This window comes from Myotis daubentonii, chromosome X, assembly GCF_963259705.1.
Source record: "Myotis daubentonii chromosome X, mMyoDau2.1, whole genome shotgun sequence".
Taxonomy (NCBI): domain Eukaryota; kingdom Metazoa; phylum Chordata; class Mammalia; order Chiroptera; family Vespertilionidae; genus Myotis; species Myotis daubentonii.
In genome coordinates, this window is record NC_081861.1 from 21,153,390 (window position 1) to 21,214,337 (window position 60,948).

General features: G+C 44.9%; 1 protein-coding gene across 1 annotated transcript; it reads left to right on the plus strand.

The window, feature by feature from the left end:
• The first annotated feature begins 21,423 nt into the window (after positions 1–21,423).
• LOC132223420 (melanoma-associated antigen 10-like) lies at positions 21,424–60,207 on the plus strand. The gene is made up of 2 exons (XM_059678631.1): positions 21,424–21,519; positions 59,365–60,207. Exons 1-2 carry the CDS (start codon positions 21,424–21,426, stop codon positions 60,205–60,207), a joined length of 939 nt encoding a protein of 312 aa, XP_059534614.1.
• The last annotated feature ends 741 nt before the right edge of the window (positions 60,208–60,948 follow it).

A 60,948-nucleotide genomic window follows, 5' to 3' on the forward strand; every position in this document is an offset into this window, starting at 1 on the left:
TGGACTCTGTAGCACTGGCCTCCTGCCCTCTACGGACCGAAGCCGGCCTCCCAAAGATGGCGCTCAGCTCCCCCAGGCTTCTCAGGCGGAAGTCAGTGAGTCAGTGACATCACTTCTGGAAACCAATTGTGGGGTCACCCAGGCCTGCTGACATTGGCAGAGTTCTGCTCCTTTGTGCCCAAACCCCCTTCTGGTCCCTACCAGGGCTGGATGGCCTGGGCCCCCACCCTGTGCTGACCTGGGTCTGTGCCCCGCAGGCCAAGTGTCGTCCACCCCAGGTCCCGCTAGGAGGGACCCTGCCTTTCCTTCCCTTGATCTCAGAAAAGGGTCACTGGACTTCTGCACCTGTGGCTCTGCTCCTCACACCAAACCCCAGTCTCTCACACCTGATGCAGAAGTCACCCCACCCCGCCCTGAAGAACCCCGCCCACTGGTCCTCCCAGGACTGAGGATTCTGGGGTTCAGGGCCCCCAATCTCCCTCAGGGTCCTCAACTTGACAGCAGCAGGACCTGGGGTTACCTCTGTGCTGCCTGAAGCCCTGCTCCTTCTACCAAAGCCCCAGTGTCTCTCAGACCCAATACAGAAATCACAAAGCACAATGCGTCAGCTCACCCCTCCCCCACCCCAGGAGGCCTGCCCGATGGACACTGTTCCGGGGTCCAGGCCCCACAATCTCCCGGCAGGTCCCGGACTCCCTCTGCCGACCTGAGACGCTGCCTTGACACGGAGCCGCCCGAGGGTCTCAGAACTGGAGGACCCGGAAGTCAGGCCTCGCCGCTTGTGGTCCCGTCCCCCCCCCCCAGCGCCCCCCCCCCCCCGGCGCCTTGGGTCCCCCGGGACTGACTGCTCTGGGCCCAGAGTCACCTTGTCCCCCCCCCCCCCCACGGTCTCACCATGAGGCCTGCAGGTCCTGGGACCCTCCCTCTGTGAACCGGGTGGCTGGACCCCCACACGGAGGCCTTCCCCGCCCCCCATACCCCAGGGGAGGCCTGTGGGCCTCACTCCCCAGGGCAACCGGCAGGGGCTGAACTAGCTCCCGGGTACCTCCGTCTGGTCCTCACCCTGATCCCAGGCAGAGCCTGGGCCCGCAGGTGCCGACCTGAGGTGGCTCCCCTCAGCGCCTGTCTGGTCTACCGACCCGAAGCCGGCCTCCCAAAGATGGCGCTCAGCTCCCCGAGGCTTCTCAGGCGGAAGTCAGTGAGTCAGTGACATCACTTCTGGAAACCAATTGTGGGGTCACCCAGGCCTGCTGACCCTCACCGGGGCGGAGTTCCGCTCTTTTGTGCCCAGCCCCCCCTTCTGGTCCCTACCTGGGCTGGATGGCCTGGGCCCCCACCCTGTGCTGACCTGGGTCTGTGCCCCTCAGGCCAAGTGTCAGCCTCCCCAGGTGCCTCTGGGTCCTAGAGTCCGGGAGGTGGGCGGGAGTGCGCAGCCGGACAGCCCTGCCTGAGGTACCCGGATGTCACAGGAGCACCAGCCTGGGTCTTGGGGTGGGCCCCACCAGACCGCCTGGCAGTATGGAAACATTGTGTTCTACATGTTTCCTTGCATTATAGTCGCTGAGCTACAGCAGGGATTTGGAGCGGGCCTGTGGTTTCGGGGTTATCTGTCTACCTTTGCTTGTCATTGCAGGCTTTTTTCCTTTTTGATCCTCATTCATAGTAATTATTATATTTTGCACCTCTACCTAGTTTGTATACATTTTAGTTATGCATACATCTTTGCATATATGTATATGCATGTATAAATCTGGATATATAGTGTATGTGTACACATATAGTCTAAATGTTGATCAGGCGTGTTTATATATCTATAGGTACGCATAGTATATATACATATATATATACATATATATATATTTATATTTATTTTTATTTTTATTTTTATTTTTATATTTTTATATATGCATGGATGTCTACGTCCTATGAATTTCCATATAATAGACAAGTTATTTTATGAAAGCTTACCTAATCTTACTTTGCATGATTTACTCTGATACTTGCTTTTCTACTCCTTCTCTATTCTTTATAATCTATTGAAACAATACTTTTTGAAAGGCCAGTCCTCAACCACTTCCCAGCTCCCCCACACAACCACCTCAACCACAAATGCCAGCTCACCAGTCTGGTCTCCCCAAGGGGCTTGCTCATATTAAGTTGTTTACATTTTATTGTTGAATAATCCCCCAGCCCTTGCCCTCCAATCTCTTCCTCAGATATTTTCTCTCCATTTATTTAGGGAGCAGAAGTCATCAGTCCAAGCATAATTGTTATTTGGGCAACACCTGGATAGTACTAAATTTGTAAAATTTTAAGCAGAATAAACATATTTGCAATATTGTGTTTCCCATGAATGAATATGGAAACTGCTCCATTAGTTTGGCGCTTTTTTTTTTAACCTGAATCTCTCATTATTATTTTTAGTTGACTCTTTAAATTAGGATACTTCTTAGTTAAGTTTTGGCTTTTATAATTGTGGTCAACGAGATTTTTGTATTCCATGTTCTAATTAGTTATTGCTTTGTGTGGGAAGGTTTTGTTATTGCTATGGTGATCTTCCAAACAGTTTATGATGCATTTGAATAATCCAGGTCTCCATTTTTGAATTTTCTAGCTAGATGATCCTATTATCAACAGATACTGTTTGTTTCTCTTCCATATTCATACCTCATATTTACTTTTATACCCACAGCCTGCATCTCTGACTTGTCCCTGCCTTTAATGGAAATGTTTTTAATGGTTCACACTTAAGCAGGTTGCTCTCAATTTTAGGAAATGGAAATTCCCTTTTGGCTGAGTTTGTTCAAAGTTATTTCCCTGAACTCATATTAAAGGTTTTTGATTGTTTGTCTGATTTTTCTTTTTTTTTGGGGGGGGGTGGTGTTTTTTGTGTGTTTTGTTTGTGTGTGTGTGTGTGTGTGTGTGTGTGTGTGTGTGTGTGTGTTGCAAGGATCTCTCTCTGTAGCCATTGGCATGGAAAATTTTTTTTCTACTGTATTTTGTGTGCATAGACTTGCAATAGAATTTTTTATAACATTCAATCCTCATCTTATTTATTGGATATAGGCTGATAGGCTGCTTGTTCATATAATGCACTGTTGAGTTGAATATGCCATTAGAATGTACAGGCTATTTTATGCTATGTGAGTGAACTTGTTCCAAAAGCTCTGTTTGTGGGAATTCCTCAGGATTTTGAATAAAAGAAAGGTAGGCTGGGAGGATGAGTTGTACAATTGCCCATCTTTTTGTGTGCTTTGGAAAAGTCAGCATGAGAGTCTGATGTGTTCTCCCTGACCATTTGATAGGACTTCCCTTTGAACCTTTCTTTTTTCTGGAACATTTGAGGGTGGCCTCAGCTTTGAATCCAAGTTTCAGTTTGTGGCTTTATCAAAGTTTATTCATGAATTCACCTCTTGAAGGAAGACTTGGTTGGGAATTATGAATCAAACTGCTCTAATCATGCATCGTTTTGGTGTTTTTTATGGACCCCAAATTCACTTGATAAAGCTGACGACTGGGGTTTCTGAATCGAATGGCAAGTCCATGTTTGACTTTATAAGAATATGCCAAACTTTCTTCTAAAGTGGCTGTAACATTTTCTTCCCTATTAACAAGGAAGGAGAGTTCCTCATCCTCTCCCAAGTTTGGCACTTGCAGGTTTGGGGATTCTAGCCATTCTGATAGCTTTGCAGTTGAATATTTTCTGTAGTTTCCATTTGCATTTTCTTCATGAGAAACGATGCTGAGCATCCGTATGTGTGCTTTCAATTTTCTTTAGTGTGTGATCTATGGTATATATCCTGTTTGGTGAAGTGTCCTTACATCAGTTATGTATTTGTATTGGTTTGTTTATTTCCATCAGGTAGTTAAAATTATGTATTTGGGACATGAGTCCCTCAGGAGATATGGGACTTAAAATATTTTCTCCCGGTCTGTGATTTGCCCAACTTGAGATAGTTTTCATCAGGTATCTCCTCTATAAAGTTACTATTGTTCCTCCCATTTAGAAGGAAGTTACTAGACACAAGAGACCCTTAAAGAGTGGGGTTCTGCCCTAACCGGTTTGGCTCAGTGGATAGAGCGTCAGCCTGTGGACTCAAGGGTCCCAGGTTCAATTCCATTCAAGGGCATGTACCATGGTTGCGGGCACATCCCCAGTAGTGGGTGAGCAAGAGGCAGCTGATCGATGTTTCTCTCTCATTGATGTTTCTAACTCTCTATCCCTCTCCCTTCCCCTCTGTTAAAAATCAATAAAATACATTTAAAAATAAAAGAGTGGTGCAATGGTCCACCTCATTGGAGAGTGGGTATCTACTTGACTGGTTTAGAATGCACGTACTCCAAGGGAGATTTTTCTACTCTTACACATTTATGGATTTACTCAACCCTGATTTATCTCAGTAGGATATTTGCTTTTTGCTTTGTATGACAATCAATACTACTTTATTTTTTTGTTCAAGTTTTTTCTTTTTTGGCCATTTGAAGTTCTTTCCATTGGTTCTTATGTCCCCTTGACCTACTTCCTGTATTGTATTTTTTAGCACCGCTTCACTTTCGGCCACTACAAGAGGTTGTAGGCTGTCTTGTCTGTTCCCTGCTCTAGTCATAGCATAAGCCATCTACCCATGGATTTCTGCTTCTTTCTATTACAGAATGGTACTAGAAGCCTAGATGTGAGCACTTGGTGGGCTCATGATTCCTGGAGCGTTTTTGTTCTAGCTGTCTCAGTTGAAAGTGAAAGTAAACATAAGTGTGTTTATTAGCCTATGTATATACATATATCTATAAATATATATGTCACTATAGGTATCTGTGTTAAGCTTAACACAAATTCATACTGATGTCTCCAGCTCTAACCCATTATTACTGCAAGGGACCTCTGGTCTGCTCCCTTGGATTATCTCTAACTCTTTACTCTATCAGTGAGAATTCTGGCTCCCAACATCCACAATCCTTATAATTCCTTGGCCACCTCCAGGATATATGTATCGTGGTTTCAGACTGAAAACTAATACCCCTGCGGGAAATACATCTACATTTATGATTCATATATGCTTCTATCATTAAGGAGTGACAGACAGAATTAAGGGACATGAAAAATGCCATGTATAACCTAATTTGGTTTCATTATGAACATAGAAATATGTGAGAGAATTGCAGCCATCTGACTGTGAAAGGAATACTAGAAGATACACTGGATTGTTGGTTTGTCTGGATGATAAAATAATTATGTTTTAAAGTCCTTATGTTTTCAGAGTTTTCACCCTCAGGTATATAGGAGTGAGCTGACTTGGTATCTGAGATTTGGTTCAAAGAGCTTCAGCAAGAAAATTAAAAATGAAGGAAGAAAGGAAGGAAGGAAGGAAGGAAGGAAGGAAGGAAGGAAGGAAGGAAGGAAGGAAGGGAGAAAGGAACAAAGGGAGAAAAGAAGGAATGGAGTGGGTAAGCAAGGAAGAGGAAAAAGAAAAGGAGGAAGCGAAACAAGAAAAAATGAATGAAGCACATAAGGCACCACATCAATGCTCCTGGGTGATAGGAAAACTGGAGTTTTTATTGTTTTCTTTAGTGTTGAGTATGTTTGACAGTTGTATGGTAACAGTTAAACGTGGAGACCTAGCGCCATATCATGAAATAGAGTAATTAATTACACATGTAAATGGGCAATGATAAGGAGGTTATTTAGGTCCTAAGATGGAGCCAATCATCAGAGTTTAGGGACATTCTGGTGGCTCCTTCTGTCTGTTCCAATATGGTTTGTCCCTGTGGCCTGGCTTATTTTTAATAAGGAAAACCCTTTTAAAATCTTATCAGAGAAACACATGGAAATGCTTTTCATCTAGAAGGCATCAAATGCATGCAGGCTGAACTGTATTTGCACCAAAAAGGAACCGGCTTTCATGGTGAGAGCACAATGGGCCAAGTCAGAGGGAGTCTTGTGCACAAGCATATGTGATGTGCAGACTACCTGTGGGGGAAGTGCAAACAAGCCTGTAGGAGTTGAGGGTGTGGTCGTGAGCAAGGCCTCCAGGGACTCACAATGGCCTTGAGCCATTGATGGACACAGAAAGGCTCTGCCTCCATGACATGGACAGTGCTGTCCAGAGGCACAGGTTCAAAAGCTGCCCAGAAAATCACGTCAATACTGAAAGGGGAAGCCTGCGACAGGAACACAGTGTGGGCCACAGCAAAGATGCAAAGCAGGTGAGGATGCACTCTGAGCTGCCATGAATAACTCACATCTTTCATATGCTGATTCTAACCTCTGCACCACCCAAAGAAAACACTGACTTTGATTAAGGGGTAGGGACACATGGCAGCTCAAGAGGGCACAGGGAGGCTTTGAGGAGATGATTCCTGTGTCCTGCTGGGCATAGTACATGGTCTATGGTGAGCTGGCAACTGACATTAATTTGGATTTCAAAGACTCTGTGTTGTGATTCTTTTCTCCAGAGACTATCTCAACTTAAAAGCATCTTGGCCCCCTTAGGGGAATGTGCTTACCTCCTTCCTTAAACCATTAATTTCAAGCTCCAGAGCCAGGATCTGCAGGTGTTTGGAGTCCCAGGCCACAGATTCAGCAACCAGAGGGTCATCACAACTAGATACCAGATTTCTGGAATGTTCTCCCATTGACATCCAGGACACAAACCCCTTTGGAGTAGACACTGCCTTGTCCAAGCTCTGCTATCCCTCTCTTGCACCCAGTGTGAGGCTTTGGCATCCTGCATACACAGCCTATAATACATGGGGGAGCCCTTGTTTGAAATGACCTTGCTGCTCAGCAAAGACTTGTGATCAGCCCTGTCCTAGAACCACCAGATGTCATCAGACAGGCCTCTGTTGTGTTCTGGATCCATTCAGTGAGGCAGGAACCTTCCTCCTACCCTCTGCAGTGTTGCTATACTATAGACCAAGAGCCTTGCCCATTCCAGGACAACCTTGCCTTACCTTCCCTTTATCTCAGAAAAGGGTCACTGGACTTCTGCACCTGCACTCCGGCCCAACCTTGCCAAGTCAAGTCAGAAACCTGGTGGTGGGGCCTCTCTTCCTATTGTCTTTCCCGCCACAGGTTCCAGTTCTTCCACTCTAACTCCATTTCCAGTCCAAGTCCAGAGGGTCCCAATAGCCCCTATAAAACTACCATCCTTCTGGATGATGACAGCAGATTCCCTATGGTCTCTTGGTCCCTCCTATGGGTTTCCCACTCTCTTCTGCACCCACTAGTCAGATAAATCTTGTAAACATGCAAGATGAATGTGCTGCCTTGGCTGCTTTTCTCATAGAGTTGTTCAGGCATATTTTTGATGCAGAAAGTGGAAGTGGGGAGCTTGTTTGGATCATGGGCACTTGCAATGAATATACTGCCATGGGTGGGCAGGAGGGGAGGGGGGCAACTAGGACTTGGGAGCAATTCATGTGGAGCTGTCAAGTGATGAAGGTCCCTGGGTGCAGGGTAATAGAGTGAAGATGGGAGTGCTTGCGTTTTTCCCCCATTTTCTCCACCTGCCTGGGCCTCCTGGAATCCAGCGATACCTTCCCCTTCCCTTACACAAAAGGCAAATCCTGATCAGGAGGACAAGAGTGTCAGGGAGGGTTGATGATTCTCCCTTCTTGGAGAAACTGAACCCAACCATGGAAACATAGAGTTCTAATAAGGAATTGTCTCACGTGGTTATGGAGGCTCAAGATGCTTTGGGTAAAACTCTCAAAAGGCTTACTTGTGCTTTTTCCGCAGTTGACAACAGCCATCTGAAGGTTTGAGGTGTCTCTTAATAATGTCACACACACCCAATAAATAAACACTTATGACAATGGAAAATATTTGGTACAGTGACAACACCAAATGCTGTCCAGGATATGGAATGGCAGGAAATTGCATTCATTACCTGTGGGAAAGTGAAATAGTACAGCCGCATTGGAAGCTGTTTAGGCAGTTTCTTAGAATAGTAAGCATAATTTTAACATATGACTCAGCAACTCCATAAATATTACCCCAAGTTGATGATGCTGTATCTGTTTAGGCACATCTATTGTTAAAAATGTACCGCTCTGGTTGGGGACATTGATAATGGTAGAGGGGCATTATACATGTGAGGGAGTAAGGCCTTACTAGGATATCTGTATACCATCATATTTATTTTTCTCTGCCATCTAAAAGTGTTGTAAAAAATTAAGTTCTGAAACAAACACAGTATGAAACATAGTATCCAAACAACAAAATTTGAGCAGGTGCCGGGAGCCGGTCCATCCTTGCTGTTTCAAGGGACCTGGCATATATGGCATACAGCTCTTAATATGTTTGCTCACCTTCTTGGCGCTGTGTTTTAACCAAGGTCACCTCTCCGAGAAAGGTTGTTTCTCCAGGTAGGAATTTTTCCCTGAAGTCAGGGAGGGGATGCCTCTCCTAGAAAGGTTGTTTCCCCAGGTAGGAATTTTTCCCTGAAGTCAGGGAGGGGATGAAACTCCTTAACTAAGTGCCAGGCGGGTAGTTAATCACTACAAACAATCATGCTTAAGCTACGTAATCTTTACTCCCTGGAATGGAGATAAGAAACGCCTTAACCTTTGTAATAGAGATTGATAGGATTGAATCAACTGGTATAAATACAGATGTAACAAGACAGCAAGAAACAGAACTCAGAACACAGAACTCATGAGACAGAATTCAGAAGACAGAACCTACATGGAGCCTGGAGACAGAAGAACTTCGCTGGAGAGAGCATGCCGGAGGATCCTGAACAGGAACTGGCCTCGGAGCCTAGAGACAGAGCCTAGCAGGAGAACATGGCAAGGGATCCTGGACTGAACCTGACTACAGAAATATGGCAAGAGAACCTGACTAGAACCTGGTGACCGAACCTGGCTGGAAATCTCAGACAGAACCTGGCTGGAGATCCTAAGCAGAACCTCTCTGGAGATCCACACCAGAACTTGGCTAGAGATCCTGGCTAGGCTGCTGATCAACTGAACGCTGTCTCCATGTCATTCCTTCTTTGCCGACTCCGTCTACGCCTTTGGGAACCCCTGGACCTGCTGGGGTTGGACCCCGGCAAGCAGGCCCTAAGGGAGACTGAAAATTGTGATGAGCTGGCACTTGTGTCTGGGGTGGGAGTAGGGAGAGTGGGGAAGTTGGGAGGGGCTATAGGCTGTATGACACAGATGACAAGGGAAATAGGAAGAAGTATTTTAAACTTATGCTCTATATCTTGGCACAAATGTGGGGCATTCAGACCACAAATGCCAGTAACCTTAAGGGAATACCACTGCCTTGGGAAAGCTGGGACAGTTGAGGTATGTTATTCAGAATCTATGCTAATAACCACCTGACAACCATCTTGGTGGGTTAGTGCTGGCTTTTCAAAAATTATTATCTGAATAGTATGTAAAGAACAGACTAATTAGAATAGTGAGTAGCAGAATAAATCATGTATGTTTAGAGTAAGTATTCTCTTATAAAATACCTGGGATAGTATATCATACAGAAATAAACATATAAATGCATATGTTCCATCCTATACTAATGAAAGGCAAACTTGCACATTGACCATACTTTCGCTACACCTTAAGCCACGCCCACCAGCCAAGCATAGCGACTATATGCAAATTAACCCAACGAAGATGGCCGCCGGCAGCCAAGGAGCTGGAGCGAGCAGGAGGCTTGCTTGCTCCAGTGATGGAGGAAGCCAAGATTCCCCGCCTGCCACAGCCCGGCTCTGAGCTCCACTGCAAGCAACAAAGTTTCAATTATAGAAGGTAAACAAACCCTAGATACCTGCTTTTAGCCAGCCATGGCCACGGAGCTGGAGCAAGCAGGAGTGACTTGCCCGTCCCGATGGAGGAATCCAGCTTTCCACAGGCCTCTGCTAAAGGCAACAAAGTTTCAATTATAGAAGGAAATAAATCCCAGAATAAAAAAAAGGAAGAAAGAAAGGAGAGGCTGGAACGTATGTCACCATGGTGCTTGGCCAGCCTGAAAATGGCCCTCAGCCCCTCACCCAGACTGGCCAGGCACCCCAGTGGGGACCCCCCCGCTCCCTAAAGGGGGTGTGGCTAGCCTGAAAACAGCCATGAGGCCCTTACCCAGGCTGGCAAAACCTCCATGGGGTGAGGGTCCCCACTGGGGTGGACATACTCCGAGGGGTCCCACACTGCAAGAGGGCCTGAGCCAGGCTGAGGGACCCCCTGAGTGCACAAATTTTTGTGCACCGGGCCTCTAATATATATAAATCTCACATACATCTGTGGGTATATAAGCACATGTAACCTATATTTATGTTACACCTATTGAAGTAATATTAGCACACAAGCTAGATAGCGATGAAGAATGTATTAATGAGAATGAGGAATGAAAGTGTAGTAAACACCTGCAGTGGACAAGGGAACTGTAGACTGACAACCACAGTTCCACACCTCCCCAAATCCCTGCTGCTGTTCAGCATCTTTAGTAGTAGCTAACTTTTAGAACCCACAGTTTCCACAGGATCATCTGAGCTGGTGAAGACACCCCATAGTAAGGGTGGCTTCTCTACTCCCCTCCATGTCCTGGGAACAGTGCCCCTCCAGCATTGGTCCTGGTACTGCAGCGATCTCTGCAAGGAGTGTGAGGCCCTCGTGGGTGAGGACTTTGGGGTCCACTGGCTTCAGAACAGAGGGCACTACAGCATCCATCTCCTGGTGCTCCTGTCAGCTCTAGGGACCCAGGGTGGCCCTCCTGTCAGCACTGAGAGTCCTCCGTGGTGCGTCTTACTGAGAACTACTTCCTGCCCCCCTCCCCCACCTCCTCAGAGAACGGGGGAGGGGTGGCAGGACAGGTGATGAGGAGGTGCAATCTCAGGTTGGCAGGGCCCAGGCTCTGCCTGGAATCAGGGTGAGGACCAGACGGAGGTCCCCGGCAGCTAGTTCAGCCCCTGCCGGGAGCCCTGGGGAGTGAGGCCAACAGGCCTCCCCTGGGGTCTCGGGTTGAGGGCCTCCGTGTGGGCTTCCGGACTCCCGGTTCACAGAGGGAGAGTCCCAGGACCTGCAGGCCTCGTGGTGAGGCCGTGGGGGGAACAAGGTGACTCTGGGCACAGAGAAGTCAGTCCCGGGAGCCCCAAGGTGCGGGGAGACCACGAGTGGCCAGGCCTGACTTCCAGGTCCTCCAGTTCTGAGACCCTCGGGCGGCTCCGTATCACAGCAGCGTCTCAGGTCCGTAGAGCGAGTCTGGGACCTTCCCAGACTCAGTGTGGGGACCCTGAGGGAGATTGGGGGGCCTGGAACCCGGAACAGTGTCCATCTGGCAGGCTGGGGGAGGGGTTAACTCACACATTGTGCTTTGTGATTTCTGCATTGGGTCTGTGAGACACGGGGGTTTGGTAGAAGGAGCAGGGCTTCAGGCAGTACAGGGGGGACCACAAGTCCTACTGCTGTCAAGTTGAGGACTCTGAGGGAGATAGGGGGCCCTGGACCCCTGAATCCTCAGTCCTGGGAGGACCTGTGTGCGGGATACTACAGGGTGGGGTGGGGTGACTTTTGCATCAGGTGTGAGAGACTTGGGTTTGCTGTAAGGAGCAGTGCGACAAGTCCACTTAAGGAGAACAGACAGGACCCTCTACCCCACAATGTAGGGGAACCCATAAAGGGCCTCCACTGCTACAAGCCATGGGAGACCCCACATCAGATGACCCCGTGAGGTGTCTCCTGACTTCCGCATGCAGGTCTGAGGGAGACCGGAAACTTGATAAATCATGTAAGGCCTCCCTCAGGTCCACAGAAGGGATGCAGAAGCACTGCCCAGAGTCAAGGTGCTTTTCTTGACTTTTGATTCCGGGTCTGACAGGCTCTGGGGTTCAGTGTAAGGAGCAGGGTCTCAGGTGGGCAGAGGGAAGAGTCAAGGTGAGGACCCTCAGGGAGGACTGAGGGAATCCAGGAACCCTAACCCGAGGGGAGTCCACAGAGGTCTGCCCTTCTCAAAGTGTTGGGAGGCCCTATGGTGGGTGACCATGCAGAGAGGAAGCGCAGAAGCCCAGACCTGATGTCAGCCCTGACAGTTCAGCGGAACCACAAAGGCAGCAGAGGGGAGGACCTGGGTCTTGCCCCAAGTCCAGGTGAACATGCAAAGGGAAGACTGAGGGACCCGGGACCCCACAACAGAGATGCCCCACATTACCCCTACTGTGCACCCTGGGAGGTCCCTGGCCCATGACCACATGCTCTCTTCCTGACTTGGTCCTCTCAGGTTGACAGAGAGGAGGTTCCAGCTCCAGCCAGGAGTCACGGTGAGGATCCTGCAGGAAGACAAGCGGACTCCACCCCCTGAGCTCTGAGGGGTCAGGCTCCAGGTAGGCAAAGAAGGGCTGCAGGGCTCTGCCAGGATACCAGGTGAGGACCCGAGTTAGGACTCAGGAAGCCCCTAGCACACCTTGAAGTATATATGCCTGAGGCTTGGCTAGGGCCATAATTGTCCACAGTGTGCCTGGTCCTGCCAGCAGCCCCTGCAAGCCTCATGGTAGGCCTGTGGATTTGGGTTGCTTCCAGACTTCTACCTTAGGACTGGCAAAGGGAGGTGAGGGCATTTTCCTGAAGGTGCTGGATTCAGGGCAACATGGGAGGTGTGCCAGACAATGCTGGAAAATAAGTGTGGGTCTTGAGGCAGGATGGTGGTACCTCCCACCCCAGTAAACACAGGGACCAGCTGGCTTAGGCTCTGCTGGCACAACTTGGTCACTTGGCACAATAGTTAATGTGTTGTGTCTTAAAGTCCACCTTGGAGGTCACAGAGAGATGGTGGACATGGCCTGCAGTACTCATTCTCAGTTCAGCAGAAGGGAAAGGTCCCAGGCACTCTGTGAGTAAACCTGGGTAGCTCGGGGAGGAAGGAGGACACCACACTCCAGACAATGGGTGCCCTGAACCCAGTCTGTGCTGCTGTCAGCCCTGGGAAAGGCCTGGCATGGGTCTGCAGAGCTGGTTCCTTCACAGGTTTGTCTGAGGGCACTCGGGAAGGATAGGGCCTTGGTCAGAGGGAATGGCTTCAGTTCATGCAAAGAGGAGCTGAGGTTCTGGAAGGGTCATAAAGGTGTGAATGCTTTCTTGTGGGAAACTGCAGCTATGTGCTCCTTGAGAAAAAAAGAGAGCCCTCAGCATCAGGGAGTGTCCTGTCCTCAGCATCCAGATTCCCCAGGCAGGGGTACCTGGGTGTGACATGCTCTCCCTTTCCACATGCCTGCTCCTCCTGAGCTTTTCTCACTGAGGACAGTTATTCAGGGTGAAATCAGTTCAGCTGGATTCAGACCCAGGCCAGGCCAGGAAGAAAGGCAAGTATCCTGAGGCCAGACTAAGGGAACTCTGTACCCAGAACGGATGGGCCCAGGCCCTGGTGTCAGTTGTGTGGGAACCTGGGCACGGGTGGGGACAGATGGAGCTTCTGTTCACTTTTGTCTCAGAGCTTTCAGGAAGGTGAGGACCTTGGTGTGAGTCCACACGTTGTATCATCCCCAGGATCCACATTTTGTCAGCACAGAGTGGAGTCCCAGATCCTGCCAGGAATCAAGGTGAGCACTGAGGGGAAGCAGAGCACATGGGAAGCCAGACCTACCCTGCCTCCTCTGTCAGCAATGGGGAAACTTTGAATAGTGCCTGGATTACCTCAGCTCACTTCCTACTCCTGTCCCTCAGGGAGGTGAGGCCTAAGTCTAAGTAGATTCCGCTCAGTCAGCATAGAGAGTGGTCTGAAACCCTGCAGTGCGTCATGGTGAGAAATGATCAGAGTCTTAACCCAGGATAGATGGACCCAAATCTTCAGTCACCCCTTCTTGATCCTCTGGGAGAGGGACCACGTGTGGGGCTCCCTCGGTTTCTTGACTGCAGTGTCAGGTGTGTCTGGTGTTGTTCTGAGAGTTTGACCTCAGGCCAGCAGAAGGCAGTGAGAGGCCAGGCCCTGGCAGGGGAAAGCTGAGGATCCTACATGTGCAAGGAGGATCCTCCCACCCACAACATAGGGGACCTCACAGAGTCCCATTGCCCCTCCTGTCAGCATTGGGGTCCCAGGACTGTGATTGCCATGTGCATGCTGAAGTGCCCCTTTGTTCCCTCCAGCAGAGCCCCTGGATTGGAGGAGGTGAAGGCCTTGGTCTACACTACATATTCTAAGGCCACAGAGACGCAGGAGGCCAGGAAGTGCTAGGAATTAAGGTGAAGTTCTGACCATGAATATGTCCCTATGGGCTCCCCACCCATGTCAGAGGGGACCCCACATTGCCTGACACCTCCACACCCCACCGTCAGCTACAGGACCCTGTGCTGTGCTTTCTATACCCTGAGCAGTCATGTCACTTCCTACTTCAGTTTCTTCCTGGGCATGAAGTGCGTCCAATTTTCAACTCTGTTTCAGAACAAACCAGTAGTGAGAACCAGGTAAAGGTTTGGGCTCCTATTATGATTGAGAAATTTTTCATTATTTATTTTTGGATTTTTAAAGGAAATTTTCCAATGTCCCTTTGGAAGATTTCATAAACTTTTAGCATGTAAGTTTGTAAATAACATTGATCCCATATATATTTCTACATGTCCAGCTCCAGAGTAAGAGATTTGCTACTGTGTAATGAAAATTGGGACCCTTCCCATCCTATTTTGTGGTCCCAAACTAGATAACATGGCATTATAAAAGGATTTCCTTGGAAATGTGTAAGAACTCAGCAGTACAATCCATGGAGTTAAGAAACATAAAAAAATAAAAGCAAGAGGTTGTTAATTTTTGCTTCTTATATCTTCTTGTCTGTCTTTCCATGAAACAACTTCTCCAAGGATCCTCGATTGTGGCAAGAAAGTGGAGGAATTTCATCTGAATAAAGACAATCCCGCTTAGTGGTTCATTTAATCCCCAGACATTCACTGATCCTATGTCCTCTGGAAGGCCCTGTGTTAGTAGTGGGCACACTAACATAAGCAGGGCATATCCACCCATGGGATGATAGTGTAGGAGCTGAAGTCATATAAGGAAGGGGTTAGGTGTCCCCTAAATCCTACAAACAAGTAACAGAACAGGTGAGGCGGTGGGCCTCCAGCGACCAGCACTCACTTGTGAATGGCCTTCATTTTTACCGCAGCATACTTGCAACAGCATGGATGGAACTGTAGAGCATTATGTTAAGCGAAATAACCTAGTCAGAGAAAGATAAATATCACATGATCTCACTCATATATGGAATATAATGACCGACATAAATGGATGAACAAAAACATATCCAAATACAGAGAAGCATCGATCAGACCATCAAACCTCAGAGGGAAGGTAGGGCAGAGTGGAGGTAAGGGGGAGAGATCAACCAAAGGACTTGTATGCATGCACATAAGCCTAAGAAATTGACACAGAGGCCAGGGGGTGAGGGCATGGGTGGGGGGTGGAGGATGGCAATGGGGGGATTAGGGCACACATGTAATACCTTAATTAATAGAGAAAAAAATAAAAAATGATGTGCATGGCCTGAGCCATGGTATTTGGGAAACTGATTCCCTCTGCTGGGGTTGATTGTAAAGAAGCTGGGGGTGGCAGCGGCACATTGTGTGTCTTGGGTGTGAGAGGGAAGTGTGAAGTGGAAAATTGTCCTGACAAGTTCCTTTGGGATCATGGATAAACCAGACGGAAATCTCCACCTGGTTAGGAAGGGTAGTTTCCTGCACGCAGACACAGTGCCATTGGACAGTATGAGCACTAGGCATGTTATACCCATCATCTGCACAGATTTCTACAGAAATACAGTTACTGGGCCATGAGTAACATGATGGCCTGGGAGAGCCTAATTTGGATTGAATGTTAATGATCTTGAGTGTGATCTGGCCAATCATTATCAATATGTAGATTTGGGGTGGGGGTGAAATGAATGAAAGCATTTATTTGTATGAAAGAGCAGCTTGGACAGAGGGAAAGAGTTGTTCCTAGATTCTCTTTCTAGCATCTTGTGTGTGTCCAGCTGGGAATGGTCCCCACACCTGAATGTCAGCATACATCCATGAATTGGGTTCATCCTGTTTGGCCAATTGTGTGTTCTGTGCCCTACTGAACTGCACATTCTCTAATATGACCTTGATGACAAACAAATAATCACAGTGCCAGAGGCGAGAGTGGGAGTATTTGGGATAAAAATGATATTAGAAATAACTGCCATTCATCACAGTTTCAATCTCCACCAGGCAATATGCATGGTGGTTTACAAACACTCCACACATCCCTGCAGTCCTATAAGACAGGGCTTATCAGGCCCACTTACTTCACAGAGGAAGAACCTGATGCCCATTGGGCCAGCTAATTTTCCCAGGAACACATGGCTAGTAAGTGGCATTGTGGAGTCTTGACCCCTTGCCTGAATTCATCAGGAGTCCATGATATTCTCTGCCTTTCTAGTCCATGGCCCACCTTCTGCCTCACAATTAATCTGTGCTCTCATTATGAATGAACTCTTTCAGAGGACAATTAGTAGACCCCAGGGGCCCAGGCAAGAGCAGGCCTAAGGAAGGAAGGTGACAGTGAGAATAAAGCATAATTTGGGGATTGTCTGAGGTTTATTGATATCTGAGTCTTCCCGGGGCCAGGATTTCTTCCTTGTCCCAGCATTTTCCCTCATGACAACACCCTTCCCCTGGTCTTTTTTTGGGTGCCCTCCTGTCCATCCCTGGATCATGGTCTGCTGACTTGCTCATCAGTGCAGCCTCCTTTTAAGGCCAGTTTCATAATGGATTTCTTCAACTGCACTGAAGTAAGCAGTGTGAATATTTCATCTTCAAAGGAAAAGATGAGCCTGATGTTGTAGAATCTTCACGACAGTGGAAATTCGATTGCTCTTGCTTCAAAGAACATTAGCTAATGGTCCTACAGAAGCCTTGGGATGCAAGGATGCCTTAATCATAACAAATAAACACCCTCTCTCCACCAAACGCCAGACTGTGGTTTCCAAATCCTCTCTCCATTTGCCCTCCCATAAAATGGGCAACTCCCTTCAAGTAAGTAATTGTTAGACACATGAGCTAGCAAAGTGCACAAGGAAAGATTTTCAGCCTTTAAATTACAAATTTAAGCAACAATTGTTTGGTAGGCAACTGAAGGCAGCTGGCTGTTTATACAGAGACACTAGGAACTCTCCACCCCACCCCAAACCCACCAACACTTATTCTCTAGGGCATATCCTCCAAGAATATACTGACTTTGTGAATAAATGCTTTGTAATCCTGTTTAGAGGCACAAAGACCATAGACTGAGCCTGAATCTAGACCCAGGGGCTCCATTATGGATACAGTCCGTAGGCTGAGGGGCACCTTGGGGGATTCTGTTCCCAAATGCCTTAGCACTCCACTTTTAGAAACAAAGGATTGACCCTCAGAGACCACAAATTTCACCATCTAGTGCAAGACATGGGACAAGGACTCACTCATGGGCCAAGGACACAGACTCACTACCAAGGAAAATTACAACTTGTTTAGTTAGCCATGACTGATGGAAGCAGATATGAAAATAATCATAACTACGTCCTTGAACATAGATGAGATTCTGGGTGTGGGATGGAACAAAAGTCAGATTCAAGTCATCTTCACCAAAGAAGAGAGGATACTACAATGATTGTGTGATGCATGTTCTCTAGCTGTTGTGGTTAATTTTGGTATTAATACTCTGAAAAGGGAGATAGAAGGGTACCATGGGAAGGTACCACTGCTTGTGCCCCCACCTATACAGGAGCACAACCCTACTCTAGGGACAACTTGACTTAGGGGTAGTAAAGCAGGACTCTTAGTTTGGGCTCATCTGAGCAGGACTCAGCAACCAGCAAGAGCAGCTGCAAGAGACCACAGCAGCATGCTTGTTGCTGCTGGACAGGGGGGCTATTGAGGGGGGCTACCTGCTGAGATGTGGCCAACCACCATTTTCTGGGAGGTACAGTCCCCCAGGGGCCCATCTGACCCAGGCATTCTTGGTGGTCTTGAAGGTAGGACTAACCAGGGCCTTGACCTTGAACTATCAAAGAAGCCATCAACAGTCCTCCTCCCTCTCTAGGGATGAAAGTAGAGATAGGATCATGACCTCTCAACACATCCAGTGAACTATCAACAAGAAACAATCTCCTTGGCAACAGATGAAAGTTCCCTCTGGTAACCCGAACCCAATTTTTGTGTGCTTTTTAGAAAGAGAGAACAAGGGGGTGTTACGCATGTCCACTCCCCCACACTTGTCCGGGCCCACACTCCAGAGGAGCTGTGAGCCACCGTTTTGAAATCTCATGACTTAAGCAGCTGGGTGCCCCACGGCTGAGACGCTAGAATTTGGAGGGCATTATATATTGGGCATCCCTTCTATGACCCCCCTGCTCAGTGATAGGATTATAGTAGGCAATGTTTTTTAATGTAGAGTACCTCCATGCCTAGTCCGAGTACCTATTAGATTCAAGGAGCCAAGCTTGTTCTATCACAGGTGTTGGAGAGACACAGGTACCAAGCGGGGAGCTGAGACACCCCAGAACCAGAGGCCCCAAGCCAAGGTTCTGCCAAAGTGGAAGGAAACAATGATATTCTGGGACTTTTCTTCCCAAGAAAGCTTTGGGGGATAGTGGTGGATGACCCCTTAACGTCTGTGCACTGGAATGGTGCTGGAGACACCGGGATCTTTAAGAAAGATCTTGAAGATGGCTGCCGAGGGGAAGGCACACTGCAAGATAGTGTGTGAGTGAGAGGATGAAAGGAGAGTGTGTGGACATACAGGGAGTGTGTATTTGTGGGTGAGGGACAGCTATACTCCAAGGGACTACTGGGGACTGCCGGACCGGGCTCCCCAGACCGGCAGCCTCCTCTGCTGCTGAAATCTCCCCTAGAGCAACTGGCTCTGCCACAGAGCCCGCACCATCTTGAAGGGGAGACTGGCAGTGATCTGAAGCCTATACATCCTCAGACTCTACAACCACAATACCCAGGGACAAGCTGTGAAACCAGGAACACAGGATCTCAAGCAAGGTGAATATATGACTCTGATGAGCTCTGCACCTTCTCACGGAAAGATAAGATTTCGGGGGAAGTCTGTGCCCCACAAAATCCGTGGCTGTTGGGGCTACCATGATTGGCAGGTGTGGAAGGGGATCCACAGGGCTGCTGCCAGAAGGGACCTCTAAAAATCTACCCATATCTCGACTGAGCACAACAAGGCAGCCTGAAATTTTAACAGTGTGCTGGCTGCTTAGTGCCAGGGGAAAAAACAAATGCACAGAGAAGTTCATAGAGTTGTGAGCAGTGCTGGAGCATAAAAATCACGAGTTCACGCACTTATTCTGGCTCTTTTTTTCTCTTTAAATCCTTGCTTTTGATTACTAAGCCCAGTACATAAGATCACCCAATTGGGGACACTCTCAGTGACTCAGGGGAAAGTTGTTTTTGTGGAACTTGGGGATCAGAGTGGGGAGAAATGATCAGAAAATCAGTTCTGGGGCAGTCCATTCTCCCAAACCAGTATAAGTGCAACAGAGAAAACACGATGGAATACTATGCTGCTCTAAAAAGGAAGGAACTCTTACCATTTGCAACGGCATGGATGGAACTGGAGAGCATTATGCTAAGTGAAATAAGCCAGTCAATGAAGGAAAAATACCACATGATCTCACTCATTCATGGATAATAGAGACCATTATAAACTTTTGAACAATAATAGATACAGAGGCAGAGCTGCCTCAAACAGATTGTCAAACTGCAGCGGGAAGGCCAGGGAGGGTTGGGGGGCAGGAGGTAGGGGGGTAAGAGATCAACCAAAGGACATGTATGCATGCATATAAGCATAACCAATGGACATAAGACACTGGGGGATAGGGGAGGCTAGGGGACTGTCTAGGGTGGGGGGGGGGGAAATGGACACATATGTAATACCCTTTGTAATACTTTAAGCAATAAAAAAAAAAAAGAAAGAAAACCAAATCTAAATACTGGCTAGAGAAGACTTATAGCCCCGGAGGTCAATCCAGAAACACTGTCACCCAGGGGTTGAATCACAAATTGACTCTTGTGTAAACACAAATGAGTCTAAGAAACAGAGAAATACAGCCTGCTTGAAAATCAGGATGGTGGCTTACAACACAGAGGAGCAGTGGAAAGCAGGGAACTCCGGTACAGTCCTGACTACCTGACATGAAACTGGCATGCCAAACAGAACAGTGGAGGAAGTGAAATACCTTCACTACTGCACATTTTTATTTTTTTCATCTTTTACTTAAACTAATTTTTTTCTTCTTTCTTCACTTGATTTTACCTTTTCAGTTATTATATTTTTATTTTTAATCAGTATTGTTATTACTACTACTACTATTTTTCCATTTTTCTTAAGTATCATTTTATTTTCTCTTTATTTTATTTTATTTTATTTTATTTTGGGGTTAGTGTTCTACATTCTATTTTTATTTTTCCTTTAGTATCATTTTACTCTATCTTAACTTTACCTTTATGCAAACGCTTTCTTCCTCACTTTTCCCCTTTTGTTGTCCTGTTTATCTTACACTATTCCTGCTTTATATTTTTCCTAATCATTCCTTTTACCCTCTGTTAAAAATTCATTCTACTTATATATCGAATTTCTGATCCCCTGCTCCAAGTCCATACACAGCTCTCTCTTTTTCTTCACTATCCAAATTTTTTCCCCCTCTCTCCCCCTTTTTGTTTGTTTGTTTGTTGTTCTTGTTATGATTTCTTTGTTTTGTTTTGTTCTATGGGTTCTTTTTTGCCTTGCTTTCTCTCTATCCTATTGTTTTTGTTTGCTTGATTGTTGATTAGGTTTTTTGTGGGGGGTGGGGGGTTGGCTTGTTTGTGAGACTGTATCTCTTTTTTTTTGTTTGTTTTATTTTTGCTTCTGTTTTTCCTCTCCGCACTTGTTGTCAGTTGTTGTTTGTAGTTTGCATTCATCCCTGGGTGTTTGTTGTTTGCATTTTTTGGGATCAGTTGTTCTATTGGCATTTTCTCCCCATAGAAATAGTTCCACACCCCTCTTTTTTATTCTCTTTCATTTCTCTCTTACTTTTTTTTCCTTTTCTCAATGTAATTTTTGCATTTTTTTTCCTTTTCTTATCCACTAATTCTCTTTTCTCTGATGGTCATCTTTATTTGGAGTTACTAGTATCATGAATACATTTGTGTTCAGTGCCTTGTGCATTGGGCCTCATTGTGTTGTATTTTGTGCCTTTAAATCAACACAGGAGAGAGAGAACTACATAAGCAGATACATGGAGAAGAGAGATCATGGGGAGAAAAAGTAGCAGCCTGCATATGAAAGAAAAGGAGGCATCACTAGAAAAGGAAGTAAATGAAATGAAGGCAAACAATATGTCAGAGAAAGAATTCAGACAAATGGTCATAAGGTCACTGAAAAGAATGGAGGACAAGTTCAACAATATGTGTAAGAACCAAGATGAAATGAAGAAGAACCAAGAAGAAATGAAGAAAGACATCGCTGCTATCAAGAACTCAAAAGAAAGCATCAACAGTAGACTAGAAGAAGCAGAGGACTTCAGCATTGATCTAGAAGACAAGGTAGGAAAAAAATACACAAGCAGAGCAGCATCTGGAAAAAAATTTAAAAAACAGGAAGAGAGCCCTAACCGTTTTTTGCTCAGTGGATAGAGCATCAGCCTGCGAACTCAAGGGTCCCAGGTTCGATTCTGGTCAAGAGTATGGACCTTGGTTGATGGCATATCCCCAGGAGGGGATGTGCAGGAGGCAGCTGATCTATGTTTCTCTCTCATCCATGTTTCTGACTCTCTATCCCTGTCCCTTCCTCTCTGTAAAATATCAATAAAATATATTAAAAAAAAAAACAGGAGGAGACCCTGAGGGAACTTTGGAACAACATGAAACAAAACAATATCCACATAATAGGGGTCCCAGAAGGAGGGGAAACTAAGCAAGGAATAGAAAAGCTGTTTGAAGAAATAATGACAGAAAACTTTTGTGATATGGGGAAGCAAAAACTCACACAAATCAAAGAAGCTCACAGAGTCCCAAACAAAATGAACCCCAAAAGACCGATGCCAAGGCACATTACAATTAAATTGTCAAACAACATCAACAAAGTAAGAATCTTAAAAGCGGCCAGAGTGACAGAAAGTTACCTACAAAGGATCCCCCATCAGATTAGCAACTTATTTCTCAACAGAAACACATCAGGCCAAACAAAAGGGAATGGAACAAAATATACAAAGTCATGCCAAGGAAGGGTCTGAATCCACGAATACTGTACCCAACAAGGCTATCCATCATAATTGAGGGTGAAATCAGGAACTTCACAGACAAAAAAGTGACTAGAGGAGTGTATTACAACCAAACCAGCAATGCAAGAAATGCTAAAGGGTCTGCTGCAAAAAGAAGAAATAGGAAGTGAAGAAGGAACACAGGCATAAACAATAACAATGGTGACAAACAAGTACCTATCAATAAAATTTTTAAATGTAAATGGATTAAATGCCCCAATCAAAAGACATAGGGTAGTTGATTGCATAAGAGAACATGACCCATATGTCTGTTGTCTACAGGAAACCCACCTCCGAAAAAAAGACTCACACAGCCTGATGGTGAAGGGATGAAAAAAAGGTTGTTCAGGTGAATGTAAATTTAAAAAAAGCTGGGGTGGCAATACTTATATCTGACAAATTAGATCTCAAAGTGAAGGACATAACAAGAGATAGGAAGGCCACTTCATAATACTAAAGGGAGCAATCCAACAGGAAGAAATAACTTTGGTAAACATATATGCACCCAATACAGGAGCACCCAAGTACATAAAAAAACTTCTGGAGGATGTTAAGGGAGAGATTGACAGCAATACAGACATAGTAGGGGACTTTAATACCCTCTATCAACATTTCACAAATCCTCTAAACAAAAAATCAGCAAAGAAATGTCAATCCTAAATGACTCACTAGATCAGATGGAACACATTGACATCTTCAGAACATTTCACCCCAAAGCCACAGCATATACATTTTTCTCAAGTGCACATGGGTCATTTTCAAAAATATACCATATATTGGGTCACAGGCAAAGTATCTTCAAATTCAAGAAGATAGAAATCATATCAAGCATCTTCTCAGACCACAATGGCATAAAACTAGGAATCAACTACAATAAAAACAATCACAAAAATCAAACACCTGGAGGCTAAATAGCATGCTATTAAACAATAACTGGGTTACCAGAGAAATCAAAGAAGAAATAAAAAGCATCATGGCAACAAACAACAATGAAAACAAAACAATCCAAAATCTATGGGACACAGTGAAAGCAGTCTTGAGAGGGAAGTTCAGAGCTCTACAAGTCTACCTCAAAAAAACAAGAAACAGTGGTAATAAATTATATAACCCTACAATTCAAAAAGTTAGAAAGAGAGCAAAAAGAGAAGCCCAGTGTAAGCAGAAGGAAGGAAATAATAAAGATCAGGGTGGAGATAAATGACATAGAGACAAAAAAAAAACAAACACAATACAAAAGATAACAAAACCAGGAGCTGGTTCTTTGAAAGGATAAACAAGATTGATGCACCTCTAGCCAGGCTCATGAAGAAGCAAAGAGAGAGGACCCTACTAAACAAAATAAAAAATGAAAGAGGTGAAATAACAACTGATCCCACTGAAATACAAATGATTATGAAAAAATTCTATGGACAACTCTATTGCAACAAAATGACAACCTAGATGAAATGGACATATTTCTAGAAAAATACAAGCCCCCAAAACTCAACCAAGAAGAGTAAAAAAAAACCTGCCTAATCAGACAATCTAGTAAGTGGGTGGATCTGGGGATCAAATTCAGGTGTGTTGATTCCTAGTCTAGAAACACAACTATGGGAGCTCTGTAAGGTTCTTCCATCTCTCTTCTCACTGAGAAGGTCTAGCTTTCATGTCCCCCTTTTTTTTGTTTTGTTAATCCTCATTTGCTAAAGGTGGAATCCATCGCATTTTAATATTCTACCCAGAATGTAAATGCTTGAAACAGAATTTTTCATGTTCCTCTAACCAGTCATTACTCTCCATTTAACTAATTTTTGCCCTCCTTCCAAATAGTCCAAATCCTTTATAACCCTTTCTCACAAGAACAATCACCCAATAATGTTGATTGAAATTCTAGCTTGAAAATCTAGCATAATCGCTTCTCGGCCTTTTGGCTAAGATCAAGTGAAAATCTAGCATAATTTCAGCCAATACAACAAACACAAACTAGTTGGCTTATGAGGTGATGTGTAGCCCCTAATGTTTCTTCTCTGAGGACTCAGAATTGCTTGAGGTAGAAACCAATGCAAATAATAATAATAATAATGCCTCTAAGGAAAGGAGATCCTTGACTTTATTGACCATATGCCATATTAAGTAAAACTCCAACTTTACTGATAACAACTGCTAATCATATCATTTCTTTCAGTAATTTAAATGCATCTAATTCTTCAACTTCAATTTTGCTATTGTGTGATTTTCCAGGTTCCATATTCCATGTTTGACTTATGATGAACTATTTGGTATATGCAAATAGAAAAAGGGATAAATTATTATTTCAAGGCTTTTTGATATGCCTTTAAAGTTTAGAAATATGGTGATTAACAAAAAAGACAATTATCCTAGTAGTTGCAGAAATTATCAGGTATATGGAAATGTATCTCCTAACCCTACCAAGAACAAGAGCCAGTAAAACTTCAAGATTTCCTTGGTTGATCACTCAGAAATATGGTAACATGGGAATGAGCAAATGACAAGGAGGCTGAAAGGGGAATTCTTTCCCAGTCTCCACTAAGACAGAAAGTTGACTTCTTAAAAATGTGCTTATGTTAACAAATTAAATGTTTATAATACATCTGAATCATTGGCCCCTCCTCCTCCTCTTTGGTATTCATACAAAACAACTCAATAAATGACAGTATAGAGAAATGAAATGTAAATATATGCATAGCTTTATCAGATCTTCTGGGAAAAGTAAGAAAAAGAAAAAAAAAGAAAAGAAGTCTGAATGGTATCTTGTGGTGAAAGCTACAAAACTATGAAAAACACTAAATGTTTCCTTGTGTTCAAGGTGAAAGTTCTGGCTTCTGTCTCCACAGTGAGTCAATTAGGTTTTACTCACCTCCTGGGTTTCTAACTGTGCTTCTAACCCCAGGTGACCTTCTTGCAAAGGTGTGCCTGTGACAAAAGAGGCTGAGCAATACTGTAAAAGGAACATTCACAATGAGAAAAGCAACCAGAAACACAATTTACCAACCATTTAACCACATTATAATGATGGAGCAGAGCCTACAGACAATTGGTAGACACAAGTGATATTGTAGTATATCTTAGAAATAAGTTGGAGGGGATAACATAAAATTTGAAACAATAAGAGTAGAACTCAAAAAGACTCTTGTTACAAGTGGATTTCAGAGAAGAAAAAGATCAGGACATACCAGCCTTGACAAGAAAGACCACATGGGGAACAAGGATACTGAGTTGCATTTAACTGGGGAAAGAATAACAGTATCCATAGCTTGAGCACTTATTCTGTCAGACACTGGGTTAGGTACATTATATACTTAATCTCACTGACTTCTTACATAGGTAAGGTTCTATCACCCCCATGTCACAAATCAGAAAATAGAGGGTCAGGAAGATTAAGTTATTTTCCGAAGATTAGACAGCTTAGAACAGTCTTCAGGAGAATGTCATATTAAGGAATTACAAGGTTTTGCATAACTGGTGCCTACTTGCCTCTGCAGCCTCATTTCACACCACTCACCTGCTCATTCAACACATTCAACCATAAATGAACCAATCTCTTTAATTGCAGGGTGTGTATATTTTGTGTTTCCGCTGCTTACATAAATCTGCCTCCTTTGCCTGCAAAACTTCTATGCATCTTGCAGGTTTTTTAAAAAGTGACTTATTTGCCTACTGATCTAAATCAGGTTCCTGATTAGACTGACTTACATATTATTCATAGCATTTACCATTATTTATATTTAAATAATTACACACATGTTGTATTAGTCAGAGTTCCCCAGTCAAGCGCCTGAAAATTCAGGTAAGAGTTCATATTGTAACCTGGCCGGCATGGCTCAGTGGTTGAGTGTCGACCTATAACCCAGGAGGTCACGGTTTGATTCGCAATCAGGGCACATGACCGGGTTGCAGGCTCCATCCCCACTGTGGGACATGCAGGAGTCAGCTGATCAATGATTATCTCTCATCACTAATGTCTCTATCTCTCCCCCTCCCTTCCTCTCTGAAATCAATAAAAACATATTTATTAAAGTATAGTTGACATACAATATTATATTAGTTTCAGCTGTGAAATATAGTGACTTAACATTTATATACCTTACAATGTGATCACCACAATAAGTCTAATAACCATCTATGACCATATAAAATTGTTATGATTTTTTCAACTTCTGATGCCATCTTTGTATTCTAATTTTGTATGATTCCTATTATATTTATTTTTTGTATCTCCTGTATACCTGGAGTAGTTTTGTTATAATTCTTGTAATAAAACACAATATTATTTTATTATTTTATTTTTCAGTTACAGTTTACATACAATGTTATCTTGTAATAGTTTCAGGTGTACAGCATAGTGGATACACAATCATATACTTTACAAATATTCCCCCTGATATTTCCAGTACCCACCTGGTACCATACATAGGTATTAGAATATTATTGACTATATTCACTATGCTGTACATTACATCCCTGTGACTATTTTATAACTACCCATTTGTACTCCCTTTACCTTTCTCACCCTGTCCCCCTGTTACAGAAAAACCTGAGAAGAACCAAGAAACACTTAGAGAGATGGAGTTACATTTATTATTATTACGCGCAGGCCCAGAGGAAAATGTCTCTCAAATTCTGAGACGAAATCACACAGGAAGTTTCCTGTATTTATACCATTCCACCTTCTTTGTCTCCCGAATATGGGGTTTTTCCAGTTCCTTTTGCAAGTTCTTAAAGGACCCTATGTGCTGGGGCTTTGAGACCTCAACCAAAGGCTTGGCCTGACGCCAGCACTGATAACTTCGTCTGGAGAAGGTTTAATGGCCTCTCTGAAATGGGAGTAGTCTTATTTTCCTTATTATTTAAGCCAGCAAGCATTTACAGAAGCCAGAAATAGCAGGGTTAACATTTCAAACAGCAGTTTTTATATAAGATGGATGCTTCACCCCAACCCCCCCCCCATGGCAACTGTGAATCTCTTTCTGTTCTGTTTATTCATTTATATTGTTCTTTAGATTCCACATAAAAGTGAAATCATAGGGTATTTGTCTTTCTCTGATTGATTTATGTCACTTAACATACCTTCTAGGTCCATCCATGCTATTGCAAATGGCAAGATTTCATTCTTTTTTATGGCTGAGTACCACTCAATTTTCTACATGTACCACTGCTTTTTAATCTACTTATCTATTGATGGGCACTTGTGTTGCTTCCATATATTGGCTATTGTAACTGGCTGTGATCAATTAGTTGTAAGGCACCACTGCACTCGGACCAGCCTATTGGCTATTGTAAATAATGCTACAATGGACATAGGGGTGCATATATTCTTTCAGATTAATAAAACACCATTTTCATAAACATGCATAAACATATCCCACCAAAGAATAAAATGTCTCTCTTGTTTCCCAAGTGTTGTAGGAAAATTTCATCTTATTTTTATAGATTCCATAACTGTATCCTTTCAAATTAAGAAATAATATTAACTTTGGATTGCTGGATGAAGTGCTTCAAACATCCAAGATTAGGAAGTCTACAGTGTAGCCTTACTTTTCATGAGGAGACTCCAAATTAGGTGGGAATAATTAAATATCATTAAGCCCAATGAGAAGATGAGGAATGAAGCAAAAAGAGCAGTACAGCCAACATGTGGCCTTCCTGATTCACATTTGCTATGAATATCACCAGAATGTCATCGCCAGTTTTACTCCTCAACTTATTATATTCTAGCAAGATCATTATTAGTTGCCCATTAATATATGACTCCCATTATATAGTGAGTTTGGAGAAGAAGCCAGTCTTGTCCATATATAACTGAGCTGAAATATAAGCTTCAAGAAGCTTATTCACAGACTAACTGCTTCAAGAAGTCCAAAGTCACACAGCAAGTCCATTATACTGACAATGAAGGTGACATCCTAATGAACAATTTGGGCATTCCAAATAGTTAACATAATCTTCCAACCAAAGAAAAGACATATTGCATTCAATATTAGAGCAAGTAAAATTAACAGTAGCTTAAACACTGAGAGTGGTATAAAATTCAGGATAGTAGTTACTTTTGGTAGGAATGTATGTAGTGACAAGGAAGGACCATGAACAGGGTCTGGAGGGTGGTTAATATAAATGATGCATAAATAGATGTATTTACATTTATAAAAAAATATTGAATTACATGCCTATGATTTGAGCACCTTTCTTTTTATTCATACCTATTTCAATAAGAAGTGCACTTAAGTAAATGTTGTAGTGGAGAAATAGAGCTGTCAAGATAAAAGGAGTTATCACTATCAGCAAATGGTTGTCGAGGAGCCAGGAGAATCAGATGCAATCCTGCCCTTAGGAAACCTGGCAGAGTTAAATGAAAGTATCTCTATCACAGCCCAAAAAAGAAGTCCTTCTTAGTACTAGAGAAGGAATGTGAGGCTAAGAGTAGGATGGCAAGACAAGTAGATAGGAGAATAATGTGGGTAGTTGGCACCATAGAAAATAAAGTAGGAATCTTCCCACTATAGAGTGGTATGACAGCTGTCATCCACCCATGAAGTGGTGGAGGGTAAGAAGCAACTTCCTTGTAATCCCATAGCAACACTTAATGTGTCTTTGCAATATACTTATGAATCACCATTGATAACTCTACCTGAGCAGGTTCTGGGTCTATTTCTTAAAGAATGGAGTCAGTGCCTATAGGTAGAATATTTACCTGATATCTCTTTGACTTATGGTGGATCAAAAGTTCTCAGTAGGAAACACATTCAAAGTGGTCAGTAGTTACAGAATATGCATAGTTTAGTGGCACTAAATTAGACACCACTATTTCAAAATACTCATGACCACAAAGGAAATCTGTTCCACTCGCTCTGAATACAATATGATAAGATGCAGAACTGCCTACTTACCTGCAAGACTTTCAAAACTCTCCAAAACCCCTAACTCCTTGCCATTCATACACACAACCACCAAATAATTGAAATAATTATGGTATTTGGGTCTATAACTTAAACACATTGCCCACCTGCCCATTAGAGCTTATATTGACTGGTTTTATAATGTTTCACATCACTCTTTACCTCACTCATCTAGACTTTCCTCCCTATACTGATCTCTATATTACTTAATTTGACTGAATTCCCTACCCACCAGTATGCCTTTTAAACTGTTGTGGACTTGTCTCCCATTCAATCTATTCTCCTATATCTTCAACCTCTTCCCAGAACCACTCTCCACCTTCTCAGCTTAACTGAGACCTGCCAGTCACATGAGGACATGCAACTGTCAAAGGTGGATATTTTTATCTCACAATCTTGATTCCAAGAGCCAAGGACAGCCTTATTCCTCATTGCTACTTCAAAATCATCTATTCTTTTCTTCAAAATCTGAAGCTCCTTTAAAGCTCATGTCATCAATCAAAATCACATGCTACCCCTCTTAGTTGCTGCCAATTACTGACCTACAGTGGCTCTTTTTCATCCATTAAAGGCCTTGGCTATGGTTCCCTAACATCACTTCCATTTCTGTTTCAGTCATAATGTTTAGTGATGTCAATAACTACATACATACTTCTTCCTCCATACTCAAATTTAGCATTACCAACAATGGCACCACTTCTGAAATCTTGATTTCAACCTATAATCCTTCCTTCTGGACCCCCACTCCAACAATTTTTCAATCAACTTGTAATCTCCAATCTATTGACTCCACCACATTACCAAGTCCTATCACTGTTTTCATGCCCTCATTTATTTACTCCTATTAGGAGGTGGGGCCTTTGGGAGGTGATTAGGTAATGAGAACAAAGCCCTCATGAATGAGATTAATGCCCATATAAATAAGACCCAAAAGAGCTCTCTTGCCCCTTTTAGCCACATGAGGATATGAAAAGTCTGTGACTCAGGAGAGGGCCTTCACCCAACCAGGCTGGTACCAACCCCAGCCTCCAGAACTCTGAGAAATAAATTTCTGTTGTTTATAAGTCATCCAGTCTATGGTATTTTGTTCTAGCAATCTAGGTGGACTAAGACAGAAAAGTGGTACTGTAAATGAGGTTGCTGCTATAACAAATACTGAAAAAAATGAGGAATTGACTTTGGAACTGGGTAATAAGCAAATGCTGAAAAAGTTTGGAGGTGCATGCTAGAGAAAGTCTACATTACCATGGTTAGATTGTTAAGGGGGATTTTCATGAGGTCCCAGGAGGATAAGAGAACCGTAGAGAAAGCCTCCATCTTATCTTGTGTCTCTCTCCTCCTATTCTCTACCCACACTGACTTTCTTCTTGCTTTTCAAAAACAGTATTTTATACCTCCTTCCCCTTATGTATCTTATGCAACCCATGAGATAAAACTGCATGTTATATTTCCTAAGTATATTATTTTATTCCAGACCTATTTGCCTTTTACAAATTTATTATTCTTTGTCTCTTCCATGGCCAACTTATAACCATTTATCATGATTTTGCAACAACATCATTTCTTCTATGACTCAGTCCTCCAAGCATCATCTCTTCTGTGTTAACATAACACTTTACATTTTTGTCAGTTTGTAACAACTCTCTTGGTGTATTATAATAATCCTATCTATAATAATAATAAAAGTATAGTATGCTAATTAGACCGGACAGCCGAACGACCTTCCAGACATCCTTCTGGATGACCTTCCGGCCACAGCCGGGGCTGCGAGGGTCAAGCCCCTTGCACAAATTTCGTGCATCGGGCCTCTAGTATAATAACAGAGGAATATGCAAATTATCCGGGATGCCCTCACAGATAACAACTGGCAGGAATGGGTGGGCGTGGCTGCATGCCACATGAGACTGGGGGACCTGAGGCTGTGTCAAATAAAATAAAATGCATTCACATGCCCTAAAGCACAAGTATCCCAGCAGATAACACACTGCAGGTTATTGTGTAATCACAATGATTACACAATATTGATTACACAATAAACTTATTTTCACACACAAAAAAATAACATCTTCATTTAAAGATGCCCCAGTAAGGCTGCTGAAGCTTTCATCTGTCCCTCTCTACACTGAAGATGACAGGGTTCAAGGAGGAAGGGCTCCAGTTTTGTTTTCTCAGTTCCCAGCTAGGAGACCTCCCTGGGGCAGCTCTCCCCTCCAAGCCCTGCACAGGATGGGCACTCCGCTCTGCCCTGGGAGCCCTGAAGGGAGGCGGAGCGAAATGCTTTCCCTGCGGGACCCCACTCTCCCTGGGAGTCCAGCAGGGAGGGCGCTTTCCCTGGGAACCCGGAAATCCACCTCCTGGGGTGATTGTGCAGCAGCCAGGCCTGGCGAGCTGCAGATGTGTATGCTGGCGGAGACCACACAGCTGCCATAGTTGAAGTTGTCCTCGATTGGAGGACTGGAGGTAGCGGGGATCAGAGTCAGCCATGTCGGCAATGGAACCCCAGCTCCCCACCGAATGACTAGAGCATACGGACCAAAATGGTCCTCGGGTCCTCGGTCACTTCCTGAGTAGCAGTCAGCCCAGATTTGGGATCAAACCCAAAACCTAAGTAGGTGCCCTGACAGACTGGAACCCAAACCTTTGCTGTGGCAGAGGAGCTCTAACCCACAGCAGGGGCCAGGGAAGCCAGAGGGGTTTTGTTGAGGGGCCCTGACAGGCAGCGTGCAGCAGAGTGGGTTAGAACCTCCTCCTGATACAGTAAGGTTGCGGGTTGGATCCCTGGTCAGGGCACAGACAAGAAGCAACCAAAGAGAGCATAATAAGTGGAACAACACCCTGGTGTTTCTCTCGCTCCCTTCCTCTCTCTAAAATAATCAATCAATAAAAATTAAAATAAAAAATAAACCTTCTGACTTGCAGAGTTGCTAAAACAGTTAGAAACTGAAGCCCAGTCCCTTCCCATTCATTCAATAAATACTTCATATGCTCCTTCAATAATCACACTGGGAATGGGTGCTTGTTTGTTTGTTTTGGTTAATCCTCACTGAGGACATTTTTGAAATGATTTTTTTTTACAGAGTGGAAGGGAGGGAGATATACAGAAACTAATGTGAGAGACATCAATTGGTTGCCTCTTGCTGAATCCCTGACGAGGGCCCCGGATTGAGCCAGCGACCCAGGTACATGCCCTTGATTGGAATCCAACCCGGTACCCTTCAGTCCACCTGCAGAAGCACTAGCCACTGAACCAAACCAGCATTTTTTTTTATTTTTAAGTCCTCCTCTACGGATATGTTTTTTTTTCATTGATTCTAGAAAGAGAGGAAGGGAGAGGGAAAGAGAAAGAGAAAGATCGATCAGTTACCCAAGCAATCTGACAGGGATGGAACCCAAAACCTGTGTATGTGCCCTCACCTGGAATCAAATCCATGACCCTTTGGTGCATGGGAGGACACTCTAACTACTGATCCACACCGACCAGGGCCTGGAGGTACATTTAAAAATTTTTTTTCAGATCTGCCCTGGCCAGGTGGCTCAATTGGTTGGAGTCTCAACCTGTACACCAAAGGATTTCCTACTAGATTCTAGGTTAGGGCACATACTTAGGTTTAGGTTAGATCCTGGTGGGTCAGCAGGTGCAGAGGCAGCCTACTGGTATTTCTCTGTCACATGGATGTTTCTAAAAATGTTTCTAAAATCAATTTTAAAAACATCCTCAGGTGAGAATTAAAATATATTTATAAATTTTCAGATCTAAAATTTTATTTGGTTCTTGTATAAATTTTATTTTTCATTTACAGGTCACATTCAATATCCTATCCTATATAATAAAAACCTTATATGCAAATTGACCAAATGGTAGAATGACTGGTCGCTATGAACTGACCATTTGGGGGCTGACGCTCAATGTAGGAGCTGCCCCCTGGTGGTCAGTGTGCTCCCACAGGGGGAGCGCCACTCAGCCAGAAGCCAGGCTCACAGCTGGCAAGTGCAGTGGCAGTGGTGGGAGCCTTCACAGCAGCACTAAGGAGCAGCAAGCAGGCAGGCAATAAGGAGCAAGGTGTCCCAAACTGCAAGAGGGCACAGGCCGGGCTGAGGGACCCCCCCCCCCCCCACACACACACACCCCTAGTGCATGAATTTCATGCACGGGGCCTCTAGTTAATTTATATATCTGTCTCTTCTATTATACTGTGAGTCTTTTAATGTTATGAGTTGTGACTTTATATATTTAGTGCCCACCATAGCACTTACTTCATGGTAGGTAAATGTTGGAGCAAGATTAAATATTCCTTAACGTAATTTAATGTACGTCTACTCTAAAGCATTCTTTATTTTTTATGCCTAGGCTATCCTTAATGGGGAAATAATTTGCAATTTAGACAGACACTTGCCTGAATTACAAGTTTGATGATGATGATGATGATGATGATGATCTACAAATAGGAGGAGAGGATCCTTAAGTGTCATCCCAGGATTTTCATATTCCCTACCAAGTGATGGTCATGTTCAAAAATTGAAAATGTAATAAAAACAAATGTGCTCACAGATCTGAAGATGAGAATCCTGACTTTGGACTCTTTTCCACAAGAGGTGAAAGAAAAATCATGATTGTTTACAAATAGCAATATTGAAATATTTCCTCTAATTAATCCACTTTACTTTAGTATAAATTGCTTTTATTTTTGGTGCTCATTAGCATTACCACAGGCAGGTTCACACATGTAAAAATGAGGGGTTTAAACCACCCTCTTCCTTATTTGGGCGTATTTATAGAGTATTGGCTTTCAGTTTCTCTTGCTGTTTTGAATGCCTCAGTCACTTACAAAATGTCTGAACATTTATACCTTAGTGGCCCGGTGCACGAAATTCATGCACGGGGGGGGGGGTGTCCCTCAGCCCGGCCACCTTCTCCAATCGGGGACCCACAGTCAGACATCCCTCTCACAATCCGGGACTGCTGGCTCCTAACTGCTCCCCCCACTGGCCTTCTCGCCCCCACTGCTCCCCCTTGCTAGCCTGCTTGCCCCCAACTACGCCCCCCCCCCGCTGGCCTGATCACCCCCAACTACCCCCCCAAGTCTAATTAGCATATTACCCTTTTATTAGTATAGACAGGATATGACATACTGCCATAACTGTAACATATATACCAGTATTACTCTATGAGAATACATGCTTCATGCAATAGGAAGGCATCTAATACATTACATTGTATATGTTGTAAGTAGTAGGAAAATTGTATTCGTAGCAATAGTATACACCCTGTAACTTCCCTTCCTGATTCGGGAATGGTTCCCCAGTTCTTTGAATATTTCCTGGCCCCTGATGTATTTGGAAAGAAAATAGCTCAGAGTTTGGAGAAATTAAATAACAATCAACTGCCTCCTGTACTTCCAGCCAGATAACAGGAAAAACATCCCAGGCCGGCACCTCCTATGGCTGAGTTCTGGAGTGAGGGCCTGTGGCCCAGCGCTGGGCAGGTAACAGCGAGCACCTCGGGTCCATCCTGCTGTAAGCCCAGCGACCGGGGCCCTCCGCTCCTAGCCCCTCCTGAGCCCCAGTGCCTCCTAACAGGGTCCCAATGCTGCGCCCCAGATCCCACTGCCCTCTCCTTGTCGGGGCCCCGGGTACAGCAGCACGGGTGCAGGTGTCTCATTTTCACTAAAATGTTCAACCTGCGCCTGCTCCACCAGTGTCTGCAGGTGGCCCAGGGGCAGACAGTGATTCCAGGGGCAGACAGTGATCCCGGAGGCGCTCGCCACCCCCGCCAGAGCTCAACCATGATGGTCCAGGATGAGACAGCCCTCCCAGGCCCCGTGGCTGCGACTTGGACCTGATTCCTTAACCAGGGACCTGGCGCTGGGCAGGCGGCAGTGGCGCTTCCTCCCCAGCGGGTCCCTGCAGTTTCAGAACCAAACTCTGAGGGCCTCCCTGGGTGGCAGCAGCCCTGATCCCACCAGCTCTCCCTCGATCCCACCAAGTCTTGCTTCTCACACTTGCTTCTCACACTTGCTGAAAACCTTCTCGGTCCACTTGCAATAGTAATCTCTGGCGGGGCTGAGGGGATTGGGCGCTGCCATCTTGTGGCTATGGGTGCTGCCATCTTTGTGGTGATGAGACAGTCAATTTGCATATTCCATCTTTATTAGATAGGATAGTAAGTTACATATGAGGGGAGGCTGGCTGCTGGAAATCCAAGAAGATTTTTTTCAGACATAGCATGATGTTGTGAAATATTTATAGCTTCACTGTAGCCCTGAACTGATTTTTGTTTTCTCCAGGAGATTTCTGAATTTTTTGCCATAGTCATAAACTACCTCCAAACAACTACCTTATTAGTCCTCCAAAAAGATCTACTTACTCAAATATCATTCTATAGATCAGTGGTTCTCAACCTTCCTAATGCCGCAACACTTTAATACAGTTCCTCATGTTGTGGTGACCCCCAATTTCATTGTTACAAATTGAACATAATTAAATAATAGTGATTAATCACAAAAACAATATGTAATTATATATGTGTTTTCCGATGGTCTTAGGTGACCCGTGTGAAAGGGTTGTTCGACCCCCAAAGGGGTCGCGACCCACAGGTTGAGAACAACTGCTATAGATGAATGGATAAACTATGATGCATCCAAACAATGGAATAATACTCAGTAATAAAAAGGAATGAATTACTGATACACACAACTTGAATGGCTCTCAAAGGCATTTTGCAGAGTAGAAAAGCTAGTCTCAACAAGTTACATACTTTATCATGCTACTGTTTTAGAGGATATGAATCCATATATTAGCTAATAAAGTAGGAATATGCAAATTGACCATCACTCCATCACAAAGATGGTGGTGTCCACAGCAGAGGCAGGGTATCTGTAACACAAGATGGCTGTGCCTACAGCAGAGGCGGGGTTTCCATAACACAAGATGGCTGCATCCACAGCGGAGGCTGAGTTCCCATAACGAGCCTTAACAAGCAATCAACAGGGACCTGAGGCTACTTGGCACTGAGCCCGGGCAGGGGACCTGAGGCTGCGCCCCCCACCTGTTGGGGCTTGACAGGGAACCTCAGGCCACACCCTCCACCCTGGCACCAGGCCAGGCAGGGCTTGACAGGGGATCTGAGGCCACATCCCCCGCCCAACGGGGTTTGACAGGGGACCTCAGGCTGCGCCTCCCACATGGCGGGGCTTGATGGGGGATCTCAGGGTGTGCCCCTGCCCTGGTGCTGGGCTGGGGGACCTTAGGCTGCTCCCCCAGCCTCAGGCTGTGTCCCCCACTCAGCAGGGCTTGAAGGGGGACCTGAGGCTGCGCCACCCACCTGGCAGGACTTCACAGGGATCTCAAGGTGAGCACCCTGCCCAGTGGGGCTTGACAGGGGACCTCAAGGTGCCCCCCCCTCCACGGTACCAGGCTGGGGGACCTCAAGCCGAGCCGCTCACCCTAGCGCCGGGCCGAGGACCTCAGGCAATGCCCCCTGCCTCAGCGCCGGGCCTGGGGTCCTGAGAGTGTGCTGGGGGACCTGAGGCTGAGCCCCCCACCTGAAGGCACCTGACAGGAAACTGAAGCTGCACCTCCCACCTGGTGGGGCTTAATGGGGAACCTGAGGCTGCTCCTCCTACACAGCACTGGGCCAGGGGACCTGAGGCTGCACCCCCCGCCTGGCGGGGCTTGACAAGGGTGGGGCCAGCTGGGTCTGGATCTCAACAATGGGGTTGGGGCTGGCTGGGTCTCGGTCTTGCACAATTTTGAGGTGCCCTGGGTGGTGGGGACTTGACTCTGGGTCCCGCGGTGCGCCCCAGACTCTGGCAGGAGGAAGATTTTCATATACATTTTACTAATTTTCTTTCATCTCTGACACTTCTATTATAGAGAAAGGGCAATGGCAATATTGAAATATTTCCTCTAATTAATCCCCTTTTAATGTGCATGAAATTCGTGCACTAGGTCACTAGTATTAAAAATATAAAAATAAAATTATTACAAGATAATCTCATTGAAAAGAAATAAATAATATCTATATATTTTACAATTGAATATATAAACACCGTTGAATCAAAATAATTTGGTAAAACTCAGGAATTGATGAGCTTCATGAAGAATGCCATAGGCCAAAATGTAAAGAAAGAGAAATGCTCACAGGAGGAAAAAGGATATATGGTTCTTTTAAAATGAAAACGAAAAAAATAAACAGCAAATAACACAGTGGTGAAAACATTTCTGAGGCACAAACATAATATATTAATGTGAGAGAAAACATCAATAACTTTGTTAGGACAATGTGTGAGTGAAATTGTAAAAATGAAGAAAAATAAATGCAGAAAATAAGCATATGAAATATAGCTAACAATCAAGCAAATAACTTCCACTGTAGAGAAATATTAACAAAATGATGAATCACAGTTCTTTTTATATTAAATTTACTTTCTGGAAAGTAATCATGTGTTAACTTAAGTAACTATGTGCTGAGTGGTACTCTATGAAGGAAAATGGTGATTGTTCTTTTGTAAATCTTATGAAAATCAAGGAGTGTTTAAATAAAAATACATTCTCAGGCACAACTTGTATTAATAGCAATTATGACTAAAGAATATATATTTTAAATAACATTATTTGTTTCTTATAAGCACTGACAGAATACATATAAATAATACTCAATAATTACATGATTATTATAATCCTACAAATGTTGTGATAAAATTTAATCTGATCATGTCATGGAGAATATGGTTTACATATTAACAAATTTTGCTTTATAAAATATAAGTTAATACCTTTTCTGGAGATAAGGCTTATAAAACAGGATAGACAGTAACCTGTGTATCATTGTACTTGGAAGTGTGAGGGAATTTGGAGGACAACACATCACCCACAAATTGGATTTCAAATTCTTGTATAGTTACACAAGAGGTAAGTATGCCAGAGGTTGGAGAATCCAGCAAGAGAATGATCAATTTTGAAAAAAAGCTGTGTAGACTGTGTGGAGAGAACCAAGATGGTGGCATAGGCAAATGCCTGTACTCACTGCCTCTCACTACCACATCAAAATTACAACTAAAATACAAAACAACCATCATCCAGAATGGCTGGAAAGCTGGCTGAATGAAAGTCCTACAACTAGAGAAGTAATGAAGAAAGCACACTGAGACTGGTAAGAGGTACGGAAGCATGGAGCAGGCTGGTCCAGCACCCACATGTGTCATTTTTTAATCATGAGAGAGGTTGCCTATTCAGAGGCCACCTGCAGGAGCAAGGGGTCCCACCCCCACACCAGATACCCAGCCCAGGGTCCCAGGGCTGGGAAAAGAAGTCCCTATGGGCAGTAAGAACCACCTACTAAAGGGATCGATACAAGAGGATATAACCCTGATAAACATATATGCACCCAATGCAGGAGCACTCAAATACATTAAAAAAAAAAAAATCCTGGAAGATATCAAGGGAGAGATCGATAACAATACAATCATAGTAGAGGATTTTGATACCCCATTGACATCACTGAATAAATCCCCTAGACAAAAAATCAGCAAATAAATAGCAATACTAAATGACTCATTAGATCAGATGGACTTAATTGATATATTCAGAACATTTCACCTCAAAGCCATGGAGTATATGTTCTTCTCAAGTGCACATGGGACATTTTCAAAAATAGACCACATATTGGGTCACAAGCAAAGTCTCCCTAAATTCAAGAAGACTGAAATCATATCAAGTATCTTTTCAGACCACAATGGCATAATATTAGAAATAAACTATAATAAAAACAATCCAAAAAAATCCAAAAAATTCAAACACTTGGAAGCTTAATAGCATGCTATTAAACAATGATTGGGTTACCAAAAACATCAAAGAAGAAATTAAACACATCCTGGAAACTAATGGCAATAAAAACACAACAATCCAAAATTTATCGGACACTATGAAAGCACTCCTGCGAGGGAAGTTCATAGCTCTACAGGCCTACCTCAGAAAAACAGAAAAAAAATGATAGTAAATCATCTAACTCTACAACTCAAAGAATTAGAAAGAGGGCAACAAGAAAAGCCCAGAGTGAGCAGAAGAAAGGAGATAATAAAGATCAGAGCAGAAATAAATGACATAGAGACCAAAAAAACAATACAAAAGATCAATGAAACCAAGAGCTGGTTCTTTGAAAGGATAAACAAGATTGATGAACCTCTAGCCAGGCTCACTAAGAAGCATAGAGCGAGGACCCAAATAAACAAAATCAGAAATGAAAGAGACGAAATAACAACAGACCCCACAGAAATACAAAGGATTGTTAAAAAAAATACTACGAACAACTCTATTCCAACAAACTAGACGACCTGGAGGAAATGGACATATTCCTAGAAAAATACAACCTTCCAAAACTCAACTAGAAATATTCTAAAAATCTCAATAGGCCAATAACTATGGAAGAAATTGAAGCAGTCATCAAGAAGCTTCCAACAAACAAAAGCCCGGGGCTAGATGTCTTCACAGGGGAGTTTTACCAAAAATTCAAGGAAGAACTAAAACCCATCCTCTTCAGACTATTCCAAAAAATTCAAGAGGAAGGAACACTTCCAAGCTTATTCTATGAAGCCAGCATCATCCTAATACCAAAACCAGATAAAGACACACAATGAAAGAGAATTATAGGCCAATATCCCTCTGAACATAGATGCCAAAATCCTCAACAAAATTCTAGCAAATTGGATCCAGCAGTATATCAGAAAGATCATACACCATGACCAAGTAGGATTTATCCCGGGGATGCAAGGATGGTACAACATCTGCAAATCAATAAATGTGATACATCACATAAACAAATTGAGATAAAAATCACATGTCATATCATTTGATGCAGAAAAAGCATTTGACAAAATCCAACAACCTTTCTTGATAAAAACTCTCAATAAGGTGGAAATAGAAGAATCATACCTCAACATAATAAAAGCCATACATGACAAACCCACAGCCAACATCATACTCAATGGGCAAAAACTAAAACCATTTCCCCTATGAACAGGAACAAAACAGGGGTGGCCATTCTCACCACTCCTGTTCAAAATAGTACTAGAAGTATTAGCCATTGCTATCAGACAAGAAGAAGAAATAAAAGGTATCCAACTTTTAAAAGAAGTAAAACTGTCCTTATTTGCAGATGACATGATACTATACATAGAAAATCCTAAAGATCCATGAAAAAATTGTTAGATTTAATAAATGAATTCAGCAATGTAGCAGGATACAAAATTAATGCCAAGAAATCTATGGCATTTCTATACACCAATAGTGAACATACAGAAAGAGAGACTTAAAAAGCAATCCCATTTACAATCACGCCAAAAAAAATTAAGATACCTAGGAATAAACTTAACTAAGGAGGTAAAAGACCTATATGTGGAAAACTACAGGACACTGAAAAAAGAGATAGAGGAAGACATAAACAGATTGAAGAACATACAGTGCTCATGGACTGGTAGAATCAACATCATCAAAATGTCCATAATACCCAAAGCAATCTATATATTCAGTGTACTCCCCATCAAAATAACAATGGCATATTTCACAGACCTAGAATGAACACTCCAAAAATTCATCTGGAATAAAAAAAAAGACCCTGAATAGCTGCAGCAATCCCAAGAAAGAAGAGGAAAGAAGAATAAAGTAAGTTGAATAAAGTAAGTGGGATCTCAATACCAGATATCAAGCTGTATTAAAAAGCCACTGATCTCAAAACAGCCTACTACTGGCACAAGAACAGACATATAGATCAATGGAATAGAATAGAGAACCCAGAAATTGACCCAAACCACTATGCTCAATTAATATTCGACAAAGGAGGCATGAACATACAATGGAGTCAAGAAAGCCTCTTCAATAAATGGTGTTGGGAAAATTGGACTGATACATGCAAAAAATGAAACTACTAGACCAACAACTTACACCATACACAAAAATAAACTCAAAATGGATAAAGGACTGAAACATAAGACAGGAAACCATAAAAATACTAGAGGAATCCACAGGCAGCAAAATCTCAGACATATGCCAAAGCAGTTTCTTCACTGATACCGCTCCTAGGCCAATGGAAACTAAAGAGAAAATAAACAAATGGGACTACATCAAAATAAACAGCTTTTGCACAGCAAAAGGAACCATCAACAAAACAACAAGAAAGCCCACTGCATGGGAGGACATATTTGCCAATGTTATCATCAATAACCGTTTAATCTCCAACATTTACAACTTAACAAAAGGAAGATAAACAACCCAATCAAAAAATGGGCAACAGACATAAATAGATACTTTTCGAAAGAAGATAGAAGAATGGCCAAGAGACATATGAAAACATGCCCAAAGTCACTTATTATCCGAGAGAAGCAAATCAAAATGACAATGCAGTACCATCTTACACCTGTCAGAATGGCTATAATCAACAAACAACAAGTGCTGGCAAGGATGCGGAGAAAAAGGAACTCTCATGCACTGCTGGTGGGAATGCAGCCACTGGTGCAGCCACTATGGAGAACAGTATGGAGTCTCCTCAAAAAACTAAAAATGGAACTCCCATTTGACCCAGTGATCCCACTTCTAGGAATATACCCCAAGAATCTAGAAACACCAGTCAGAAAGGATATATGCATCCCTCTGTTCATAGCAGCACAATTCAGCATAGCTAAGATTTGGAAACAGCCTAAGTGCCCATCAGCAGATGAGTGGATTAAAAACTTTGGTACATCTACACAATGGAATACTATTCTGTGTTAAAAAAAAAAAAAAAAAAAAGCAGGAATTCTTACCATTTGCAACAGCATGGATGGAACTGGAGAGCATTATGCTAAGTGAAATAAGCCAGTCAGAGAAAGATAAATATCACATGAATTCATTCATTTGTGGAATACAATGAACAACATAAACTGTAGAACAAAAATAGATCCAGAGACAGAGAAGCATTGATCAAACCATTTAACCTAAGAGGGAAGGTAGGGGAGGGTGGGGTAACGGGGAGAGATCAACCAAAGAACTTGAATGCATGCATATAAGTAACCAGTGGACACAGACAACAGGGGGTGAGTTCATGAGTGAGGGAGTTGGGGGGGGTAATAGGGAGATAAGGACACACACATAATACCTTAATCAATAAATAAATTTTTTAAAAAAGAATAATATACAGGGGTTCAATAGTAGATTAGAGGATCCTGAGAATGAAATCAATGATTTGAAATATGAGGAAACAAAAACACCCAATCAGAAGAGCAAAAAGAAAAGAGAATTCAAAAATACGAAGATAGTGTAAGGAGCCTCTGGGACAACTTCAAACGTACCAACATTTGCATTATGGGGGTGCCAGAACAAGAGAGAGAGCAAGATATTGAAAACCTATTTGAAGAAATAATGACAGAAAACTTCCCCTACCTGGTGAAAGAAATAAACTTATAAGTCCACGAAGCACAGAGAACCCCCAAAAAGAGGAAGGCAAAGAGGACCACACCAAGACACATCATAATTAAAATACCATGGACAAAAGACAAAGTGGCAACAAATATATATATCTATCAACAATTGAATCTAAAAATCAAACAAATAAAAAATATGATGAACAGAATAAACTGGTGAATGGAATAGAATCAGTGGCATGGAAATGGAACAGACTGACGATTCTCAGAGGGAAGGGAGGTGTGGGGGGCAGTAAGAGATTAGACAAAATCTTATATGCATGTATGCATTACCTATAGACACATACAATAGAGTGGTGAGGGCCTGGGGCAGGGTGGGAACTGGGTGGAGGGGAGCTATTGGGGGGCGGAAATAGGGACATCTGTAATAATCTCAACAATAAAGATAAAAAAGAATGTGTGCTTATTTTTGATAGTATAAATCACATTTTAAAATATTTATATTTCATAATCATGTAGATAATTTTATGTGTTCATGAGTGTTGAAAATATTGTAACCATCCTATATAATAAAAGCCTAATATGCTAAGTGTTCGGTCGTCTGGTCGTTCCTTCAACCAATCAAAGCATAATATGCTAATGATATGCTAAGGCCGCTCAACCGCTCACTATGAGGTGCACTGACCACCAGGGAGCAGACAGTCAACTGGTTGACCAGTCGCAATGACATGCACTGACTACTCTGACCAGTAGGTTAGCTTACTGATGGTGTCCAGCCAATCGGGACTGAGCGAGATGGGCCAGACACACCCTGGAGCCCTCCCATGGTCCCACCCCAGCTGGCTAAACTCCTGCATCCCTCCCTGGCCCCTTTCGTGCACTGGTGGGGTCCCTGGCCTGGCCTGCACCCTCCAGCAATCCGAGACCCCTCAGGGGATATTGGAGAGCCGGTTTTGGCCCAATCCTGCAGGCCAGGCCGAGGGAGCCCACTGGTGTACAAATTCATGCACCAGGCCTCGAGTAGATAAGAAAATAAAGATACCACCTATAAATCCATTAGCAGAAGGCAAATATGCTTGTTATATGTTGTACATTCCCCCATTGTTTGTAAGTATTGTCTATAGGAACATATGTATGTGTCAGACAGTCTTTCAATATTGGTTTTACTTTGAATAAGTCTGAATTGTCAGGATAAGTATCATATAAGATATTTTAGATATTAAATTTATATTATACCACTTATGTCCCTACCCAAGACAGAATAACAGGGACCAAATTTTACTCTTATCTGGAATAGCAATAAATAACAAAATAGATGAAACAATAATTTTCAATTTATTGGATATTGGGCAATGAAAGACAATGATTTCAGAGTTGTAAATAAATGAGTCTGACAGCTGCTGCAACTGAATGACTGGAGAGAGATTGTAGGACATAGTGCACAGAGGGGGTGCCTGGTAGTCATAAGATAGAGCAGGGAGCTCATGGGGGCCAGAATTTGTAGGACAGAATATCAGAATGTAAAGAGTGGTACAGAGAGAAAACCAGAGCTCACACAGGGCTAGAAATAGTTCCTGTTCCCATCAGATTGGAAAACTAACAATTCATTAAGTATTGATTAGAATACTCAAAGGGTTTTGCCTTAGGTATGAGGAATCATTACCCATAGAATAAACATCGCTCTGACCTTTTCTAACAAAGCTTAAAAACAAGACCTGTATTGTAGGTTGAATGTGTCCACCAAAAGGATATCCTATATAATAAAAGCCTAATATGCTAAGTGTCCGGTTGTCCAGTCGTCAGTTCAACCAATTAAAGTGTAATATGGTAATGATATGGTAAGGTGCTCAACCGCTCACTATGAGGTGCACTGACCACCAGGGGGCAGACGCTCCGACTGGTAGGTTAGCTTGCTATTGGGGTCCAGCTGATCAGGACTGAAAGAGATGGGCCGGACATGTCCTGGAGCCCTCCCATGGTCTCTCCCCAGCTGGCCAACCTCCCTGGCCTCAATCATACACCAGTGGGGTCCCTTGGCCTGGCCTGCGCCCTCTCGCAATCTAGGACCCCTTGGAGGATGCTGGAGAGCCAGTTTTGACCTGATCCTGCGGGCCAGGCCAAGGGACCCCACTGGTGCATGAATTCGTGCACCGGCCTCTAGTGTTTAAATATGTGACCTTATTTGAAAATAGAGTATCTGCAGATGTAATTAATTGAGTCATGATGAGGTCATACTGACTGGTCTCCTTCTAAGAGAAGAAGACAGAGACACAAAGGGAAAACACCATGTGAAGATGGAGGCAGGAATTGTAGTGATACATCTAAAGCCAAGTACCGGTCATCAGCTAAAAAGAGAGACATGGAACACATTCACTCTCAGAGCCCTCAGAAGGAATCCATCCTGCTGACACTTTGATTTTAAACTTTTATCCTTCAGAACTGTAAGACAATACATTTCTGTTGTCTTAAGCCACCCAGTTTACAGTACTTTGTTATGGCAACCCTAAGAAACTATACAACCCAAAGGACCATGATATTTCCAAGTAACATAACTGTATCCCTGAACAAAGCTCAATAATATTTATAGAAATATAAAAATACCCAGCACTCAATAAGGTAAAACTCACATTGTCTATTATCCTAATGAAATTCAGGGCATGCAAAGAAGCACAGGAGTAAGATCCATAATGAGGAGAAAAGACAATTGATCCAAACTGGCCTAGAATTGACACAATTGATAGAGTTAGTAGGTAAAGGACATTAAAAAGTTATTATAGCTAATCCCATATTTTCAATAAATAAGAAGAAAATTTAAACAAGTTAAATATAAATATGGAAGATATAAAAATATCTCAAATGAACACTGAGAGCTGAAAATTAAAATGACAGTTGAAAGAATACACTGGTTTGGATTAAGGTAGACATAATGATTAGTGAAATTGAATATATAGTAATAGATAATTTTTGATAATGAATCCAACAGAAACAAAGAAACTAATGAATAAAGCACTATTAAGCTCTGAGGCAAGATCCCAGAAGAGAAAACTAGGGGGGATAGAAAAAAATACTTGAAGTAAATTAAAAATTATCAAATTTGATAAAATCCATAATTTCATAGATCTAAGAAGCTAAAGAAATATCCAAAACGGGAAAACTATGAGGGGGAAATCCTTTCATAACATATACATATATCAAGTCATCATGTTAAACACAATAAACATCTTACAATTTTACTTGTAAATTATAACTCAATAAAGCTGAAAAAAGAAGAAAATTATGCCACGGTACATTATAATCAAATTGCTTAAAACTAGTGCTAAAGAAAAATTCATAAAAATAGACAGAGTAGAAAAGGTAAATACTTTTTAACTACAAAGATAAGGATAATAGTTTTTTTTTGAAAATAAAGATAATCCAAACACAAAATATCAAATATTATACGATTCCATTTATATGAAGTATCCAGAATAAGAAAATCCATGAAGACAGAAAGCATATTAGTGGTTGTCATGAGCTGGGGGAAAGACAGAATGGAAAGTGATTGCTAAATGGCTTTGGGGTTTCTGTTTGGAATCATAAAGAAGTTGTGAAACTAGATACTGGTGATGATTTCACATTAAATGCCACTGCATTGCAAACTTTGAAATTGTTAAAATGGTCAATTTTGTGTTTTGTGGATTTTACAAGAACAACAACAACAACAAAAAGCCAGAACAAGTGAAACAATATATTTAAAGCACTAAAAAATAAATAAATAAATAACTGTGTACCTAGATTTCTATACCTAGTTAAAATATATTTCAAAAACAAAGGTAAACTAAAGACATTTTTAGAATTAGAAAACCTGAAATAATTCATCACTAACAGATATGCATTATGACTAATGTTAAAGGAATTCCTCCAAGCAGGAAAAAAATGGTACCAGATAGAAATGTGGATCTACAAAAGGAAAAAAAGGGCATCTATATAGAAATTGTAACTACATGATATAATACAATTGCAATTACCTGAGTAAACATAAAATATGTTTCCCTATTGTATAAATGTACTTAACAGATAATTGAGAGTTTAAAGGAAAATGAATAACAATGTATAGAGTGGTTTGTCACATATGTAAAACTAAAATGTCTAACAACTACAGAATAAAGGCTAAAACAAGAAAATTAGATGTCAAATACTCAGACATTCAAAAACTAAAAGTATAAAGTTTGGCTCCTGCTTCCTGAGGCTGCACCTCAGACCACAGGTGCTACCAGCCATGGAGTAATGTCAGGACAATATGAAAGATGAAGTTGAAGCAGTATGTCTTTGGTCTGTTAATAATCACCTGACCACACAAGTTGATAAGAACTAATCTGTAAAAACCATATGATATTAACAGAAAAAAAATAGATTAAGATTTGAATAGTAATTATCACAGTGAATTACCCACACTAACTAAAGGTAGTCTTTCATTAATTAGATAAGAAGATGATAGATAGATAGATAGATAGATAGATAGATAGATAGATAGAAAATAGACATGTATATGATAATATATGCACATACCAAAACCACGTTTATAAGGTTTTTCAAGAATTTTATGGAAACCGCTGATAAATTTAGTGAGACCCTCAAGAAATCTAGTGAGACCCTCGAGGATATGAAAAAGGACCAACTAGAAATTAAGCATACACTGACTGAAATAAAGAATAATATACAGAGATCCAACAGCAGACAAGAGGATCCCAAGAATCAAGTCAAAGATTTGAAATACAAAGAAAAAAAAATACCCAACCGAAAAAGAAAAAAGAAAAAAGATTCCAAAAATATGAAGATAGTGTAAGGAGCCTCTGGGACAACTTCAAGCATACCAACATCAGAATTATAGGGATACCAGAAGAAGAGAGAGGGCAAGATATTGAAAACCTATTTGAAGAAATAATGACAGAAAACTTCCCCTACCTGGTGAAAGAAATAGACTTACAAGTCCAGGAAGCGCAGAGAACCCCAAACAAAAGGAACCCAAAGAGGACCACACCAAGACACATCATAATTAAAATGCCAAGAGCAAAAGACAAAGAGAGAATCTTAAAAGCAGCAAGAGAAAGAAAGTCAGTTACCTACAAGGGAGTACCCATACAACTGTCAGCTGATTTCTCAACAGAAACCATGCAGGCCAGAAGAGAGTGACAAGAAATATTCAAAGTGATGAATAGCAAGAACCTACAACCAAGATTACTTTATCCAGCAAAGCTATCATTCAGAATAGAAGGTCAGATAAAGAGCTTCACAGATAAGAAAAAGCTAAAGGAGTTCATTACCACCAAACCAGCATTATATGAAATGCTGAAAGGCATTCTTTAAGAGGAAGAAGAAAAAGGAACTCTTACCATTTGTCACAGCATGGATGGAACTGGAGAGCAGATAAATACCACATGATCTCACTCATTTGTGGAATATAATGAACAACATAAACTGATGAACAAGAACTGATCCAGAGACGGAGAGGCATTGATTGGACTGTCGGGCCTTGGAGGGAAGGTAGGGGAGGGTGGGGGTAAGGGGGAAAGATCAACCAAAGGACTTATATGCAAGCATATAGGCCTAACCAATGGACACGGACAACGGGGGGGGGGTGTGAGGGCATGAGTGGGGGGGGGTAGAGGGTAACGTGGGGATAAGGACACATATGTAATATCTTAATCAATAAAAAATATATTTAAAATAAAAAAGGAAAAAAATATATGCATGTACATTTTCCATATGTACTCAGTAGATATGTACAACATAATTTTCACTATGAATGGGGCATCTAAAAAAGAAAATCACTGCATTGTATAACACAATATTAGATTACATCAAAAGAGGCAGAATGTCCCAAAATCGAACAGTTTAGCCACATCTGCATAGAAAGCAATTTTTTTTTACACTGAAACATTGCCAATGCCTAAGTCTGGCTGAGGAAGAGACCCTATAGGAAGTTGGAATTCTTCTCTGTCATGGGTGGTAGGACTCCCCACCTACCCAGAATCTAACCTGGAGTGTAAAACCATTCTCTGTAAGAGTTACAGGTGAGCAAAGAGGCAGACCTGCAGTGAAGATTGATTTCCCATGTAGTATTTAATTTAGAAGCCAGGATACAAGACGAGGAGACACAAAAGAAACACTAAAGGATCCACTCATCCCAGAAGAAAGTACCACACAGAATCCTGCATAATTTCTGATGTCAGTCCTAGCAAACTTCTGGCAGGGGTCTCAGGTTTAGCACTGCCCCTTGTGTCCCCTTTCAGAGTTGCAGGAAGGTGGAGGACTTCATAGTAAAGTATCATACATAGTTTAGCAGAGTAAGGAGTTTATACAAGCCAGGTAAAGGTGAGGAACTGAAGAGAATTTGAGAACATGAAGAAATAGGCCTCAGTCCTGCCTTTATCAAATTAAGTCACATTCCAACTGGCAGGGGTTAAGAATTTCAACATAAATGTTGAGGTACATAATTCAGCCCAAAAGAGGAATAAACATTAGATTAACTGAAAGGGAACAAATAAAAAAACAGTAGAAATAAAAGCAATACAAATTCATGGGGTACAATGTAGAAAACTAATAAGATTAGAAGGGAATTTCCAGTACTTAAATCTATAGCAAATAAAAATTTCCATGAAAGTCAGGGGAAAGACACATATGACCATCTCTATTCTTCAAAACTACACTGACACACAAAGTCAGAGCTGTGGATATCAAAATAAATAAGAGGTATGAATATTGAAAAGAAAACGATACTAAATGGTGATAATATGATCAGCTATGTAGAAAATACTAAGGAATAAACACGTGGAATATTCAAATGAATAAAACACCTAAGAGAGATAGTGTAAGTTCACTGTAGCAAAAACAACAGCCTTGAAACAAAAAAAAGCAATAACTAATTAGTATATGTATTTTAAAATATCCCATTCACAACAACAACAAAATCCAAAAATTTTCTTAAAAGAATCATCACATAAATGTATGAGATCATTACAGAGGCAACATTTACTGATAGATACAGGTAAAATAAGTCCCAAATGACCAGGTATTTCATATTTATTGATGGAATCCACATCATCTGTAAAGATGTCAATTCTGATTTACCCACTCAGTGTCTTACCTGTAGCTTCCAAGATGAGAATTGGGCTTGGGCTGCTATCTTCTGCTCCCAAGACCAAGCCTGGGAAACCACAGAAGAAAGAATGAGAAACAATAATAAAATCAAAACAAAGTATGATAAACCCTGGGGGAGACTGAGGATTGTGTTGAACTGGTACTTGCCTGTGGAGTGAGGGCGCTCTGGACGAACGAGAAGTTGGGCAGAGTTTGTAACTTTAATAGAAGGCAGAGGACAGTATAGGGAGGGGCAAAGATTTTAAACTTGTGCTTCTGCATCCCTGCAGAAATCCAAAGCTTCCCCTAAGACCACAAAAGCCAGCAGCCCTGGGTAAATAAAGTCAGGACAGTGGGAAAGATGGGGCTGATTGTGGCAATATGACTCAGCGCTGCTAATATTCACCTAAAACCTCTCTAATGAGAATGGGTTGTTTTTCTTTAAAAATACTTGATTGTAGCACAATTAAGGAATGGCCTAAATTTCAACAGTATCACCTGTAGGGAGAGTAGGCTTTTTTCACACGCACACACACACACAGACACACACAAACATGCACACACGCACAGACACACACACACATATATTTTACATGTACACTTGGTAGAAGGGTAAAGTGTACAAAATATTTCCAACTACAAATGAGGGCTATAACAAAGAAAATCACTGTACTGGACAATGGAATGTCAGGTTAGCTGAAAGGAGGCAGGGCATCACAAAATCAAGCTGTTCAGCCTCTTCCATGTACAAAATAATTTTTTTTTTAGAATAAAATGTTTCCAAAGTCTGAGTCTGGCTGGTACAGAGACCCTATGGAAGTTGGGCTTCTTCTCTGTCATGGGTGCTACTACCCCCCAACCAGTATCTAGCTAGAACCCAAACCATTCTCTGTAAGAGCTGCACTTGAGCAAACAGTCAGGGCGGGTGGGGCGGGGGGATCATTTCCCACCTAGTCTTTCATTGAGAAGCCAGGATCCAAGAGGAGGAGCCTCCCAAGGAGAGGACTGAGCAGTCCACCCCTTCCAGAAGAGGGTACCCCACTGAATCCTACATCGCTGCGGACGTTACTCCTGGGAGACTGCAGGCAGGGGTCTCAGGCTGAGCAGCGCCCCATGTTTCATATGAGGGAATCTCAGGGAGTGGAGGCCTTGGTCTGAGCCTGGCAGACAGGTCAGCAGAGGGAAGAGGCCAAACTTGCCAGGTATCAGAGTGAGGACTTGAAGGAAAATAGGAGTTCCTGATGAAATAGGCCCCTTTCCTGCCATGTTTCTGCAATGATCCCTGGGAAGACGCAGGCCAGGGTCACTGGATGCGGGCAGGAGAAGAGAGGGTCTGGTCTCTGCCAGACAGCAAGTTGCAGGCCCTGAGGGAGGACCGAATTGACCCCTACCCTACATACAGGAGGTAGCACAGAATCCAGCCCTCTGCCTACTTTAAGCCCTGGGAGGCCCCAGTGTGGGGGTGGGATGTGGCAGGCCCTGACTTCACACTAGGGAATCAGGGGGAGCTCAAGACCTTGCTCTGAGTTGCCCCTTTCCATGTCAGGTGGGGGGATGGTGGCACTCGGGCCCTGCCAGCCCTCCAGAGGAGGATCGTGAGAAGGGGTTTCTGAGTCTTCTGCCCCCAAAAAGAGGGGGGCACGCAGAAGACCCACACCCAACACTGTCAGCATGGAAGGTGCCAAGCAGGGCAGTCAGGCAGAAGTGATCTCTCCCCCACGTCCTCCCTCCAGAGGGGCAGTCTCATGGAAAAGGGGCCTTGGACTGAGGGGTGCATCATGAGGTCCGCCAAAGGGAGGACATGCAAGCCCTGACGGGAGTAAATAGAAATGCCTTGGATCTGTCTGAAAGTAAGCCTACATTCTCAGATAGTGTGGGGTAGAAGGGTGTGAGGGTGTACCTTGCCCTGCTGCTGAGGTCCACGCTGGGTAGCCCTGGCGTATAGGGACCATCTGCTGCTCCCTCACCACTTCCACCCTGATGGTTTCAGGGTGGGAAGCAGCTGGATCTGGAGCCCAGGAACGCAGGCAGAGGGAAGCTGCCCAGGCGGTGCCAGGAGTCAAGGTGAAGACTCTGAGCCAGGACTCAGTGGTGTTTCCACTCCAGACAGAGTAGAGGGGTCCTGGTCCGGCCTTGCCCCTGCAGTCGTCCTGGGAGACCTCAGGCAGTGTTTCTGGTTGTGGCGTTTGGGGACTGTCCTCTGGGGAATCTGAGGGACTTGAGGTTTTCTGTGAAGGGTGTGGAGTTCGGTCAGAAGGGAGAAAAGCCTGGTCTCCGCCAGACTTCCAGGTGAGGACCCTGAGGAAGACGGGGAAACGTCCCACCCCAGAGGGTGGGGGCCAGGTTCGGTTCTGCCAGGATTTGCCTGTGCCTCAGCCCTAGGCAAATCCCTGCACAGGTGTTTCTTTGGATATGGTACTGCCCTGGGGAAAGGAGGCTTCTTCTCAGCAGGTCAAACTCAGGTCAGCACCTTAAGGAGGACCCTAGGGGAGGTGTGCGGGGAGCTGCCCCCCTTGCCCTCCACATCCCCCCCGCCCCCCGCAGACAGAGGAGTCTCCCGCACCCCACCACCATTTCCCTTTCCTTGGGATAGCCAGGCAGGGTCCCCAGAAGTTCTGTTTTGAGAATTGCATCCCCCCCCCCAACCCATCCGAGGGGTGCGGCTTCAGACCCTCAGGTGGAGGAGTCCTGGGCCTGGGCAATGATCAGGGCGAGAATCCCTAGGAAGAAGGTTAGATCTCCCTCCACCGCCACCGAGGGTAGGGGCCAAACTCGGTCCTGCCTGTGGCCTCAGCCCCGGGCAAATCCTCGCACAGGTGTCTGGATATGGCACTTCGCAGCTTGCGTTTTGGGGAGCCTGAGGGACAAGGGGCTTCTTCTGAGCGGGTCAGACTCAGGTCGGCACCTTAAGGAGGACCCTAGTGGAGGTGTGCGTGCTTGCTTGCGGGGGAGCTGCCCCTCAGACAGTGGCGGGAAGCTCCCGCCTCCTCCCCCACCCCTTGCCCTTACCATGAACCCTGGGAGAGCCAGGCAGGTTCCCAGGATGTTCTGGGTCCAGCTCTCTATTGCTGGAGCTGGGGGGTGGGGCTTCAGAGCCACAGATGGAGGGAGTCCTAGGACTGGCCAATCATCAGAGCGAGGTCTCTGAGGCAGCCAGGAAGGAACCGCCCACTGCAGACACAGGGCCACCAATCCTGCCCCGCCCTGCCCCTGCAGTGGTCCCTGGGTGACCCCACGCAGCGTTCCCGAATTGGGCTCCTTTGGCATTTTCGCCTCAGGAGCCTGAGGGACATGACGTTTTTCTCTGAGGCCCGCGGAGTTAGGTCCAAAGAGCGAGAAATTAATTCGAGGCTCTGCCTGGCATGAAGGTGAGCACCCTGGGGAAGACGGGGGAGACCGCCCACCGCAGAGGGTGGGGGCCAAACAGGGTGCTGGGGTGCCCGCAGTCCTGGGGAGCTCCAAGCATCCGTGGTTGATGTGGCGTTTCGGTTCTGTCTCCAGAGTCTGAGAGACATGAGGTTTCGTCTGTGGGCCCCGTGTCAGCTCAGCAGAGAAAGGCGTCTGAGACACTCGCTGGTCCTGCCTAATGCAGGAAACCTCCGTTCAGTGTGTGTGTCGGGGGGGGGGGGGGTACGGGGGGGGGGCGGGGGAAGCTTTGCCATGATTTTGCCGTTGGCTTTGAGAGACCACAGGCGAGGCCCTTCAATATAGTGTGTCCAGGCCCGCCCTCCAGCTCAGAGTCCCAGGGACATGAGGCTGTGGCAGCTGGGGAAGCAGGAGGTGCCCCTGCCTCTGCTAAGCACCCCTGAGAAAGTACTGAGGGGAGAACTCACCACAGAGAGGGTGCGCCAGCCGCTGCCGGCCCAGCACGCACGCGCAAACACAGGCGCTTGTGCGCGCATGCGCGCCCCCCACACACACGCACACAGCACAGGCTTGCTCGCTCGCATGCGCCCCTCCCCCCCCACAGCACAAGCACGCTCCCGCGCGCGCACACACACACACACACACACACACACACACACACACAGCACAGGCTTGCTCGCTCGCATGCGCCCCCCCCCACAGCACACGTGCGCTCGCTCGCACACACACAGCACACGCACGCTCGCACGCGCCCCCCCACAAAGCACACATGCGCTCGCACGCGCACACACACACACACACACAGCACAGGCTTGCTCGCTCGCATGCGCCTCCCCACAGCACACGTGCGCTCGCTCGCACACACACAGCACACGCACGCTCGCACGCGCCCCCCCACACAGCACACATGCGCTCGCACGCACACACACACACACACACACACACACACAGCACAGGCTTGCTCGCTCGCATGCGCCCCCCCACAGCACACGTGCGCTCGCTCACAGCACACGCACGCTCGCACGCGCCCCCCCACACAGCACACATGCGCTCGCTCGCACACACACACACACACCACACACACGCTCGCACGCGCACACACAGCAAACGCGTGCTTGCTCACTCACACACTCATCACACGCACACTCACAAACACAGCACACAGCACACACACACGCTCACACGCGCTCACTCGCACAAGCGCATACACTCACACACCACATGCACCCTCGCGCACACACGAACACTCACACACTCACACACACACAGCACAGGCTTGCTCGCTCGCATGCGCCCCCCCCCACAGCACACGTGCGCTCGCTCGCACACACACAGCACACTCGCACGTGCCCCCACACACACAGCACACATGCGCTCACTCGCGCACACACACACACACACACCACACACACGCTCGCACGCGCACACCCAGCACACACATGCTTGCTCACGCACACACTCATCACACGCACACTCACAAACACAGCACACACACGCTCACACGCACTAGCGCATACACTCACACACCACACGCACCCTCGCGCGCACACGAACACTCACACACACACACACACACAGCACAGCACAGACAGCACATGGCCCCAGGCTTCCCTTTGTGCTTACCTCTGGTAATCAGAGGGCATTTGGCAGTCTGGCTGAGTATGAGGCTTTTTCTGAGGGGTGTGGTGCAGACTCAGGTCAGTAGAGGGTGAAGGCCTAGGCCCTGCCAGGCTTCAAGATGAGAACCTTGAGGGAGGAGTGAGAGGACCTGGGAATCCAGATTGTGGGGGTCTCACAATAGGCTGCCTCTCACAGAAGCCTCGGGCAGGGCTGTGGAGCACAGACGCCTCTCTTTATCCACCACTGACTTCCTTTTCTGCCAACTAAGGGACACAGTGACCCTGGGCTGAGGGAACATGCTCAGGCCAGTAGAAGCGAGGAGATGCCGGACCTGCCAGGAATACATATGAACACTTTGAGGATAGATGATGGGACCATTCACTTCAGACAGAGGGGCTCCACAAACACCCCACTCCACTCCCTGTCAACCATGGGAAGACACAGGCAGTAGCAGTCACGTGTGGTATTTCCTCACTTCTTCCAGGAACTTGTGGGGCTTGCCCCTTGGGAGTGAAGCCTTGATCTGAGGAGGCACTGAATACATTGAGGGATTGTGGGAGGACAGAAGATATTCCCCTCCCCTCACTCTCCTCACCCCCCCCCCCCCCGCAACACACACACATACACTGTAGGACAGATAGTGTTCAGCCCCTGTCACAGCCCTAGGATACCCAGGGCAGGAGTGGCAGGATGTGCCTCTCTTTGCTTTTATCTGGAGGTTCTCAAGGGAGAGACAACCTAGCTCTGAAAGAGCCAGGGCAGCCTGCAGAGGGTAGAGTCTGAGGTCCAAATTGGGGTTTGCCAGTGTCAGGACTGAGAGCACTCCCTACAGCACAACAGATAGGACCCAGGCACTCTCTGCCCTTGCTGTCAAAATGGGAGGACTAGGGGCATGGTCGCTGAATGTAGCCCTCTTTCATTACCCACCTCCCCGGGGGATGGGGGTGTCTCATGAAGGTGAAGACCTTGTTCCCATGAGTGTGGCCTGAGTTCAGCAGAGGGAGGCTATCACACCCTGCAAAGTGCCAACATGAAGACTCTGGGGGAAGACCTCTCACCCCATGGAGAGGGATCTCACAGAAATGCCCCTGCAGTCAGGCCTGGCAGGCCACACAGGAGGGTTACCGAATGTATTATTTTCTGACGTCCACTTTGGGAATCTGGGGGAGCTGAGGCTTTTTCTGAGGTTTGTGACTTCAGGATAGTTAATAGAGGATACAGCCAGATCCTGCCAGACATCAAGAAGGGGGCGAGAAGGTCTCCCACCCTAGGTAGATGTGGCCTCAGCCTGCCCTGGAAACCCCCCTCCCCCCATAGCTAGAGGGCCCCAGTCCCACCCTTCTCTTCCTGCCAACCCCAGGAGAGCATGGCAATGTTGGCCCTATGTGGCATTTCCTTACTTTTGTCTGGAGGAAGGTCTCAGAGAGGTGGTCTAAGGAGGCGACCGTTTTAGGGGGAGCCACAGCAGCTCAGAAGAGGGCAGAGTCTCAGGTTCTGGCTGGCATCAAGGTAAGGACCCTTAGTGAGGCCTGAAAGCCCCTTTCCCCCAAAAGATGGACCCCACAGAATCTCATCCCTGGGAGGATCTGAGCTGGCATGGCCAGATGGGAAAACTCTCACATTTGCCAGGAGCTCTACCTGGAGTCAAGGTGATGGAGTGCTTGAGGAAGGTGAGGCCGTGGCTGGAGGAGGAGCTTCAGGTCAGAGGAGGGCAGGACAGACCTGGCTCGGGATACAGATGAATAAATACTTTGAGGGAGAACTGACCATATTCCCCATGCCAGAACAGACCCCAGGCAGGTGTGTCTAGATTTGGTGTCTTTTTCCTTTTGCCTGCAGTGTCCCAGGGAAGTGAAGGCCTTTGTCTGAGCTAGTGACATCAGCAGAGGAAAGAATCCCAGGATCTGTGAGGCGTCAAGGTAAGATAAGGACCTTGAAGGGGGACTAAGGGTACCCCCTAACTCGGACAGAAGGGGAGTTGCTCACAGAAATGCCACCCTGTTCCCAATATCCACCCTGGGAGGAACTGGACAGTAATTCCGAGATGTGGTGCTCCCTCACTTGCTGCATGGGGTGGGCGGAGATGTTTCTGGAAGGTGAGGCCTTGGTCTGAGGGGCTGATTTCAGGTCACTGGAGGTGGTGGGCCCAGGCCCTGCCAGGAGCAAGGAGGAATACCTGGAGGGATGACAGAGGGAACCCCCATCCCTGCTGTCAGTCCTGGGAGACCCGGGGCAGGGATGGCTGGATGTGATGTCCCTTTACTTTTGTCTTGGCGACGGTCTCAGGGAGTTGAGGGCCTCGGTGTGCATACGAAGGCCGGTCAGCTGTGGGAGCCACATCAGGTCTGAAGAGGAAGGAGTCCCGGCTCTACCAGGAGTCCAGGAAAGGACCCTTGGTGAGGACCAAAGGTAATTCCCACGCCAGAAAGAAGAGACTGTGCAGAGCCTGGCTGTTTTCCATTCTCAGCTCTGGCAGGACCCAGGCAGGGTTGGCTGGATATAATATGCTCTGACTTTTTCCAAGGGTGCGGGAGCTGTCTCGGCAAGGTGAGGCCATTTTCTGAGGGGGTGATGTCCAGTTAGCAGGGGTTGGCCCAGGACCTATCACCCATAAAGATGAAAACCATGAAAGAGGATTGAGGATAACCCACCATCCAACTGATGGGGCCCAGCCCTTGCCATCGGCACTGGAAGGACTTAACAGGGGTGGCAAGAAGTGGAGCCTTGTCACCTTTGTCCAGGGGTTCTCAGGGAGATGAGGGCCTTGTTCTAAGGAGGCAGTGGTCTGAGGGGGAGCCACAACAGGTCATCAGAGGGACGAGATCCAGACTCTGCCAAGATTTAAGGTAAGGACCCTGAGTGAGCACTGAGGGCAGCACACCCTCACCGTAGGACTTAAGGCATACCCAGCTCTACCCTTCCCCTGCTGTGAGATCTGGGAGGCCCTGAGGCACAGTGGCTGGATACAATGCACCCTCACTTTCTTCTAGATCAGCGGTTCTCAACCTGTGGGTCGCGACCCCTTTGGGGGTCGAATGACCCTTTCACAGGGGTCGCCTGAGACCATCGGAAAACACATATATAATTACATATTGTTTTTGCGATTAATCACTATGCTTTAATTATGTTCAATTTGTAACAGTGAAATTGGGGGTCACCACAACATGAGGAACTGTATTAAAGGGTCACGGCATTAGGAAGGTTGAGAACCAATGTTCTAGATGGTCTCAGGGAGGTGAGGGCTTGTTCTGAATGGTCAGTACCCAGGACAGCAGAGGGAGGTGTCCCAGGCCCCACCAGGCATCAATGTGAGGGATGCAGGTAACCCTCAGATAGCAGTTGTCAGGAGAGGGCCTCTGTGTGAGGTACGGTCCTCAGGGCAGCAGAGCAGAGGAGGCCCAGGCAGAGCGAGGAGACAATATGAGATACAAACCCTGAATGTCTATCAAAGTCTCCACACAGTCCCCAACACCACCTGCTCATAGTCAGCCCTAGAAGCCCTGGGCTGTGCTGGCTGGCTACACCCTGAGGAGCTTTCTCACATCATCTTACAGGTTCGTGGGAGACAAACCATCCAGGACAGGAAGACAGGAGCCCATTGAGGCCCTAGAGCACCTCCTAAATAGAAGACCTGTAAGTCAGTATTTGTCAGAGCTGCCGAGGGTGCACATCTCTGCTGAGGCCACTGACTCTCTCCCTCTCTCCCCCAGGCTCCAGGGAACCCATCTCCCATAATCCTGCTCACACTTCCACCTGCTACCCACAACAAGAGTCATCATGTCTCACTCCTCAAAGCGCCCACGCCTCACATTTGAGCCAAACTTTCAGGCCCAAAGTGAGATAATGTTTCCCATACCTGAGGAGGAGAACTCCTCCATTTCCTCTTGCTCTTTCAGCTTCTCCTACCCCTCCACCTCCCCCTCCCCCTCCCCTCCATCCTCTCCTGTAATCCCAGGCAGCTTAGAGGAGGAAGAGGAAAAGGAGGCTGTGAAGGAGGGGGGAAACGAGGAGGAGGAGGAGGAGGAGGAGGAGGGTGAAGCAGAAGCAGAGATGGAGGGTGAGGAAGAAGAGAAGGAAAACAAAAAGGAGGAGGGGGAAGAGGAGGGAGAGGAGAAGAAGGCTGTGAAGGAGTGGTGGGAGGAGGGGGACGAGGAGGAGGAGGAGGAGAAGAAGGCTGTGAAGGAGTGGTGGGAGGAGGGGGAGGAGGAGGAGGAGGAGGAGAAGGAGAAGAAGAAGAAGGCTGAGAAGGAGTGGTGGGAGGAGGGGAAGGAGGAGGAGGAGGAGAAGGAGAAGAAGAAGAAGGCTGTGAAGGAGTGGTGGGAGGAGGGGGAGGAGGAGGAGGAGAAGGAGAAGAAGAAGAAGGCCGAGAAGGAGTGGTGGGAGGAGGGGGACGAGGAGGAGGAGGAGAAGGAGAAGAAGAAGAAGGCTGTGAAGGAGTGGTGGGAGGAGGGGGACGAGGAGGAGGAGGAGAAGGAGAAGAAGAAGAAGGCTGTGAAGGAGTGGTGGGAGGAGGGGGAGGAGGAGGAGGAGAAGGAGAAGAAGAAGAAGGCTGTGAAGGAGTGGTGGGAGGAGTGGTGGGAGGAGGGGGACGAGGAGGAGGAGAAGGAGAAGAAGAAGAAGGCTGTGAAGGAGTGGTGGGAGGAGTGGTGGGAGGAGGGGGACGAGGAGGAGGAGGAGGAGAAGCTGGAGAAGCAGGAGAAGCAGGAGCAGCCTGCTTCTGAGACATCAAGACCTCCCCAGAGTCCTCAGAGATCCACGGCATGGAGCACATCAGTTGGAGGCTCCAGCAACCAAGACAACAAGGATACAAGCTCTCTGCAGACCTCAGCAGACCCCGAGTCTCTGCATAGCGACCACATAGATGAGAATGTGACCAATTTGGTGCATGCCATGATCCTCAGGTATCGTTTGAGGAAGCCTATTACAAAGGCAGAGATGCTACACGTTGTTAACAAAAGGGACAAGAGTCAATTCTCTGTGATTTTTAAGAAAGCTTGTAAGTGCTTGGAGGTAATCTGTGGCATTGATGTGAAGGAAGTGGTTCCTGCCACCCACTCCTATGTCCTTGTCAACTCACTGGATCTCACCTATGATGAGATGCTTAGTGACCACCAGAGCATGCCTAAAAACGGCCTCCTGATCATCATCCTGGGTATGATCTTCCTAGAGGGCAACTGTGCCCCTGAGGAAGACATTTGGGAGTTCCTGAATATGATGGGAGTTTATGCTGGGAGGGAGCACTTCATTTATGGGGAGCCTAGGAATCTCATCACCAGAACATGGGTGCAGGAGAATTACCTGGAGTACCAGCAGGTGCTTAATAGTGATCCACCACGCTACCAATTTATGTGGGGTCCAAGGGCCCATGCTGAAACCAGCAAGTTGCAAGTTCTGGAATTTTTGGCCAAGATCAAAGGGACTGACCCCATTTCCTTCTCATGCTGGTATGAGGAGGCTTTAAGAGATGAGCAAGAGAGAGCCCAGGCCAGAATTGGCCCTGTGGGTCATGCTGCTGCCATGTTCATGGCACAGCCTCTCCTTCCCCAACGGAAGAATGAGCACAAATCTTCACTCTGTGTTTGAAAAGGGCATTCACATTTCTAAGTACAGGAGAGTCAGAGGCTGGGTCAGGCTGGGAAGAATACAGTGTACAACAGCTTTGTGTTCTCTGTTGATGGCTTGGAGGTTTATCCTTTGTTCCCCCTCCTTTGGGTTTTTCTTAAAAGCTGTTCCTTCCCATGGACGGTTTATTAGCTTTAGAATCTAAGTTGATGAATGAAAGTGGTCTCACATGCATTGTTGCTCTTTGGGTTTAAGAATGAGTTTTGATATTTTTAAAAATAAATTGGGGAAACTTCCTTCTTTTGTGGTCTGGAAGAAAATATGATGACACTGGAATGGGAATTTCCTTGGAAATGTGAAAGCAGCCTGCAGAAATTAGAGGGGGGGAAATGTAACAGGTGGTTAATTTTTGGATTCCTTAACCATTTCAGTTTATTCTGTAACATTAAAAGATATATACCTGGATTTCCTTGACTTATTCAAGAAAGTTGGTGTAATCATAGAAAATGTTAATAAAGGAATTTTACAAATGCTCACCTACTCATTTATTTGCCAGACATTAATTGTATATGTCCTCTTTGGAAAGCACTGGGTCAGTAGTGGAGATACTAGGATAAGCAAGACACACCGCTACCCAAAGAATGGTAGAGGCTAGGAGCAGCACTCACATCAGGAAGATGGTGAGGTGTCCTCCAATACCTACAGAACAAGTGAAAACAAGGAGGGAGGAGGTGAGATTCCAGATGGGAGCACTCAAGTGAA

Coding starts and splice junctions, on each gene's coding strand:
- LOC132223420 (XM_059678631.1), top strand. CDS start 21,424: ATGAAGAAAGACATCGCTGCTATCAAGAACTCAAAAGAAAGCATCAAC. Junction 21,520..59,364: donor GCATTGATCTAGAAGACAAG/GTAGGAAAAAAA, acceptor AGACCTCCCCAG/AGTCCTCAGAGATCCACGGC.